The 57,384-nt window shown below is 40.3% G+C and overlaps 1 non-coding gene across 1 annotated transcript; it reads right to left on the reverse strand.

Moving 5' to 3' along the window:
* Positions 1 to 13,250: 13,250 nt before the first annotated feature.
* Positions 13,251 to 13,357, reverse strand: LOC128129433 (small nucleolar RNA R71). Its single transcript, XR_008227331.1, has one exon. It is a non-coding gene; the product is annotated as a small nucleolar RNA R71 (small nucleolar RNA).
* Between the last annotated feature and the right edge of the window lie 44,027 nt (positions 13,358 to 57,384).

Raw genomic sequence — 57,384 nt, forward strand, 5'->3', positions numbered from 1 at the left:
CACACAAAATTCTCAATCCTAGTTACTTTAGGCAAAAGTGAATTGATGCAATCCCATTAAATTACACTTTGTACCCTTGCTAAGAAGTTAGTGGAGCATGTGTGGTTAACCGACACACTAATTGGTTCTAAGCAAAGGTGGAAAAGGGTGACTCATTGTTTGTCATAGTTCGATGGAGCATGTGTGGTTAATCGGCACATCGAATAGGTGACTGTAACAATGAGGGCACCATGTACATTTGCATGGTTATTCACACCCGCTTTGTGATCCTCGGCATCCCAGTCACAAACGAGAAGGGCCTATTGAGATTTAAACATGCCATTGGAAAGTTCAATGAATCTCAAAAGAATCTTGGAATTCTCAATACATTTAAAACTAATGCCTTTTATGTTTTTCGTGGTGAAGAATTAGTGAATCGTCATTCACTTACCTCCAAATTATTTGCATGTTTGATTACAGCATCCCTTTTCTAATATGTAAATAATGTTGTTGGATCCTAGCCCTAATTTCTCTTTTTAGGTGTTTAATTAGGGATTCATTTCTAATCAAACTTTGTTCCTTTCTATTTCAGATGTCGAACTCAAACAATGTAACACCCTAATCCTCAGGTATTATTAATGATATTTTGGTTTGGTTTTGAGAACCTACTCGACGAGTTGGCCTCCCTACTCGTCGAGTAGTAGCGGGTTTGTACGCGGAGTTTAATGATCTACTCGCCGATTCCATTTTGGTACTCGATGAGTAGATGCTGGCAGATGAAACCCTAGATTTCGGGGCCTTGCACCCTATTTAAAGGGTCATTAGCCTCCCCTAGCCCCCCCCCCCCCCCCCTTTACAGCTCTTTACCTCCCAAAAACCCTGATTTGAGTGTGAGTGTGTTTCTTGGTGATTTTAAGCTTGAAGTAGGGCCTTAAAGCCTTAAAGCCTAAAATAGCAAACTTAAAGCCTTAAAGCCTAAAATGGAGTCGAGATCTGAAGTAGGACTCCATTCCAAGCTTAGATTTGCTATTTTAGGGCCTTAAAGCCTTGCATGCACGTAAAGTTTGCAATTTTACATGGAAAGCATGCCTCAGAAGCTTAGATTTGTAATTTCGAAGCATTGCATGGCTCAAAAGAGTCTGTATGGTCTAAGATCTGATAGGACTCGGCGAGTCGCAGGGGGTGACTCGGCGAGTCATATGAAGGCAGGCATGGACTCGGTGAGTTGGATGAACGACTCGGCGAGCCCGATGAATATTGTCTTAGACTCAATGAGTTAAAGGAACAAATCGACGAGCCGGATGAAGATTACCTAGAACTCGATGAGTTGAAGGAACAACTTGGCGAGTCGAGTAAGATTTCCCCAACTATTGGATGTCCGTAGTCGTGTCGAGTGGCAAGCAAGGAAACTCGACGAATGATCTTAAATTATCAATCAAGATCGTGTGAACTCGACGAGTCACCTCGATAACTCGGAGAGTAGACGTTATCCCGGGAAACTCGGCGAGGCACTAGTTGTACTCGGCGAGTTAGGGTCAACATGGACTGTTGACTTGATCTTGGATGTAGTTGACTAGGATTGACTTTGGGGAAATGACTGGATATTGTATGACACTTTTTAGGCAGTTGAGTGGAGCAACTCGTGGGGTATATTTGATCGCAAAGTGTCAGTTCAGCATTCGTGATAGGTGAGTCTTCTCACCATACCTATGGGTCTAAGGCACCAAGGTCGACCCATTATGTGATTATGATATATGTGATAGACATTATGTGTCGTGATGTGATTTCATGTTTTGTATGAAGACCTCGGGGGAAGCCCGTGACATTGGATGTAAGACCATGCGGGGTAGCCCATGGCATTGGATGTAAGACCATGTGGGGGAGCCCATGGCAGTCCTCGGTAAAGACCATGTGGGGTAGCCCATGGCATTCTCTCAGGTTTCATGTATGCATGGCTTACGTGATATGTGTGTAGCTTTTATAGCTAACAAGATATGTGATATGTGGTTGTGTGTGTATGGTATCCTCTAGGAAACTCACTAAGCATTTCGCTTACAGGTTGTTGATTGTTTTAGGTACTTCGGAGCCTAAGGGAAAGGGCAAGGCGTGATGACGTGGCACGTACTCTACCTCTCTTTTTGTGTGTTTAGGACTCTCTGATGTTTTCAAAAATACAATGAAATTGTAATAATTATGAATTGGAAAACACTTGGCTTGAAAATCTATGGATTATGGGATTTGTTTGATTAATTAAAAATGAAAATTTTCTTGGTAAAATTTGGGTCGTTACAAACAACAACAATGCTTCCGGCTCGAACTCCTCTGGCTCGTTCTCACTCATGAATTTGTGTGGGAGAGTGATATTCGACGGGTCCAATTTCAATGATTGGATCCGTAACATCCGAATGGTCACTCGTTACGAGGACAAAGAATATGTCCTCAATAAGGAGCTGAAGGAGGTGAACATCAACACTGCTACTCCCGAAGAAATCGCTGCCTTTGAGGCCCATGAGCGTGATGCTACGAATGTCCATTGCATCATGCTAGCGACCATGACTATTGAACTACAAAAGTCCTATGAGGACTACTATCCCTATGAGATGCATCAAGACTTGGTGGACCGTTACCATCAAAGTGCGAGGCAAGAGAGGTATGAGATCATCACTTCGATGATCACTGCCAAAATGGGCAGTGGAGAGTCCCTTACCGCTCATTTGCAAAAGATGTAAAGATATGTCGATCGTCTGCTGAAGTTGAATGTTAACTTCGATGAAGAGCTGGAAATTGACATTATCCTTCACTCCTTGCCTCCCTGCTACAACCAGTTCTGCATGACCTATCACATGAATAAAGAAGAGGTCACCTTGAACAAGCTCCAAGGATTGCTAAGAACTGCTGAGAGCAATCTCAAAGACAAGTATATTGCATCAACTCCTACTCCAACCACTACTCCTGTTTTGGCCATAGGGCAAGGGAGGGGCAATAAGAGGAAGGCTCCCTCCAAGAGCCACCATAAGGGTAAATCCCAAGATGGTACCTCTTCTAGTGGAACCAAAGTTGGTTCTGCTAAGCCCAACTCTAACCCGAAGGAGGCAGGGTGCCACCACTGCCACAAAATAGGGCATTGGAAAAGAAGCTGCCCGGAATATCTACAAGCCATCAAGTATGGGAAGATCAAGCTGTCGTTCGCAGGTATTTACACAATTAAATCTAATTATTCATCACATGCTATTTCTTGGGTTCTTGATACAGGATGTGGTTTTCACATATGTTCTGATTTGTAGGGACTAAGAAGAGATAGGGATGTGGAGCATGGAAGAATAAATCTAATCATGGGGAACAGAAGATTGTCACCTCTCACCAAGATTGGACTGTATTCTTTAGCGCTTAGTAATGGATTAGGTTTAGATTTAAATAATTGTTGCTATTCGCCAGATATGGCAAGAAACATCATTTCATTTCATGGTTTGTTTAGACAAGGATTTAGATGTTCGTTTGATAATGAGAAAGGTTCAATTTATGCTTATCTAAATAGTGTTTTATATTTTGAAGCATTGCCTTGTAATGGAATTTATGAAATTGTTATGGTTGTAGATAACCTAGGAAATGATGTTTTGTGTGTGGATTCTTCCAATGGTATGGATAAAGCATGCTTGTGGCATTGTTGTCTTGGACATGTCAACAAGAAGCGCATAGCCCAACTCCAAAAGGATGGAGTATTGGAGTCATTTGACCTTAGGGATGACGATGTGTGCGAGTCTTGTTTACTTGGAAAGATGACCAAGTCACCCTTCTCTGGCACTTGTGCTAGGGGTGAGGTTCTATTGGATCTCATACACATCGATGTGTGTGGGCCCTTTAGATCGACCACAAGGGATGCGAACCGCTTCTATGTGACTTTCACTGATGATTATAGTAGATATGGGTATATATATTTAATCAAGCACAAGTCAAAAACCTTTGAAAAGTTCAAAGAGTTTAAACAAGAAGTGGAGAATCAATTGGATAGGAAAATCAAGATGCTTCGATCCAATCGAGGAGGAGAGTACCTATGTCTTGAATTCCACGACTACCTCAAGGAATGCGGAATAGTTTCGCAATTGACGCCACCTAGGACACCACAATTGAACAGTTTGGCTGAGAGGCGTAATCGAACCTTGTTGGACATGGTTCGTTCCATGATGACTCATGCTTCACTACCTATCTCACTCTGGGGTTTGCCTTAGAGACTGCCGCCCATATCGTTAACTTAGTCCCTACAAAGAAGGTTGCCAAAAGACCTCACGAGATGTGGACATGGAAAGCTCCCTCGTTGGAACATATCAAGGTTTGGGGTTGCGAGGCTTTCGTAAGAAGAGAGACTCATGACAAGCTTGAACCTCGTAGTGAGCGGTGTATTTTCATCGGCTACCTGCAGAAATCCTTTGGATATCTCTTCTATAGACCGAGTGATAATGTTGTGTTCGTTGCGAGGAGAGGGGTTTTCCGAGAGCGAGAACTCATAAGCTAAGGGGACAGTGGGAGGCAAATCAATCTTGAATAGATTCAAGAATCGAGCGATGAAGGAACCTATAATGCTGGCGCTCAACCCGAGGAGGAAACTCTGGTTGAACCAATTGATGAATTGTATGGTTTTCATATTACTACCGAAGGGGACACGTATATTAGTGATAGTATTACCGAAAGAGTTAGAGTTCAACCCCAACTGTATGGTTTTCATATTACTACCGAAGGGGACACGTATATTAGTGATAGTACACTCGTAAATCTTGATGAACCTAACAGCTATAAGGAAGCCATGGCAGGCTCAGAGTCTACGAAATGGACAGAGGCGATGGACAGCGAGATTCAATCCATGTATGACAACCAAGTTTGGAATTTGGTTGACCATGTGCCCAGACGTAAGACGGTTGGGTGCAAGTGGATCTTCAAGAAGAAGACGGACATGGATGAGAATGTGCACACGTACAAGGCGCGATTAGTTTCGAAGCGCTTTACGCAAACTCCCGGAGTTGACTATGATGAGACCTTCTCACCAGTTGTTAAAATAAAAGTCTATTAGGGTGATGCTAGCAATTGCTGCATTTCATGATTATGAAATATGGAAAATGGATGTCAAAACCACTTTCCTTAATGGGAAGTTGGCTGAGGATGTTTACATGGCTCGGCCAGAGGGTTTTGTCGATACGAAGCATCCCAATAGAGTGTGCAAGCTTGAGAAGTCCATTTATGGACTTAAGCAAGCATCTCGCAGATGGAATCTTTGCTTCGATGAGAAAGTCAAAGAGTTTGGGTTTGTACGAAGCGAAGATGAATCATGTGTATATGTCAAAGCCAATGGGAGTATAGTTAGCTTTCTGGTATTGTATGTCGATGACATACTGCTCATAGGAAACGACATCCCGACATTGCAGGAAGTTAAGTCCTGGCTCGGGAAGTGCTTCGCTATGAAGGACCTCGGAGAGGCTTCCTATATTTTGGGAATAAGGATAGCGAGAGACCGAAGTAAGAGACTAATAGGACTTAGTCAGAACACTTACCTGGACAAAGTACTAAAACGTTTTAGTATGGAAAACTCAAAGAAGGGAGAGTTACCAATCCAAAGTAATGCCAAGTTGAGTAAGACTCAATGCCCGAGTACCGAAGTCGAGATAGCGGAAATGAGCCGAGTACCATACGCTTCCGCAGTTGGCTCGATTATGTATGTTATGACTTGTACTCACCCTGATGTGGCCTTCGCTTTGAGCATGGTCAGTAGATATCAAGGGAACCCTGGCAGAGCACATTGGACCGCAGTTAAGAACATTCTTAAGTACCTTCGGAGGACCAAGGAATGGTTTCTAGTCCTCGATGGGAATGATGACTCAAAGGTGCGAGGGTATAGTGACGCCAGCTTTCAGACTGATAGGGACAACTACCGTTCGCAGCTGGGCTGGGTCTTTACCCTTAATGGAGGAGCAGTGACTTGGAAAAGTTCCAAGCAAGAAACTGTAGCTGATTCAACGTGCGAATCAGAGTACATTGCAGCGAGCGAAGCATCAAAGGAGACGATATGGTTGAAGAACTTCATTGGAGACCTTGGAGTTGTACCTTCCATAAAGGAGCCTATGGAAATTTTTTGTGATAATGAAGGAGTGGTTGCCTTGACCAAGGAACTGAGGGATCATGGTAGATCTCGTCATATTGACATAAAATATCACTTTATTCGACATTGGGTAGAAGAAGGAAACCTCGTAGTTAAGAGGGTATCATCAGAGGATAACCCAGCAGATCCGCTTACGAAGGGACTGAGTAGGGTTAAGCACTTGCAGCACACGAGGAGCATTGGGCTGAAGGACGATATTAGTTTAGATTAGATAGTTTAGAAACATGTAATAGATAAATGTAATTGGCATTTGATGATTAAATAAATGAGTATTATTTATAAGTAAATCTATTGTCTTATGTTAATTGTTTAACTATTGTTTCACTTTGCATGTTTTGACTTCTTGAATAATTGAGTTATTAAGAATAATCGAATTATTCGAACGGTCCACATTCGTTCATATGTTGGAAGTAGGTATGAATGAAGACTGTCATGAATAGGTGTGTAGATTGTCTAAAAGGTATTAGACATAGCAAAGGTTTGCTACAACGTTCATGAGTGCTTATGAACAAGTTTTGAGCATTGGAATAAACCCGCGCTTGCTAGAATCACTTCATGGAATTTATCTCGAGTGATCGCAAGACGATAATATCATATGGTCTTAAAACCAAGATATATGGTTTGTTGTTTGCTGATTGGTTGTACATTGATAATGCGTAAACGCATCAGTAACTTGATGTTATAAAACGCATTGTTGTGTATGATTTGTTTAGTGAATAGTAAATGCATATAAGTCGAAGTTTATCTGTTCCTTTTATCCTAAGAGGGTAAAAGCGATATCAGGGCCCCTCTATGATTTGATTTGACTTATGTGTCGGGCCCGGTCAGGACTGAATTGATGTGTTCAATTAAGTTCTATGTCAAATGAATCTGAGATCGAGAAAAACAAACTGCTGGATAATAAGTATGACTATGTTCCATGTGATTGTCCGCACGATATCTAGAACAGAGGACTATATGATCCCTTATCTAAAGGACATGTTGCTGATAAGATCAGAGTTTAACAGCGTCTTTGAGAGCTACGATTGCTAATCGAGTTATACTTATGTTTGTGGTTACTTGACTTATCCAATTGGGAAACTGTTGGATTAGTGTATAAGCCCGTAACCATATTTGGTAAGTACTTGACCCGGTTGTGCATGGTCCTTTTAGGTTGCCTTCACAAAAGCAACTTGATTGGAGAAATAATAGAGAAAGAGGTTATTATGATTTATTAATATATTATAAGAGTAATATATTAATGGAGAAATCATATTTTTTTTAATTAATATTGGTTAATAATTAATCAAGAATTAATTCTGTGATCAAATGTGATTAATTAAATTAGAGGGGCTGAATTGTAATTATGTGATAGTTGCAAATTAGGGCATTGGTTGCCCCAAGGGAGGAGTGAACGAATTCAAGGAGATAAGGCCTTAGAATTCGTCCATGATAAGGATTCACGGCTTATCTTGTGGGTTGCTTGGTGGGCAAGTAACCAGATAAGGATAAGGACTGAAACCCTAATCTCTACCCTATATAAAGACCCCTTAGGCCTTAGAAAACCGTCACTTGATCCATTTGCTTGTGGTGTTTGTGAGCCATTAGAGGTACTACACTTGTGGTACTTGCTTTCCAAGACAAAGAGATTGAAGATTTGTGTTGTTATTACAATATAACAAGAGGTATGTAATCCCTTCTACTACCTAGGATTTTCGAAATACCTAGGTACTTGCTAGGGTTCTTCTTGTATTCATAAAGTTGTGTATCTAATAGAAAAACATAGATCCAAATCTAGGGTTGCATGCACACATATGATTGTTTGTATATAACCCATCACATACACTATTTAGTCTAATAATTCACCCCATTCTAATTCTTGGGTCCTTGATATAGGATGTGGTATTCACATATGTACTGATTTGTAGGTGATGGGTTTAATACAAACAATCCTATGTGTGCATGCAACCCTAGATACGGATCTATGTTTTCACTATTAGTCATACAACATTATGAACACAAAAAGAAACCTAGCATGCATCTACTATTTTTGAAATTGACATAGGAGAATAGAATACATACCTTTTGTTGTTATATAGTAATAACAACTAATTCCTTGAGTTTCCTTAGCTCTTGAAAGCAAGTACCATAAGTGTAGTACCTCTAATGGCTCACAAGCACACTTTGAGTGAGAGGATGAATATGAGAGAGAGGAGGAAAGGTACTAAGCTCCAAAATTCGACCCTAGTAGGGTTTTCCCAAGGGTTGGTCGAATTCTTATGCCTTAGGGTGCTATTTATACTTGAGGCTAGCTAGGGTTTCAAGGTGGAAACCCTAATCCCTTAGCTTAGGGCCTAAGCAAGTCCATGGACTCCTTTCCTTAAGCCCTAGGACAAAAACTCCTAAATCCTTCTAGGATTATCGTTCAAGCCTTAATAAAGGTGATCCAATATCCCAAAGTCTCAACTATCAAATCATTACAAAACAACCCTATACTTTTAATTAATTCCTTTAATCCCGAAATTAGTTCCTAATTAATTTCTGATTAAATACTAATTAATAATATGATTCAAAATTAATATATTATTCATATAATATATTAACAAATCATATTTATACCCTAATTTATTATTCTTAACAATAAACCAGCCTCTCTCCTCAATAGTCATCCTGTCTAGTCACCAGTGTAAAGGCAACCCAAAAGGACCATGCTCACAATCGGGTACTTGTACATACCAAAATAGTTATGAACTTAGACACTAATCCAACAGCAGGGACTAAGAAGAAGTAAGAATGTGGAGCAAGGGAAGATAAACTTGAGCATGGGGAATAGGAAAGCTTCACCTGTCACCAAGATTGGATTTTATTCTTTGTTGCTAAGAAGTGGATTTGTATTAGATTTGAATAAATGTTGTTACTCGTCTAAAATGGCGAGAAATATTATTTCCTTTCATGGTTTGTACAAACAAGGTTTTACCTTTTCATTTGATAATGATAGTGGTGGTATTAATGCTTTCTTTAAAAATGTTTTTTTATTTTAAAGCATTACCTTGTGATGGTGTATATGAAATGGTGTCGGTTGTTGATAACCTAGGAAATAATGCATTATGTATCGATTCTTCCACTAGCTTGGATAAAGCATCTTTATGGCATTGTCATATTGGACATGTAAGAAAGAAACGCATAGGCCAACCCCAAAAGGATGGAGTCTTGGATTCATTTGACCTAAAGTCAGATGATAGTTGTGAATCTTGTTTGCTTAGGAAAATGACAAAGTCACCCTTCACTGGTACTTGCGCTAGGGGTGAGGGTTTTTTGGACCTCATACACACTGATGTGTGTGGACCCTTCAGAACCGCCACAAGAGATGCTAACCGCTTCTATGTGACTTCTACTGATGATTTTAGTAGATATGGATATGTCTACTTAATCAAGCATAAGTTAGAGACCTTTGAAAGATTCAAAGAGTTCAAGCAGGAAGTGGAGAATCAGTTGGGCAGGAACATTAAGATGCTACGATCCGATCGAGGTGGTGAGTATCTTAGTACAGAGTTCCTTGACTATCTTAAGGAATGTTGGATTATCTCACAATTGACACCTCCCAGGACACCACATCTTAATGGTGTGGCTGAGAGGCACAATCGAACCTTGTTGGATATGGTTCGTTCCATGATGAGTCAAGCTTCACTACCAATCTCATTTTGGGGGTATGCCTTAGAGACTGTCGCCCATATCCTTAATCTAGTTCCTACAAAGAAGGTTGCCAAAACACCTCATGAGATGTGGACTGGAAAAGTTCCCAATCTTGACCACATCAAGATTTAGGGTTGTGAGACTTTTTTGAGGCGCAAGTCTCACGATAAGCTCGAACCTCGAAGTGAGAGGTGTATTTTAATCGGCTACCCACAGAGATCCTTTGGTTACCTCTTCTACAGACCTAGTGATAATGTGGTCTTTGTAGCAAGGAGAGGAGTCTTTCGCGAGAAAGAATTCATGAGCCAAGGAAACAGTGGGAGGCAAATTGACCTTGAAGAAATTCAAGAGTCAAGTGGTGAAGGAACCTCAAATCCTAGCAATCAACCTGAGGAGGAAACTCATGTTGATCCGACAGATGAGTCTGTACCTCTGAGGCGTTCCACGAGAGTTAGGAATGCACCCGAGAATTACTATGGTTTCTAAATTACTGCGGAAGGTGATACACTTATTAGTGATAGCACACTAGTGAGTTTGGATGAACCTAACAGCTACACAGAAGCCATGGCAGGACCTGAGGCTGCTAAATGGAAAGAGGCTATGAACAGCGAGATACAATCCATGTATGACAATCAGGTTTGGAACTTGGTTCACAATGTACCAGGTCGCAAGACAGTTGGGTGCAAGTGAATCTTCAAGAAGAAGACTGACATGGATGGTAATGTACACACTTATAAGGCACGACTGGTTGCAAAGGGTTTTTCTCAAACTCTGGGAGTTGATTATGATGAGACCTTTTCACCAGTAGTGAAGATTAAGTATATTAGGGTTATGTTAGCAATTGTTGCATTTCATGATTATGAAATATGGCAAATGGATGTCAAAACCTCTTTCCTTAATGGAAAGTCGGATGAGGATGTTTACATGAGTCAGCCATAGGTTTTTGTCAGTACAGAGTACCCTAATAGAGTGTGTAAGCTTGAGAAATCCATTTATGGATTAAAGCAAGCACCTCGCAGATGGAATCTTTGCTTTGATGAGGAATTCAAAGAGTTTGGCTTTTTGAGGAATGAAGATGAATCTTGTGTATATGTCAAGGCTAGTGGGAGTGATATGTGCATAATTAGTTAATTATTTAGTATACATTTTTATTCATTTTTAACTAATTATGTGAATAATATGGACAAAAGGTACTTAATATTGTTTAAATTTTGTTTTCAGTCCAAAAGATATGTTTGGGAGTGAAAGAGGGCAAGGGAAAGCAATTAAAGACCAAAGAATGAAGATTGAGGAACAAAAGTCCATCTACTCGGCGAGTACACACGCCTACTCGGCGAGTCCAGCTGAATATTCCAGAAGATAGCCACGACTCCTGATCTAAGACGGATAACAATGAGTCTACTCGGCGAGTTGGGTCTGCTACTCGCCAAGTACCCCCTGTTTTGAGATATCTATAAAAATCGAACCTTTATCCGAGGGGAACACACTTTTGGCGATTTTGGAAGATCCTTCTGCGATTGAGAGCACTGGAAGACGCTGAGGAATTCTAATCTCCAACCTTTCGAAGAATTGAAGCAACTAGGTTAATCATTCCACTTAGCTTTAGGATTTGATGATGTCTAATCTAGTTGAACTTGTTTTTGTGTGTGATTTTACTGCAACTATGAACTAATTTCGTTTTTGTTTCTGTTTGGGGAATACCAAGGAACTCCTATGGTTTAATTCTTAGTTTTGATTAATTGTTTATTGGTGATATATTAAATTAAGTTTGTTAAAGACCCTTATGCATTAATCATGATTATTTTCTGTTAATTGGAAGACAATTAAGCTGCATGAACATCTCTTAGTTGTTAACCTCATATGTCTATGTGAACACCAATTCATATGCTTAGGAATAATGAATATGAAACTAAGATTAATAAGACAATAATTAGATTAATGTGTGAGCTTGTTTGAGAAACCATCAACAAGAGGTTAATTGATTTACTAAACTGATTCACCACTACAAATCTTATTTAATCCAAATCATTAATCTAGGGAATTAATTAGTTTAAACATTTGATCACCGCTTAAATTAGTTAATTGTCTAAGGGCTAGGAGTAATGAACATTAACCTAACCGCTTTAATTGGTAGCCAATAACAATTAATCTATCATAAATACAAAGAACCATAGGAGTAAATTAGTTGAACCTAAATAGAAACATCTTTATCAAAATTGGTGAATAAGTTGTTTGTTTTATTCATTTAGTTAATTAAGTGTTGCCTAAGTTTCTAGACTTGCAAAACTAGAAGAAAAACCTTTTACTTTCATTAGTTGTTTTAGTTAAAATTAGTTGTTAGTTTAATTTTCCGTTCACTGAGTTCGACACCTTACTTACTAAACTATACCACTAAAAGACAGGTTCACTGCCTTTGTGTGCTAAATATATTAATAAAAGTAGGGAATAAAACAAGTGCATTTTACACACATCAAGTTTTTGGCGCCGTTGCCGGGGAACGGTACTAAATAATTAATCTAATACCTAATTTTTTCGATCCTTTGTGTGAGTTTACTTGCATAAAGTTACTTTATTACAGTTTAGTAGTCAGTAATTAGGTCTTAGCAGCTATTTTAGTTTTTAATATTTAGTTATAATTTTTTCAAAAACACATTGTTACTCGCCGAGTGCAGTCGCATCTACTCGGCGAGTACAAGCGTAATCAGCAGTAAATTTTTGATTATTTTTAGTACGATTTTTTTTGTTCTTTTTACGCTTTTATTCTGTTTATTTCAGGACTTTCATGACCAGAGGATCAAACACCCCGCTGGTACCCCCATTTGAAGATCCCGAAACCGCATTGAAAAGAAACAAGGGAAAGGACGTGGAGAGTTCAAGTACACCAAAGAAGTCACCCTTGTCCAACTTGAAGACTGTTTTTGGGAAAAAGAAGAGCATCAAATCAGGAGCATCCAGCGCTTCCTTAGTAATCGACGAACCGGCTAAGGAGGATATCGAGTACGAGACCGAGGAAGAAGAGGACCCGACATACGAGCACGAAACCGAGTCCGAGGAAGAGTTAGCTGTCACAATGGCTAACATTGATAAAATCCCCATGGGAGAATGGAAGAAGAGGATGCGAGACGACACTGGCCCGGGACTTGTGCAACCTGCAATTCCCGCGACTGCTACCTTCGAGCTAAAGGGTCATATCCTAGCTTTACTTAAGGAAATACCTTTTTATGGAAAATACCATGAAGATGCCTACAAAAATTTGGATGAAGTCAATGATGTAGCTGATTACTTCAATGTTCCAAATGTGCCCCGCGAGACTCAACTACTTCGTATGCTTTCGGTGACATTCAAAGGTGCTGCAAAAGACTGGCTCAAGTCACTTCCCCCCGGATCAGTCACCACTTGGGCCAAGATGAAAGAAGAATTCATTGATCACTTTTTCCCACCTTCCAAGATAGCCAAGTTGAAGAAGGACATTGCTAACTTTGAACAACAAGCTGGAGAGTCGCTATATGAAGCATGGGAGAGGTACAAGAGCTTACTAAGAAACTGCCCACACCATGACCTAAACAGCCAGCAAGAAGTATCCATCTTCTATGATGGAGTCAATGTCACAACCAGGCAGCTACTAGACTCGCAAGGCCCGCTCACAAAGAAGCCACCCCCGGTGATCAAAGAATTGATTGAAGAATTCTCTAAACACTCTAGAGAATACCACAACCCTAGGCATGATGTCACTAGGGGAGCCGCTTATGCAGCTACTGAAGACTTATCCGCAGTCATGGCTATGCTAAAAACAATGGATAGGAGGATGGATAAGACGGATCAAACAATACATGCTATTCGGGTGGGTTGTGAAAAGTGCAATGGGCCTCACCTCACTAGAGACTTTGATTTAGATGAAAATGGCAACAAGAAGGCACAAGTGTGTTACTCAAGTGGAGACCGATTTGATGAAGACTGGCGCAAACAAAAGAAAGATTGGCTCCCTTATGAAGAGTACAAGAAAGCCAAGGAGGAAAGGTTTAGGCAAAAAGGGAGAGGGTTCTACCAAAAGGAGGAGCCGATGCAAGAAAGGAAGCCAAGCTTGGAAGAAATGCTCACAAAATTTGTAGCTGCTTCAGAAAAAAGACATGGTGACCATGATGCTGCAATTCAAGAAACAAGGACCATGCTAAGGAACCAGCAAGCATCTATTCACAATATAGAGACACAGATTGGGCAACTTGCTCAACAAATCAACCAAAGGTCACCGGGCGAACTTCCTAGCAAAACTGAAAATAACCCACGAGGCGCGCAAATAAACATTGTCACAACAAGAAGTGGGAAGATAATTACTCCCCTGTCACCTATTCAGACTGAGTCATCCAAGAAATCACAGAAGGAGGAGGCAGAAAACCAAGAAACACGCTCTGACAGTCCTACTCGCCAAGTACCACGTATGGACTCGGCGAGTACATCACAAAAACCCACCGCATAGGTTCCCGAAAAACTTTAACAGCCTCCCATGCCTTACCCAGCCCGAGCTAAGAAGGAGAAGCAGGAAGAAGAGTATTAGAAGTTTCTAGATCACATCAAGACTCTTCAAATCAATATACCCTTCATTGAAGCCGTCATGCAAATGCCCAAGTATGCAAAATTCCTCAAGGAACTTCTCACCAATGGAAAGAAGATGGAAGAAGTGAAGAAGGTAGTACTCAATGAAAATTGCTCAGCTGCTATGCTAAATAAGCTACCAAAGAAGAAAGGTGACCCGGGGAGTTTGACCTTACCTTGCCAATTTGGCAACTTGACCATCATTCATGCCTTAGCCGATTCGGGAGCAAGTGTGAATCTAATGCCATATTCATTCTTTAAGAAGTTGGATCTCCCGGAACCAAGGCCAATTCGCATGGCAATACACTTGGCCAACAAAACAGTCACCTTCCCGAGAGGCATATGCGAAGACATACTAGTCAAGGTGGACAAATTCGTCTTTCTCGCTGATTTTATCATTCTAGACATGGAGGCGGATCCACAAGTGCCAATTATCCTTGGAAGACCCTTCCTCAACACGACAAGTGCTATAGTAGACATGAGGGACTCAAAGCTCACCTTGTGGGTAGGAGAAGACCCAGTCACATTCGGAGTGGACCAAGCCATGAAGTATTCAAGGCACAGTGACGACACAGCATTCTCAATCGATATGTTAGATGAATTGCTGGAGGAAGGCATAAATGAAGATTCCATCAAGTTCACAGCTGAGGATGAAGAATTTGATCCAGAAAAAGACTTGATGGAAATTGAAAGATTGCTGGAAGAAGCCGACTACGAAGAATTGGTAAAGAGCACAAACAATTCTACTCACCGAGTAGGACCGATATACTCGCCGAGTACCTCTGAAGAAAAGGCAGAAGTCGTGTATACAGCCACAAACTCGCCGAGTACCCTACCTGCACTCGGCGAGTCCAACAGTCAGAGCCAAAACGGAGCTTAAAACTTTACCAGATCATTTGGAGTATGCTTTTCTCGAAGAAGGCAACCAAAATCCAGTAATTATAGCCTTTGACCTGACCAATTCTGAAAAGAAGAACTCGTGCAAGTATTGAAGAAGTGGAAACGGGCCATAGCATGGAGCATCGCCGACATCAAGGGAATAAGTCCATCCTATTGCTCCCACAAGATCAACCTGGAAGAAGGAGCAAAGTCGGTTGTACAGCACCAAAGAAGACTGAACCCGAATATGCAAGAAGTAGTCAAGAAGGAAGTGGTCAAGCTCTTAGATGCGGGAATTATATATTCCATTTCCGACAGTCCATCGGTGAGTCCGGTCCAAGTGGTGCCCAAGAAAGGAGGGATGACGGTCATAACTAATGAAAAGAACGAGCTAATTCTGACACGAACGGTAACCGGTTGGAGAGTGTGCATCGATTATCGAAAGCTAAACGATGCCACTCGTAAAGACCATTTTCCCTTACCTTTTATTGATCAAATGCTAGAAAGATTATCGGGCCATAGCTATTATTGTTTTCTAGATGGATTTTCGGGGTATTTTCAAATACCCATAGACCCAATGGACCAAGAAAAGACCACATTCACTTGCCCAAGTGGGACTTTTGCTTATAGACGCATGCCTTTTGGGTTATGCAATGCACCCGCAACTTTTCAAAGGTGCATGACAGCTATATTCCACGATATGGTAGAAAAATTCATGGAAGTTTTTATGGACGATTTTTCCGCTTTTGGATCATCTTTCCATGATTGTCTCACTAATCTTGACTTAATGCTTGCTAGGTGTGAAAAAACCGACTTGGTACTCAATTGGGAGAAATGTCATTTTATGGTCAAGGAGGGTATAGTGTTGGGCCACAAGATTTCCAAAATGGGAATTGAAGTGGATAGGGCAAAGATAGACACTATTACCAAATTACCCCCACCAACCAATGTGAAGGGCATTAGGAGTTTTCTAGGACACGCGGGTTTTTACCGGCGTTTCATAAAAGATTTTTCCAAAATAACTAGACCTCTAACACAACTACTACTAAAAGATGCACCATTTAATTTCACTAAAGAGTGTTTAGAGGCATTTGAATTTTTAAAGGAAAAACTAACTAATGCCCCGATCATCATTGCACCAAATTGGAACTTACCTTTTGAGATTATGTGTGATGCTAGTGACTATGCATTAGGAGTTGTCCTTGGTCAAAGGGTTGATAAGCACTTTCAACCCATATATTATGCTAGCAAGACTCTAAACCCAGCCCAAGAAAATTACACCACCACTGAAAAAGAATTACTAGCTGTGGTGTATGCCTATGACAAATTCCGCCCTTATTTGGTTTTATCTAAAACTACTATTTTTACTGACCATTCGGCTATCAAGTATTTGTTTACCAAACAGGATGCCAAGCCAAGACTAATACGATGGGTGCTACTTCTTCAAGAATTTGGCATAGAGATACGAGACAAGAAGGGAATGGAGAATGTGGCAGCCGACCACTTGTCAAGGCTTGAGAACCCGCAGTTGCAAGAAGATAAAGTTGGAGACGACTTCCCGGACGAGTACATCATGGTGACAGTGGGAGAAGAGCCATGGTTCGCGGACATAGCTAATTATTTAGCTACAAAATACATCCCGAAAGACTTTAGCAGCCAACAAAAGAAGAAATTTTTTGCTGAAATAAAATATTACTTTTGGGATGAGCCATACCTCTTCCGAAGCTGTGCGGATGGAATTATAAGAAGATGCGTATTCGGGAAGGAAATCCGGAAAATACTAGAGCATTGTCATAGCGGGCCCACGGGTGGACATCATGGAGCACACTACACGGCAAAGAAGATCTTTGACATTGGGTTTTATTGGCCAACAATTTTTAAAGATGCAACCCAATTTGTCAAAGAATGTGATGCTTGTCAAAGGGTGGGAAACATTTCATCTCGAAATGAAATGTCACAACATAGTATCCAAGCATGCGAGGTGTTCGATGTGTGGGGAATTGACTTCATGGGACCATTTCCCATGTCTAAAGGAAACAAATACATACTAGTGGCGGTGGATTACGTATCTAAGTGGGCGGAAGCACAAGCATTACCAACAAATGACGGAAGGGTGGTAATACGGTTTTTAAAGAAACTATTTTCACGATTTGGAGTCCCGAAAGCCCTTATTAGTGACCGAGGCACACATTTTGCCAATGATCAATTGGAAAAGGTGTTAAAGAAGTATGGGGTCGCCCATAAGTTTTCCACATCATACCATCCACAAACTAGTGGACAAACCGAAGTGACAAATCGAGCCTTAAAGCGAATTTTAGAGAAATCGGTGGGGAGCAATCGCTAGGAATGGTCGGATAAGCTAGATGATGCACTTTGGGCCTTTCGTACAGCTTTCAAAACACCTATTGGTACCACACCATATAGGTTAGTTTATGGGAAGCAATGCCATTTACCGGTGGAGTTAGAACACAAGGCGTTTTGGGCATTAAAGAGTTGTAACTTCTACATGGATGAACTAAAGAGCAACCGGTTAATGCAAATGAATGCTCTTGAAGAACTAAGGAATGATGCATACTCCAGCTCATGGATATATAAAGAGAAGACTAAGATGTGGCATGACAAGAGGATCAAAGATAAACAAATTCATGAAGGTCAAAAAGTGTTGCTCTTCAACTCAAGACTAAAGCTTTTCTCGGGAAAACTCAAGTCAAGGTGGGATGGGCCTTTTGTAGTGAAGACGGTGTTTCCACATGGTGCTATAGAGCTATTATCAAGAGATGGCACGCCTTTCAAGGTCAATGGTCATAAGGTTAAAAAATATGAAGAAGGAGTCCCCCGTAATGAAGGAATGGAAGAATTGCTGTTGCTGGAAAAGAATGCAGCCACGTAGAAGGGGAGGAGTCCAGCTAATGACTCCCTAAAAAGAAGCGCTTCTCGGGAGGCAACCCGAGTTACAACTTTGCATTTTCTTTCCTTTTCATTTACTTTATTTTTCTTTTCTTCATTTATTTTGAGACCATAACTGCTTGAGGACAAGCAATGCTTAGAGTGTGGGGTGGAGGGTTTAAAAAAAAGGAGAAAATACATAAATTCTTTAAAATTGTCACAAAAGTTTTCAATCTGTAAGGTTTACTCGCCGAGTAGGGTCGTATACTCGGCGAGTACCTACCCGAGTAACCCGAAAAAACGCGTAACTGCATATGTACTCGGCGAGTAGGTCCTTTCTACTTGGCGAGTAGCCGATTTACACGGGTGAATAATAAGTCTGTAAAAAGAGGTTTTTTTCACCCATTCCACCTTATACTCGCCGTGCATAGCAACCCTCGAGCAGCCAAGCGATTTTCACGAGTTCGTCCAAGTTTTTCCGAATTTCTACTCGATTCTCATCATTTAACCAAAAAGGTAACATCCTTACACTATAAACTCCTTAAAGGTTTGATCTTTATCATGGATTTGCCCCGATTTTACTTGATTTCGGATTTGGGGGTTTCCTCAAATTCTAGGGTTTCGAATTAGCCATGAATTACATGATATTAGGACGAATTTCTGTATGATTTGTGGTTATATAGGCCATTACAACAAACCCCTGTAGAAAAATTGGATTATTAACTGCTATACACAGGTCCGAGATATTTACAGTCCTGCAGTTCATCCTACTCGCCGAGTAGGTCGTGTACTCGGCGAGTAGATGACTTTTCAGACCCACCTTCTTGTTTTTAATTACTGGGTATTGTTTGCTGGTGTGTTTGTTGGTGTTTGTATGTAGGAACCATGTTCAGAAGGGGGCAGTCTTCGCGCGGGGGAAGTCAAAATGATATTCCATGGCTTTCCTTTCAACACATAACTTCCAAGTCATCCCAAACTCGGGCTAGAAACAGGTTAGAAGCCCTAAAACAAAAGGAAATTCATCTCCCAAATGCGGTTGACTGGGGTTGGCTGGGAAATGTCGGGTTAGAGGAGGAGCTTACACCATATTTGGTGAAAGAGTGTAGTTTGGGGTACACCGCCATTACGTGTGACGGGTGGTTACAATTGTTCAAAATTCAGGAGTCCGTGTATGCTGAGTTGTGCTGGGAGTTTTTTGCTACTATCTCATTCCGAGGTGGTAGTGAATACTACAATCCCAATGTAATCTCTTTTTCTTTGGGTGGAGAGCTGCGCCAGTGCAGCATTGCTGAGTTCTCGTGGAGGTTGGGGATTTATGATCAAAGCGTGATGTTGACAGAAGATTTTGAAGCATTCCTGGAAAACAGCCACAAAGAACTTCCCGAGGCAGTGGTGGCCTCGACATGGTGGAATACAATAGCCAACCGAGTTTATATTCCGTCCACCGCTCAAGAAGGCCACATCCGCTCACCGATCCACCGCCTTATTCACCGATTTGTCGCCAGTACCATCAACCAAAGGAAGGATTAGGACAAGGTCCCAACCCTTGACATCTTTTATTTATGGAGTATCATTACTCCCGAAGCCTTTTGCAACCTCCCGTACTACATTGCCAAATTCCTTGCCGAAGGGGCGGACAAGGAGAAAGTTAATTCAAAAATCAATGGAGGAATGTTTATTACTCGACTGGCCAAGTCGTATGGGATACTTGATCTACCGCAAGCTAGGGCGCTCACGGTTATCCACCCTCCACCATTCAACACGGCATTATATCGGAGGGCGAGGATAGTCGAGAAGTTTGGTGATTCATTCACTATTCCCCATGAAGATGAGCCGGCGATTCCGGAGGAGCCGGGGAGGCGGGTTAGACAACGTAGCGAACGGGTACGAGAAGACCCACCGGTTATTCCGGTGGAGGAGGATAATGATGGGTGGAATCAATTAGAGTACCGCTGCTATCTAGATGACATTGGGCAGGGGGTAAACTACAATAACCAATCTTTGGAATATCTTTTTCAACAAATGAATATCAACCCAAGGCCCGGTCCCGGATACCCATATATCATGAATTGGGAGGAGTGGATGAGGAGGAGAGCCGGAGAAGGAGGAAGTGGCACGGGAGGCGCTGATATGGAGGATGAATGATGAAGAATTGTTTTCTTTTATGTTTGTTTTTATGATGATGTTTTAATTATGTTTTGGACAAATGTTAAAACACTTGGATGATGTTTGTTTTGGGTGGTTTGATTATTAGTATCACTTTTAGTTGTTCAATTTTTTTCAGGAAAAAAGATTAGGAGGCATGCTAAGTTGAGGGTCACAAAGGGAATTAAGAGATTTTCAAGAAAAAATGGAGTGTTGTTCTTAGGATCGAGTCCGTGCAAGTTGATAGTAATGGAGTGTGCTATTACTGAAGGAATTAGAAGAGAGGGTCAGTTTGCATTTCCAAACCAGAGTCGAATGGAGCATCAGTTAGTAATTTTGAAACTGACAGTTCTACTCGCCGAGTGCACAAAAACTACTCGGCGAGTACCTGAGTTACTGCACGACATTGTTCTGATACGAGATCTACTCGCCGAGTCCATGATACTACTCGCCGAGTAGGCTGCCAATTTTCGAATTCCAGAACTGCTTTGGGCACTTTCACTGCTACATTTACCTACTTTTTGGGAGGAATTGTCTCTGGAGATATTCTAAAGAAGCTTGTTCCTTTAAATTTTCGAGCTGTCAACCACACGAGATTTGACACCCAAGGCATGGATGCGCTGTTCCCATGCCAAAGTCAGCTGAAGTTGGAACCTTACATGAAGAGTATCAACCTATCGACTGCTACCCCAAGGGAGTTTGTTCCGATTCCCTCTTTATTCTCTTTTTATGTTTTTATCATATATAATATGCAATGAGGGCATTGCATAAAATAAGTGTGGGGTAGGGGGTTGGTCACATAAATAGAAAATTTAGAATCTTAATTTAGGCTAATTTTAAAAAATTTGTTGCATACCAAAAATGTTGCTTAGGACTTAATTTAGAAAATTTTGGTAAAAGTAAAATTAGGATTCCATGTTAGAATTATGTTGACAATTGCATGATAACCCAAATGTTTAGTTGAGCCTATATACGTTCTAGTGCATTTGTGGCTTCCTTATTCCAGTGAAATCATGGGACAAAAACACGACCCCGCTTAGCCCGAGGGATGCAATATGTTTAGCAGCCTAAACCTGAAATGTATCCAGGAAGATTGTTATCGTTAGCCAATAAAGGTTGAGATTGAGCGCCTCTGCTTAAGCATGTAGGTTTTGAGTGAAAAAAAGTGAGGTACATGTAAAAAAAAGAGAGAGAATTACAAGAAAAGTTTGAAGAATTTTTGGAGCATCAAAGTCAAATATGAAATTAAAAGATCAAAATTCCAAAGATTCAAAAAGTTGAAGATACCAAAAATCAAACAACAAGGTGGTGAATTCAAAGAGATCAAAGATCAAATTACCAAAGAAGAAATGAATTCAAAAGAGCTCCATAGTGGTATCAAAAAGTTGTAATTCTAGATTATGTATGCTTGGGTTGCTCAATTAAAAACACCTTGAGGGTAAGAGGTTTTCTGCGAATGGATTCGGAGGGTTGCATAAAATGAGCATAGTTCGGGATGAGTGGGCAAGTGTTTATGAGGATTGTGAGTATTTGGAGTATGGGAGGTCCTTAGGAAAAAATTTTAGACACAAATGCATGCGTTGCGGTCTTGGCATAATGGCTGGGTTAGATTGGAGTTGCCATATGTGATTTTAATATGTTTATAATTTAGTTTTGCTTGGGGGAAAGCAAAAGTCAAGTGTGGGGTATTTTGATATGTGCATAATTAGTTAATTATTTAGTATACATTTTTATTCATTTTTAACTAATTATGTGAATAATATGGACAAAAGGTACTTAATATTGTTTAAATTTTGTTTTCAGTCCAAAAGATATGCTTGGGAGTGAAAGGGAGCAAGGGAAAGCAATTAAAGACCAAAGAATGAAGATTGAGGAACAAAAGTCCATCTACTCGGCGAGTACACGCGCCTAGTCGGCGAGTCCAGCTAAATATTCCAGAAGATAGCCACGACTCCTGATCTAAGACGGATAACAACGAGTCTACTCGGCGAGTTGGGTCTGCTACTCGCCGAGTACCCCCTGTTTTGAGATATCTATAAAAATCGAACCTTTATCCGAGGGGAACACACTTTTGGCGATTTTGGAAGATCCTTCTGCGATTGAGAGCACTGGAAGACGCTGAGGAATTCTAATCTCCAACCTTTCGAAGAATTGAAGCAACTAGGTTAATCATTCCACTTAGCTTTAGGATTTGATGATGTCTAATCTAGTTGAACTTGTTTTTGTGTGTGATTTTACTACAACTATGAACTAATTTCGTTTTTGTTTCTGTTTGGGGAATACCAAGGAACTCCTATGGTTTAATTCTTAGTTTTGATTAATTGTTTATTGGTGATCTATTAAATTAAGTTTGTTAAAGACCCTTATGCATTAATCATGATTATTTTCTGTTAATTGGAAGACAATTAAGCTGCATAAACAGAGGCTGAGATAGCAGAAATGAGTCGTGTACCGTATGCTTCCGCTGTAGGCTCGATCATGTATGCTATGACTTGTACTCCTCCTGATGTGGCCTTTGCATTGAGCATGGTTAGCAGATACCAGGGGAACCCTGGCAAGGCTCACTGGACTGCGGTAAAGAACATTCTCAAGTACCTGCGGAGGACTAAGGATTGGGTCCTTACCCTCGGTGGGAGTGATGAATTGAGAGTATTGGGGTATAGTGATGCTAGCTTTCAGACTGATAGGGATAATTTCTACTCTCAGTCAGGCTGGGTCTTTACCTTAAACGGAGGAGCAATTTCTTGGAAAAGTTCCAAGCAGGAGACAGTGGCTGATTCAACTTGCGAATCAGAGTATATAGCGGCAAGCGAGGCAGCAAATGAGGCTATATGGATAAAGAACTTCATTGGAGACCTTGGAGTTGTAACAACTATAAAGGAGCCTATAGAGATTTTCTGTGATAGTGAAAGTGCAATTGCCTTAGCCAAGGAACCAAGGGATCACGGGAGATCCAGACACATCGACAGAAAATATCATTTCATCAGACATCAAATAGAAGGACTCTTCGTGGCAAAGAGGGTATCATCGGATGAGAACCCGGTAGATCCCTTCACGAAGGGACTGGTCAGGGTTAAGCATCTCTAGCATGCAAGGCGCATAGGGCTGAAGGGTGATATTAGTTTTAGTAGTTAAATAGCTTTCAAATGTGTAAAGTGTAACTGACATTTGATGATGAATATTTATGAGTAAAGTGTTGCTAGACTTTGTCAATCGTTTACTATCATTTGATTTTGCATGTTTTGACTTCCAGAATAATTATGTTATGTTATTTCATATTATTCAAATTCTCCACAGTCGGTCATATGTTGGAAGTAGATATGAATCAAGATTGTCATGGGTTGGCTTGTAGAGGTCTAAGATGTTGGACATAAGTGGTGCTACAACACTCATGAGTGCTCATAAGTTCTGAGTATTGGATTCAACCCACGTTCACTGGTATCACTTCATGGAATTTATCTCGAGTGATCGTGAGACGGTAATATCATATAAGTCTTCAAACCTAGAGATATGACTTGTTGCCTATGAGTTGGTAATACATTTATTGTACGAAAACGCATTGGTAACTCGATGTTGTAAAACGTACCTTTGTGTATGATTCAACAAGTAGTAGAACAAGCATATAAGTCGAAGTTTATTTGTTCCTTCTTGGATTAGAAGCAATATCTAGGCCCCTCGATGATTTTGTGTTGACCCATGTACCGAGCCTGGTCAGAACTAAGTTGATGTGTTCAATTAAGTTCAATGTCAAACAAAGCGGAAATCGGGAAACAAACTGCTAGACAATAAGTAAGACATTGTTCCATGTATTTGTCCGGCTGATATCTAGAACAGAGGATTATATGATCACTTGTCTTAAATGGCGTATCATCATCATCTCAATTCCGCGAGACCTTGAAAGAGCTATGATTGTTGATCGGTTCCTGAAGTCATTCTTGCAGTTATAGTTATTAGACTTATCCAACTGGGAGACTGTTGGCTTAGGTATCTAAGTTCATAACTATTTTTGGAATGTACTTGACCCGATTAGCATGATCTATTTGGGTTGCATGGCATCATGCATTTGGATAGACTAAAATGAGAGAAATAACACTTACGGTTATTAATATATTATATGTTCTAATATATTAATAATATTATTTAATTAGTATTGATCAAGAATTAATTTGGAATTAATTAAGTGATCAAAAGGAGACTTATTAAATATATGGGTTGATTGTGTAAATCATCCATACTTATATAGTGGGCTAATGCTTCATGGATTATCAAGTTGGGCTAAAACCCATAGGATGCTCCATTGATGCTCCAAGGTGTTTATAGAACCCATGGGTCATGGAAATGAAAAGTCATGACAATTAGGGTTTACATAGTGTAACCCTAATTCTAACACACTATATAAGCTTCATGTTCTTCACCAAAATCGGCCACTAAGATATACAAGTGAGGGCTATCCGATTTCTAAGTGTTCTTTATTTCTCTCTAAGTTATTCCAAGTGCATTTGGTGTTGTGTGAGACATTTGAGGCATCACACTTGAGGTGCTAGGCTCACAAGGTTCTCAAGGAATTCAAGCAACTAAAGGTATGTATTTCTTACTATCTTTTATGTTTAAAAGTTCCCCATGTATGCTAGATAGTTTATGAACCTTGGAAAAACAAATTTGCATGTATCATAGATAAAACATAGATCCATGGTTTCTAGGGTTGCATGTACACCATAGGAGTGTTGGAATTCTTAAAACCCTTTAGAGTGTTAGGTCGAGTGCATGTTCGACTCAGGATGGGTATAGTTGGATTGTTGGTAGGACCAAGGTTGACAGATAGTGCTAGAGTGTTGTAAGTCTGCGGGTGTAGCCGTAACATTTACAAGGTTGGAAGATAGTGCTAGAGTGTTGTAAGGCTGCAGGAGTAGCCGTAACAATCACTAGGTTGGTAGATAGAATGGGAGTGTTGTTAGATCACGAAAGGAGTAGTAGTACCCACCAGTTCAAGAGCAGCACTGAGGGCGTGGCAAATCCACAGATTAGTTTACGGATTTACCCAGATGAATTAGACCCGGTTGATCTAGTGATAAGACCGTGGGAGCACCACTGCAGTAATGTGATCAAGGAAGTGATGGACCGCTCAAGGTCGTTTGTGATATAAGGCTACTCTTGGTCATGTAGCAATCACTTTTAGCCTTGGATTTGGTGACGTCAGGATTCGACGTATGGACCCGATCGGTTGGATCGGAAGGTCGTTAGAACCATGGTGGCAAGATAACTGATGGCAACTATTGATGGATGAGGATTTTGTTCGGAATTCGTGTGGGGCGACTGTGGGGGAGTCTTTTGGCTTAGCAACCAGGCCGGAATCCAGTATTTCATATGATTGGAAAACGAATGAGGCCAAGGGTGTATCGATGGATTTTGGAAAGCAGCCAGGAGGCAGCATGCTGTTTCAAACAATTCTAATGTTTCGGACAATATTTGGTTGGGTTAGACCGAAGGTGTAGGTCGAGCACCCATATATGCTCGACAGTATCTGGTCGTGTTAGACCGAAGGGGTAGGTCGAGCACCCAGGTATGCTCGGCAGTATCCGGTTGAAATAGACAGAACGGGAGGCCAGCACCGAGATGTGCTTGGCAGTACTAGTGTTTTAGTATTTCATGTATGGATGGGTAATTGATTGCTTGTGTAATGCTAAGTCACTAACAACGAGATTAAATAATCTTAGAGTAGTTGATTTGACCCTGTTGTGCAGCTCTCGTCTAAGTCTAACCGTTGCAGGAATGAGTTTACTACTCGAAGGACTATCTGAGCCTTCTATCAAGTATAATTGTTTTGTAGCCATTTATGGATAGTTCCTTTGTTTCCTTTTTAGCAACAGTGTGATTGGTGGTAGTTCGGTGTGAGGGGTCTGACATGGAGTTAGACCACTAAGACCTTAGGTTTTGGATTCCAGGTGAAGCGGGATTGGTTTTATTTGAGAGATCGAGGAGTCGTTCTTCACCGAGCTTGAAGAATATTACTCTAAGTATGGTTTTAGTATTTCGGGATAGGCCGTTGTATGATCAGAGTTGGAAAGGTTATGACCGTTTCACCATTTTGAGCCTCTCCTCTCCTGTTTCATCCATTTATGAAGATTTTGGTTCTTGAATAAGAAGAAAATGTTTTTGGTGCATAGATCCAACATCAAGTTCCCTCACCACCTTAAAGATCATACCTTGGACCATGGTAAGTCCTCAAGTTCTAACCGTTATGTGTTATTCTTCTAGATCTAGACTTTTATGCCTTTTTCTTCATGTTAGATGTGGTTTGAGTGGTTGGATTCCATAAAGTTGGAAACTTTATGGGTCTATGAGGTCCCTTTGAGGTTTGGTGTGCTAGATTTATGGTTTGGTTGAGTTTTGCTCCCATGAATGAGATTTGGATCTCATTTTATCCATTTTGACCTAATCAAGTTAAAGACATGCATTGTGTAACACCTGGAAATCTAGAAGGCCAATTAAGGAAATATAATCTTCACTTCTAAAGGGCAACTCGTCGAGTTTGGGAAAGAAACTCGACGTGTTGGAAAGTTAGAAAGACCAACTCGACGAATTGGGGAGGATCAACTCGACGAGTTGGACTGGGTTTGGGAAACCCTAAAATCGGGACTTTGCACCCTATTTAAACAACTTAAGCTCTAGGGTTTGGCCTCATTTCCAGCCTCTAAGTCTCTAACCCTAAACCTCGAAACCCTAAAACATATTTGAGTGATTGTGAGCCATTTTGGGTGTTTTTGTGGGAGCTTGAAGCTCTTGGAAGGAAGTGAAGGTTGAAGGAACAAGGAGGAGTTGCTAGATCCAGAGACCTCACTCCAATACTGACACTTTCTTGTAATCAAGTCTCAAACTTGCCAAGTAGTTGATTAGATCTCCTTTTAGTGTCCTTTTTGTTTGTTTTGGTCCAAAGGAGATGATTAGTGAGGAGTTGGATGTCCCAAGTGGACAACACTTTAGACCTAGGACCTTGACAGGCTCTCATGGCATAAAGGTGCCAACATTGTGGCCCTAGAAGTCCCATGTAACCTCTAAGATCTTGTTTTGGCCTTTTATTCCCCAAATGGCCATGCATGTGGACAAAGATTAGGACTTTATGTGATATCCTGGTTTTTATGGTGCAGATCTATGACCTCATGGTTTATCTTGAAGTTTTGATGGATTTTGGAGTTATATCTAAGCTATGTTGGGTTAGGGTTTGAGCTTATTCTCTTTAGGAAGGGATTATTGGGTAAAGTTGGAAACTTTACCCCTCTAAAAGGTACTTCCAGTCTAGATCTAGAGTATTGGGTTCAGATCTGAAGAATAAAGGCTCAATGCATTAAGAAAAAGTAAACAGACTCGGGAATTCGACGAGTTCACAAAGGAACTCGGCGAGTTGATGTGAGTATGACCCGGTTCTGTTAAAAAGGAAAGAACTCGACGAGTTAAGGGAGAACTCGACGAGTTGATACGTAGTATCACAGTTCTATGGTTTCTGGGAACTCGTCGAGTTGAAGGAATAAATAAACGAGTTGAGTCAACTCGGAGCGTTGACTTTGACTTTAACTTGAATGTTGACTTTAACCTTCACTTGACTTTGACCAAGGTTGACCCTGGGAAGGTTATGAAGTACAAAATGAGTTCTAAAGGGTAGTTCCATATAAGGGTTTGGGCCCAACTTGGAAGATTGGTCCATTGATGGGCTTTCATGGATTTTATAGTTTGGACCTTGATGGGTCGGAGGTGAAACGATCATTTCACCCCCAAGTAAGGATTATGGATCATGGTTTGGAACCCAATTACTAATTGGGTGATGTTTTGGTATTGATAGCCCAAGGAGTTGCCAGGACAGCAACTAAGGATTTCCTGCAATGTACTTCAGCAGTGTGAGGTGAGTTACCTTCCTGTAGAAGTGAGTCGAAGGCACCAATATTGGCCCACTAGTAAATGTTTATAGTAGAGATGATTGTCTTTGTGATAATTTTATGGTATGCCACTATCGGTAGAGATTATGTGCTTGTAGGCTATGTTATTGTGTGGTAGTGGTAGGAGGGGTAGGATAGACCCCGTACCGGTCGATAAGACTGCAGGGGTAGGTCGGGCACCCAGATATGCCGGACAATATGTTTATAAATGATTATGTATGATATTATGTGGAAGTGGTATGGGAGAAATAGACCCCGTAACCGGTTGAAAGAGATCGAAGGGGTAGGCCAACATCCAGATATCCTAGGCAGTTACCGGTTGAAAGAGACTGGAGGGGTTGGAATATCTAGTACCGGTTGAAAGAGACCGAAGGGATTGAAATACACCCAGTACCGGTTGAAAGAGACCGAAGGGGTTGTAAGCACCCATATATACTCGATTGTTATCTATGTATGGTATGTGGTATGGTGGGGGAACTCACTAAGCTTCGTGCTTATGGTTTTCAGTTTTGGTTTCAGGTACTTCTTCTTAAAAAGGAAAGGAGCTAGCATGATCGCAACACATCACACTATGATTTCCGCATTATGAGATCTTTGGGAGTTGTACTCTGATGATACTTTTCTATGACATGTTTAGTTATTTGAAATACTGGTATCAATTATGAAATGAGTTGACACTATGGATGTTTCAGACTACTGGTTTTATACTTACTTATTTTAAAAACAAAATTTTTGGTTTTGAATTTTTGGGTGTTACACATTGGACATACATCTCCATAAACAAAATATTTTTATGATGCTTTTGATGTATGAAAGCCCTCTGGAAAATTGGAATGCATGACTTAATGGATTAAGGACTTAAGACATTAGGATTTAGCATCAGACGTGGCTCATGACGTGACACAGGGAGTGTTACGACGTGAGAGTTGTTTTTACGAGATTGTTTTGACTAACTAAGCTCATGACGTAACCAAGGATGGTTCACGTCGTGAGGTCTGCTGAGTAGGTCATTCGGGACCGAGTTGACTGAGTTGAAGTGATTTGAGTTTGAATCTGACTAAGTGCGTTCTCACGATGTGACCAAGTACCAGTTACGACGCGAGTGTCAACTGATAGAAATTTTGATTATTGACTTTGACTTTGACCAGGTTTGACCAAGTTTGACTTAAGGGTATTTTGGGTATTCTAAGATATAGTTAAACCATGGTCTCTATCTGTTGAATAAGTGCCCTGTAGAGCCGTTATTCTAAGCAGTGTATTGTTCAACTATTCGCCAGACTTTGAGGTGAGTTTTCCTCCTTGTACTTACGTGTCGAAGGCACCAAGGCCGGCCCATTGGTTTTATATCCTGCTATTCACTGATATGCAGAGTATGTGTCTGTGACAACCCAGAATTTCAATCTTGTACATTTAACCAATTCAATCAATATTCAACTTGTTTTGTCGATTTCTAGTGCTATTCAAGGGGTCATTTAAGTGTTCTAAGCTTGTATATATAACCAAGGTTGAGTTTAGGAATGAGTCAGAGTGTTGAATAATGAAAAAATTGGGCCATACACACCTCTTGGAGGAGTGTACGGCCGTACACACGGGTGTGCGGCCGCACACCCACTCCCTTGGCAGCACACTCACTTTTGGGCAGCACCTTTACCCCTATATAAAGGGTAGCCCCCTTCCTTTCATTCCTTTAGCACCTTGGCAGCACACAACATCATTTCCTCTCAAGTATCTCCAACTTTGAACCTTCCAAAGCTTCAAAAACGTGAGTAATTCATCCCTTAACTTATTGTGCATGAAGAACCTCTTGATCTAGGCCTTGAATCATGAAAGTACCATCGTATTCTTCATCTCGTTGAAGGAGTGCGGCCACACACTCAAGTGTGCGGCAACACACTCCTGTGTGTGGCAGCACACTCGTCTGTGTGGCAGCACACTCCTGTGTGCGGCAACACACTCCTGTGTACGGTAACACACTCATGTGTAAGGCATCACCCTCCTATGTGTGGCCACATACTCATGTGTGCGGCAGCACACACATTTGTGTGACCATACACACACACAATAGGACCACAAACCCATTTCTAAGACCCTAAACTTGTACTACAACCAAGTATGGGCCTAGGACACTTCATGGATGCAAGTATGGACCTTGAAAACACCTCAAAGGCACCTTCCATAATGAGTGTACGGCCGCACACCCTTTGGGTCGCACACCCATGGCCGTACACACCTTTAAAGTGGCCATACACCTCACTCATGCAATCCTTTGAGGTCCTAACACTTAGTCCAAGTAGTCCCAAATTCTTAGAATGGTTCTTCGTCACATCTAGTGGTGAAATACCATCATTTGACTCCATTATCTTTCATTACTTGTTGATTAGGATCAAATCGTGTTCAAGGCTTCACTTGAACATCCTGCATTCTGTATCGATCCTTCATTCAAATCACCCGAGGTGAGTTCATACCCCTACATTTTTCCGTATTTGTAATGTTTTTAGGGGGGATACAAGCTAAACATAAATGTTTTCAAAACTCATTAAATTCTCATACTTTAACCCTTTTGTACAGTGTTGAGCATAAGGGTCGTTTTTTACTGAAATTTCATAGTTTTCCGGATTCGCTATTCACTACGTTACTCATGCAAACTATAATCGATATAGTTTGGGATTTTTATAAACATAACAAGTATAGATACTTTCACTACTAAACGTATGCACAAAGAACATGAATAGTTTATAGTTTGCACCACTACTCTATCAAGTTTTTCATAACTGTAATTATCTCTACGAATGGTATACATTCGGATTTTCACTACGATTGAACGCTGCTACACTACATGTAAATTATATTGTACGATACTGTGAGGCGCTACTTCACTACTGTACCCTTAAGTGTACAGGGATAAATCCTATCATAGTATAACCAGAGTCTCCTAGAGAGAGAGCGTGAGATTTGTGAATAGATCTATTCGGGACTGACAATCCCACACCCGAACTGCTAGCTACAGTTGGGTAGGCATGCCTACGGTGACAAATGTCATTTAACTCGACGCCTGAAGAACGTTGGAAAGGTCTCTAGTCACATCAAGTATGGTTATACGACTCACATTATGTATAAATTACCTTTAGTTTAGAATCTAACACTCTTCAAGGGTTTTATTTATACTAAACGAAACTAAAACACACTACGTATACTGGCCAAAGCCAGGGTTTTCAAACAAAACCAATTATGTAATGGCTTCACATATAAAATACTTATACTTCATGATTAGCTTTAGCTAGTCACATGTGGTAGAATTTTCGCATATCACTACAGTTTTCAGCAACGAACATTCATGGTTTTATACGGAATCGATAACGCTAGATTTTCACTAAAGAAAATATCGGATTTTCTTAAAACTATACAAACATTTCTGCTAGATCATCAACAAGTTTCATTACAAAGTACTGCTTATGAACTCTCCAGCTTAATGCTGATATTTTTTAAACTACTTGTATTCTCAGGAAATCAGTAGACAGGTACCTGCTGGGGTTTTGAGGAGTTGGAGCAATAAGAGTTTAATGTTTATGTTCTATATATATTATGTATGATGAAATCCAAACAAGTTTCAGACAATTTCCAAATTGATGTAAACATTCTTATTCAAGTATTCAATGTAATGGTTGCGTTGCTATGATTGCTATTATACATTGGTTGTGATGCTATACATGACGTCCTCCACCCCAGAACGTTTTTGCCATTCTGGTTTTAGGGTGTGACAGATTGGTATCAGAGCCCTTGTTTATAGCGAGCTAGTATACCGAACCTTACATGGTATACAACTATAAACACTAAAGGGGTCTAAGTGCTCTACACTAAAAATATACTTTCAAAATATAAGTATTTTTATAAAAGTATACGAGCATGCATACCTAACTGAATTCGTGTCATTAGTAGAACAACACAAAAAGTATTTGGATTTTGGGACACTGCGGTCAAACCTGGGCAGTTATGTAATCATGTTCCGGGTGAATATAGCATGATCAACTATATTCAGTCAAAACATGACCAACCTGTGCTTGGGAGTGACGGTGGTGTTACAACAGGCCTAAAACTTACCAAAAACATTCACTAGAAAATACTATAGGAGTACTTTGCTAGAGCCAAATTCAGGGAGGAGATTCATTCTTAGTGTTACTACCTATCTATTTTGTAGCGATAACTTAGTTACATTAGTAAACTTTTTGTGCTTATCACGGGGTAGAACACTATTATTATCAGGATGAGATATATATTATTTTTTATATATCTTGAGGACTTACCATCCTCTTCTTCCTGATTGTTTCTAGAGAAAGATGTCTCCTAGACCAAGACCCATCAGAAGAAACGACAACACTCCGCCACCACCACCACCCCCTCAGTTCGACCCCCGTCATGTTTCAGGCAGCAGTTACAGCTGTCGTGACGACAACAATGGCACAAGTGAGCTCTGGTGGGGCTGGAGGTGGAACCGACCCACAATGACTGCGAAACCCAAGTCCTTCGACGGAAACGAAGGAGTCATCGCTCTGACTTGATGGTTCGAGAAGATCGAATCCATCTTTGAAATTTGCGCATGTTCCGAAGCCAACAAGGTGAAGTTCGCCGCCTTTACCTTCACTGACAGAGCTTTGACCTAGTGGAATGGTCAAGTCAAAACCCTAAGCCTGCCAGTAGCTAATGCCATGGGTTGGGAAAGACTGAAGGAACTCATGCTGGCTGAATATTGCCCGAGGGGCGAGGTGCAAAAGTTGGAGCACGAACTTTGGAACTTGACGATGAATGGTTCTGACATTGCTGCTTACACTGCTAGATTCTGTGATCTGGCACTTCTCTGTCCGGGAATGGTCACCCCGGAAAGCAAGAAAATCGAGAGGTACATCTGGGGGCTGACACAACCCACCAAGGGAAATGTCTTGGCTGCTAGACCGACTACATTTGAGAGCGCCAAGGATCTGGCACAAATTCTGATCGATAATGGGGTTGATCTAGACGAAGTGGCAACTGTTTTTGAGCCACAGAAGGAAAATGGTGGGAAGAAGAAGAAATCATGGAAAAAACGCAAGGGTCAGTCTTCGTAGGAGCCCTCCAAGAAACAACAAACAGTGGCAATTCATGCTATTACTGCTCCTGCTGCTGCCCCAGCTACTGTTCCAACCACCCAAACTCCTACCGGTGTTTATGCTGGGAAATTACCTTTGTGCAACAAGTGTCACTTCCATCATCACGGATCCTGCCGTGAGTTGAGTTGCAACAGCTGTGGGAAGAAGGGTCACACAGCTCGATACTGCAAGGTGCCAGCCCAACCCACCAACCAGACTGCGGGAGCAGGTGCTGGTCAAGCTTGTTATGGATGTGGAGAGGTTGGGCATTTCAGGAGAAATTGCCCCAATGCAACGACTGGTGACAATACAGGGAGATTTTTGGCAATGGGCCAGAATGAAGCGGTCGTTGATCCTACTGTTGTTACGGGTACGTTCCTCCTTGACAACTCTCATGCATGCATGCTTTTCGATTTTGGTGCGGAAAGGAGTTTTGTTAGTCATGTATTCAAACATCTAATCAAATGTAAATCCCAACCTTTAACCGAAACGTTCACCGTCGAGATGGCTAACGGAGAGAAAGAGAGTGCGAACGACATATTCCTAGGATGTACTCTTACCTTAGGCGATCATTCCTTCCCTATCGATCTTATGCCTGTATCTATCAAGAGTTTCGATGTCATTATCGGTATGGATTGGTTGAGCCCCTATCATGCTGATATCCTTTGTTTCGAAAAAGCTATTCGCCTCAACCTTCCCTCTGGCGAAGGCCTCATGATTTATGGTGACAAACTTAATTCGAACCTTCGTATCATCTCGTGCATCAAAAATCAGAAGTACCTACGGAAGGAATGTTATGCGTTTCTAGCTCATGTTGTTGATGGGACGTAAAAAGTTAAAAACCTCGAGGGCATCCCCGAAGTCTGCAACTTTCCTGATGTCTTTCCTGAAGATCTCCCAGGAATTCCTCCCGAACGTCAAGTCAAGTTTCGTATCGACTTAATCCCCGGAGTTACTCCAGTAGCTAAGTCTCCCTACCGTTTAGCACCAATAGAGATGCAAGAATTATCTAGCCAGCTTAATGATCTGATCAACAAAGGATTCATAAGGACGAGTTCCTCACCATGAGGAGCTCCAATCTTATTCGTGAAAAAGAAAGATGGATCCTTTCGGATGTGCATTGACTACTGAGAGCTGAATAAGCTGACCATCAAGAACCGATATCCCTTGCCTAGAATCGACGATCTCTTTGACCAACTTCAGGGAGCCAGTTAACTCTCAAAGATAGATCTAAGATCAGGGTACCATCAGTTGCGAGTCCACGAGAATGATGGGCCTAAGACAACATTCTGAACTCGCTATGGACACTACGAATTTGTAGTAATGCCCTTTGGTCTGACCAATGCACCGGCAGTATTCATGGACCTGATGAATCGAGTGTGCCGCCCTTTCTTAGAAAAGTTTGTGATCGTGTTCATCAATGACATACTTGTCTATTCTCAGAGTGAGAGTGATCATAAACACCACTTGAGGCAGGTGTTGGAAACATTAAGGGAGGAAAAGCTATACGCGAAGTTTTCGAAGTGTGAGTTTTGGATCAGGAAGGAAAATTTCCTTGGGCACGTGGTTAGCAAGGAAGGTATTCACGTAGACCCTTCCAAGATCAAAGCGATAGAGAATTGTTCTGCACCTAAAACACCCACAGAAATCCGGCAATTCTTGGGCCTCGCGGGCTATTATCACAGGTTCATCCAGAACTTCTCCAGAATCGCTAAGCCCTTAACTACCCTGACATAGAAAGGTGTAACCTTTAGTTGGGGAGTCAAGCAAGACAATTCATTTCAAACATTGAAACAGGCCCTGTGTAGCGCACCTATCTTGTCCATGCCCGAAGGGACGAAACTTTGTGGTCTATTGCGATGCATCCAATCAGGGCCTAGGTTGTGTGCTCATGCAGCTAGGAAAGGTCATTGCCTATGCCTCGAGGCAGTTGAAGACACACGAGGTCAATTACACAACTCACGATCTATAGTTGGGAGCAGTTGTCTTTGCATTGAAAATCTGGAGACACTATCTCTATCAAACCAAGTGCACTATCTTCACCGACCATAAGAGCTTGCAGCACATCCTTGATCAGAAAGAGTTAAAAATGAGACAGCGACGATGGGTAGAACTACTCAGTGACTATGAGTGCGAAATTCGCTACCATCCCGGCAAGGACAATGTGGTAGAAAATGCCCTCAGCTGAAAGGAATACTCCGGGCGAAAGGTGAAGGCATTTAAAATGACCGTTCATTCCCATCTATCTGCACAAATCAGGGAGGCTCAGCAGGAAGCCTTGAAACCAGAGAAAGTGATGGATGAAGCATTGAGGGGAATAGACAAGAACTTAGAGGTTAAGGGAGACGGAGTGTACTATTTCATGAACCGGATCTGGACCCTAAAGTCTGGTGGGTACAGAGAGGTTGTCATGAATGAGGCTCACAAGATTAAATACTCCATTCACCCCGGTTCAGATAAGATGTATCTGGATCTCAAACAGCTCTATTGGTGGTCAAACATGAAAGCGGAGATTGCAACCTTTGTGGGCAAGTACTTGACTTGCGCCAAGGTGAAGGTGGAATATCATAAGCCCTCATGTTTACTTCAGCAACCAGAAATAGCTGAGTGGAAGTCGGAAATGATAGCAATGGATTTTATAACCAAGTTACCTAGATCCCCGAGTGGGAACGACGCCATCTGGGTGATTGTCGACCGGTTGACTAAATTTGCCCACTTCCTGCCAATCAAAGAAAACTTCAAGATGGAGAGACTTACACGGATCTACATGCAACAAATAGTTCGCCTTCATGGGGTACCTGTATCCATTATCTCTGACCGAGATAGCAGGTTCACCTCAAGGTTCTTGCAATCGCTTCAGAAGGCACTTGGAACTAAGTTTGATGTGAGCACTGCTTATCATCCTCAGACAGATGGACAAAGTAAGAGTACAATTCAGACATTGGAAGATATGTTGAGAGCCTGCGTCATCGACTTCGGCGTGTCGTGGGACACTCATCTTCCTTTGGTAGAATTTTCCTACAACAACAACTACCATACTAGCATCAAGGTTGCGCCATTTGAAGCCTCTCTATGGCCGCAAGTGTAGATCCCTTCTGTGCTGGGCTGAAGTAGGTGACACGTAGTTAGTCAAGGGTTAAGTCCCTGACAACACTCTCACGGGTCCTGAAATCATCTGAGAGACAACAGAAAAGATCGTACAAATCAGAGAGCGACTGAAAGCATCTCGGGATAGACAAAAGAGCTATGCCGATAAGAGAAGAAAACCCTTGGAATTCCAGGTCGGTGATCGCGTCCTTCTGAAGGTCTCGCCCTGGAAAGGCATGATACGTTTCGGAAAACATGGAAAGCTAAACCCAAGGTACGTTGGACCATTCGAGATCCTTGCTAGGATCGGTCCCGTAGCATACAAACTCAAGTTACCTCGAGAGCTCAACAACATCCATCCTGTCTTCCACGTGTCGAACCTAAAGAAGTGTCTGTCCGATGAGACACTTGTGATTCCTCTCGACAATATCGAATTAGACGAGGGGCTACACTTCGTGGAAGAACCTGTTGAAATCATGGATCGGGAAGTCAAGCGTACAAAACAGAGTCGCATCCTGATAGTGAAGATCTGCTGGAATGCCAAGCAGGGTCCCGAATTCACTTGGGAGCGTGAGGATTCAATGAAGCAGAAGTACCCCCATCTCTTTCCAAGTTCATGATTGTACTTTATCCTTGAATTTCGGGACGAAATTCCCTCTAACGAGGGGATGATGTGACAACCCAGAATTTCAATCTTGTACATTTAATCAATATTCAACTTGTTTTGTTGATTTCTAGTGCTATTCAAGGGGTCATTTAAGTGTTCTAAGCTTGTATATACAACCAAGGTTGAGTTTAGGAATGAGTTGGAGTGTTGAATAGTGAAAAAATTAGGCAATACATGAGTGTGAGACCGCACACCCACTCCCTTGGCAGCACACTCACTTTTGGGCAGCACCTTTACCCCTATATAAAAGGTAGCCCCCCTTCCTTTCATTCCTTTAGCACCTTGGCAGCACACAACATCATTTCATCTAAAGTTTCTCCAACTTTGAACCTTCCAAAGCTTCAAAAACGTGATTAATCCGTCTCTTAACTTGTTGTGCATGAAGAACCTCTTGATCTAGGCCTTGAATCACGAAAGTCTCGTCATGTTCTTCATCTCGTTGAAGGAGTGCTGCCACACACTCCTGTGTACGGCAGCACACTTGTGTGTGCAGTAGCACACTCATGTGTATGGAAGCACCCTCCTGTGTGTGGCCACACACTCATGTGTGCGGCAGCACACACATTTGTGCGACCATACACACACACCATAGGACCACAAACCCATTTCTAAGACCCTAAACTTGTACTACAACCAAGTATGGGCCTAGGACACTTCATGGATGCAAGTATGGACCTTGAAAACACCTCAAAGGCACATTCCATCATGAGTGTGCGGCCGCACACCCTTTGGGCCACACACCCATGGCCGTACACACCTTTAAAGTGGCCATACACCTCACTCATGCAATCCTTTGAGGTCCTAACACTTAGTGCAAGTAGTCCCAAGTTCTTAGAATGGTTCTTCGTCACATCTAGTGGTGAAATACCATCATTTCACTCCTTTATGTTTCATTACTTGTTGATTAGGATCAAATCGTGTTCAAGGCTTCACTTGAACATCCGCATTCCATATCGATCCTTCATTCAAATCACCCGAGGTGAGTTCATACCCCTACATTTTTCCGTATTTGAAATGTTTTCAGGGGGGATACATGCTAAACATAAATGTTTTCAAAACTCATGAAATTCTTATACTTTAACCCTTTTGTACTGTGTTGAGCATAAGGGTCGTTTTTCACTGAAATTTCATAGTTTTCCGGATTCGCTATTCATTACGTTACTCATGCAAACTATAATCGGTATAGTTTGGGATTTTTCTAAACATAACAAGTATAGATACTTTCACTACTAAACGTATGCACAAAGAACATGAATAGTTTATAGTTTGCACCACTACTCTATCACGTTTTTCATAACTGTAATTATCTCTACGAACGGTATACATTCGGATTTTCACTACGGTAGAACGCTACTACACTACATGTAAATTAGATTGTACGATACTGTGAGGCGCTACTTCACTACTGTACCCTTAAGTGTACAGGGATAAATCCTATCATAGTATAACCAGAGTCTCCTAGAGGGAGAGCGTGAGATTTGTGAATAGATCTATTCGGGACTGACAATCCCACACCCGAACTGCTAGCTACAGTTGGGCAGGCATGCCTAGGGTGACAAATGTCATTTAACTCGACGCCTGAAGAACGTTGGAAAGGTCTCTAGTCACATCAAGTATGGTTATACGACTCACATTATGTATAAATTGATGGGTTTGAGCCATAAGAACTTTCCTATGTGCACATGCAAACCCTAATTGCTTGGATCTAGGTTTCTCTAATTAAACATGCATTGTATCCATGACTTTCAATACTAGATCTAATGTAAACAATTGAATCTAATCATATGAATATGGGTCTAGAACAATACCTTGGATTACTTGCTTGATACTTCTTCTTCTTGGAGCTTAGAGTCACAATTGTCACTCCTCTAATGGCTTACAAACACCATATAGCAAGAGAATGATCTTGAGAGAGAGAGAGAGAGAGAGGAGGGTGAGAAATTGGCGCTAAGGTTCTTTGCCTTGCATGAGTGCCGATTTCTCTCACCCTAGGGATCTATTTATAATATGAGCTACTAGGGTTTCACCTTTAACCCTAATTGAATGACTTAGGCCCTAAGCAATCCAAGATCCTCCTAGATACTAGGCTTGGACGATTTTATGGTCCTCTAACCCTAAAATCCGTCCACCCTTATATCCATAAGGATACATAGCCCAAAACACAACTATCACACATTTGATAGTTTATGCCCCTTTATTCAATTAACCTCTTTAAGTAACCAAATTAATTCTCAATTAATATATGACTAATATTAATCAAATAACATTATTATTCCTTTAATATATTATTCTCATAATATATTAACAATAATATCTCTTCTCTCTTAACAAATCATCCTGTCAAGTTGCTATGGTGAAGGCAACCCAAAAGGACCATGCACAACCGGGTCAAGTACTTACCAAATATAGTTATAGCCTTAGACACTAATCCAACAATCTCCCACTTGGATAAGTCTAGTAACTATATATGCAAACACAATCCGATTAGCAATCGTAGCTCTCAAAGACCCTGTCAAACTCTGATCTTATCAGCATCCTGTCCTTTAGATAAGGGATCGTATAGTCCTCTGTTCAGATATTATGCGGACAATCTTATGGAACTTATTGTCTAGCAGTTGGTTTCTCAATTTCAGATTCATTTGACATAGAACTTAATTGAACACATCAATTCAGTCCTGACCCGGCCCGACACATAAGTCAAATCAAATCATCGAGGGGCCCTGATATCGCTTTTACCCTCTTAGGATAAAAGTAACAGATAAACTTCGACTTATATGCATTTACTATTTACTAATCAACCATACACAACAATGCGTTTTATGACATCAATTTACTGATGTGGTTTCGCATTATCAATGCACAACCAATTAATAAACAATAAACCATAAATCTTGGTTTTAAGACCATATGATATTATCGTCTTGCGATCACTTGTGTCTCATTCCAAAAAGTGATTCCAACTAGCGCGGGTTTATTCTAATGCTCAAAACTTGTTCATAAGCTCTCATGAACATTGCAGCAAACCTTTGCTATGTCTAATACATTTTAGACAATCTACACACCAGTTCATGACAATCTTCATTAATACCTACTTCCAACATATGAACGATTGTGGACCATTCGAATAATTCGATTATTCTTAATAACTCAATTATTCAGGAAGTCAAAACATGCAAAGTGAAACAATAGTTAAACAATTAACATAAGACAGTAGCTTTACTTATAAATAATACTCCTTTATTAATCATCAAATGTCAATTACATTTCTCTATTACATGTTTCCAAAACTATCTAATCTAAACTAATATCGTCTTTCAGCCCAATGCTCCTAGCGTGCTGCAAATGCTTAACCCTGCTCAGTCCCTTCGTAAGCGGATCTGTTGGGTTATCCTCCGACGATACCCTCTTTACTACGAGGTGTCCTTCTTCTACTCGATGTCTAATAAAGTGATATTTTATGTCGATATGCCGAGATCTACCATGATCCCTCGGTTCCTTGGTCAAGGCAACCGCTCCTTCATTATCACAGAAAATTTCCATAGGCTCCTTTATGGTAGGCACAACTCCAAGATCACCAATGAAGTTCTTCAACCACATCGCCTCCTTTGACTCTTCGCTCGCCGCAATGTACTCTGATTTTCACGTTGAATCAACTATGGTTTCTTGTTTGGAACTTTTCCAAGTTACTGCTCCTCCATTAAGGGTAAAGACCCAGCCCGACTACGAACGGTAGTTGTCCCTGTCGGTCTGAAGATTGCGTCACTATACCCTCTCACCTTTAAGTCATCACTCCTTCCGAGTACTAATAACCATTCCTTGGTCCTCCGAAGGTACTTAAGTATATTCTTGACCGCAATCCAATGAGCTTTGCCCGGGTTCCCTTGATATCTACTGACCATGCTCAAAGCAAAGGCCACATCAGGGCGAGTACAAGTCATAACGTACATGATTGACCCAACTACGGAAGCGTAGGGTACTCGGCTCATCTCAGCTATCTCAGCTTCTGTACTCGGACTTTGAGTCTTACTTAACTTGACATTAGTCTGTATCGGTAGTTCTCCCTTCTTCGAGTTTTGCATACAAAAACGTTTTAGTACTTTATCCAAGTAAGTATTCTGACTAAGTCCTATTAGTCTCTTACTTTGTTCTCTCACTATCCTTATTCCTAAAATATAGGAAGCCTCTCCGAGGTCCTTCATAGCGAATCACTTCCCGAGCCAGGACATAACCTCCTGAAAAGTCGAGATGTCGTTTCCTATGAGCAGTATGTCAACAACATACAAAACGAGGAAGCTAACTATACTCCCACTGGCCTTGACAAATACACATGATTCATCTTCACTTCGTACAAATCCAAACTCTTTGAATTTCTCATCGAAGCAAAGATTCCATCTCCGAGATGCTTGCTTAAGTCCATAAATGGACTTCTCAAGCTTGCACACTCTATTGGGATGCTTCGGATCGACGAAACCCTCTGGCTGAGCCATGTAAACATCCTCAGCCAACTTCCCATTAAGGAAAGCAGTCTTGACATCCATCTGCCATATCTCACAATCATGAAATGCAGCAATGACTAGCATCACCCTAATAGATTTTATCTTAGCAACTGGTGAGAAGGTCTCATCATAGTCAACTCCGGGAGTTTGAGTAAAGCCCTTCGCCACCAATCGTGCCTTATACGTGTGCACATTCCCATCCACGTCGGTCTTCTTTTTGAAGATCCATTTGCACCCAACCGTTTTACGTCCGGGCACATTGTCAACCAAATTCCAAACTTGGTTGTCATACATGGACTGAATCTCGCTGTCCATCGCCTCTTTCCATTTTACAGACTCTGGGCCTGCCATGGCTTCCTTATAGCTATTAGGTTCATCTAGATTTATTAGTGTATCATCACTAATATACGTGTCCCCTTTGGTAGTAATATGAAAACCATAAAACTGGGGTTGAACTCTAACTCTTTCGGAACATCTAAGAGGTAAGGACTCGTCAATCGGTTCAACCGGAGTTTCCTCCTCGGGTTGAGCGCCAGAGTTAGAGGTTCCTTCATCACTCGACTCTTGAATCTCTTCAAGATCGATTTGCCTCCCACTGTCCCCTTGGCTTATGAGTTCTCGCTCTCGGAAAACCCCTCTCCTCACAACGAAGACAACATTGTCACTTGGTCTATAGAAGAGATATCCAAAGGATCTCTGCGGGTAGCCGATGAAAATACATCGCTCACTACGAGGTTCGAGTTTGTCGTGAGTTTCTCGTCTTACGAAAACTTCACAGCCCCAAACCTTGATGTGTGCCAACGAGGGAGCTTTCCCTGTCCATATCTCGTGAGGTGTTTTGGAAACCTTCTTTGTAGGGACTCGGTTAAGAATATGGGCGGCAGTCTCTAAGGCATACCCTCAGAATGATATAGGTAGTGAAGCACGACTCATCATAGAATGGACCATGTCTAACAGGGTTCGATTACGCCTTTCTGCCACACCATTCAATTGTGGTGTCCTAGGTGGCGTCAGTTGTGAAACTATTCTGCATTCCTTGAGATAGTCGTGGAATTCAAGACTTAGGTACTCACCTCCTCGATCGGATCGAAGCATCTTGATTTTCCTGCCCAATTGAGTCTCCACTTCATGTTTGAACTCTTTGAACTTTTCAAACGTTTCTGACCTGTGCTTGATTAAGTAAATATACCCATATCTACTATAATCATCGGTGAAAGTCACGTGGAAGCGGTTCCCATCCTTTGTGGTGGATCTAAAAGGCCCACATACATCGGTATGTATGAGATCCAATAAACCCTCACCCGTCTCACAAGTGCCAGTGAAGGGTGACTTGGTCATCTTTCCAAGTAGACAAGATTCGCATGTGTCATCTTCCCTAAGGTCGAATGACTCCAACACTCCATCCTTTTGGAGTTTGGTTATGCGCTTCTTGTTGACGTGTCCAAGACAACAATGCCACAAGGATGCTTTATCCATACTATTGGAAGAATCCATACACAACACATCATTTCCTAGGTTATCTACAACCATAACAGACTCATAAATTCCATTACAAGGCATTGCTTCAAAATATAAAACACCATTTAGATAAGCATAAATCGAACCATTCTCATTATTAAAAGAATATCTAAATCCTTGTCTAAATAAACCATGAAAAGAAATGATGTTTCTTTCCATATCTGGCGAGTAGCAACAATTATTTAAATCTAAATTCAATCCATTACTAAGCACTAAAGAATACACTCCAATCTTAGTAACAGGCGACGATCTTCTGTTCCCCATGATTAGATTTATTCTTCCAAGCTCCACATCCCTATTTCTTCCTAGTCCCTGCAAATGAGAACAAATGTGGTAACCACACCCTGTATCAAGAACCCAAGAAATAGCATGAGATGAATCATTAGATTTAATTGTGTATATACCTGCAAAAGATGGCTTGATCTTTCTATCCTTGATGGCTTGCAGATATTCCGGGCAACTTCTCTTCCAATGCCCTATTTTGTGGCAATGATGGCACTCTTCCTCCTTTGGTTTTGGGTTGGGCTTAGCAGGATCAACCTTGGTCCCACTACAAGAGGAACCATCTTGGGACTTTCCCTTGCGGTGGTTCTTCAAAGAAGCCTTCCTCTTCTTGCCCCTTCCCTGCCCAATAGCCAAAACAAGAGCATCGGATGGATTGGGAGTTAGTGCAACAGACTTTTCCTTTAGGTTGCTCTCAGCAGTCCTTAGGAGCCCTTGGAGTCTGCTTATTGTGACTTCTTCCTTGTTCATGTGGTAGGTCATCCTAAATTTGTTGTAGCATGAGGGCAAGGAGTGAAGAACAATGTCCATAGCCAAATCTTCCCCAAAGTTGACATTCAACTTGCGAAGACGATCGACATACCTTTGCATCTTTTGCAAGTGCATGGTTAGAGATTCTCCACTTCCTATTTTAGCAGTGATCATATTCGTTATGATCTCATAGCGCTCTTGCCTCGCACTTTGGTGATATCTCTCCATCAAGTCTAGATGCATCTCATAAGGATACATGTCCTCATAGGACTTTTGGAATTCGGAGTTCATTGTGGCTATCATGATGCAATAGACTTTCGTTGCATCACGTTCATGTGTCTCAAAGACAGCCATTTCTTCGGGAGTAGCAGTTTCTGGATTGATCTTCTCGAGCTTCTCATCGAGAACATACTCCTTGTCCTCGTAACGCGCGATCGTGCGAATGTATCTTATCCATTTGCTAAAGTTCGATCCATTGAAAGTCACTTTTTGACAAAGGCTCATTAGCGTGAATGAGCTAGCAGCAACGTTGTTTGTGTTAGACATCTACAAATAGAAAGGAACAAAGTTGATTAGAATTGAGTCCCTAATTAACACCCAAAATGAAAATTTAGGGCTAGGTCCCAACAACATTATTTACACATTAGAAAAGGGATACCGTGATCCAACATGCAAATAATTTAGAGGTAAGTGAATGACGATTTACTAATTCTTCACCATGAAAAACATAAGCTTTAAGTTTTAAATGTATTGAGAATTCCTAGATTCTTTGAGATTCATTGAACCTTTCAATGGCATGTTTAAATCTCGATATGCCCCTCTAGTTTGTGACTGGGATACCGAGGATCACAAAGCAGGTGTGAATAACCATGCAAATCTACATGGGGCCTTCATTGTTACAATCACCTATTCGATGTGCTGGTAAACCACACACGCTCCACCGAACTATGACAAACAATAAATCACCCTTTGCCACCTTTGCTTAGAACCAATTAGTGTGCCGGTTAACCACACACGCTCCACTAACTTCTTAGCAAGGGTGCAAAGTGTAATTTCATGGGATTGCATCAATTCACTTTTCCTAAAGTAACTAGATTGGGAATTTTTATGAAACACGTTTAGTTACCTTATATAGATTCATTATACTTATTAATGAGAGGAGGTTTGCCCTATCCTACCCATTCGGCTAACGACCATCCGCCAGTCAAGCAAGCGGTGGGTGTGAGTGTACACCCATTAAGCGCCATTTTATAGGCAGCAACCTTATACCCACCTTATAGACCGACTTCGTGAATGAGGCCTACTAACGGTAAGACTAGCATTTTTTAATCATATATATATATATATATATATATACATATATATATATATATATATATATATATATATATATATATATATATATATATATATATATATTAAGCTTGTAATAATATATTAGTATAGCGTTGAATTTTAAACTTGTAAAATTCTAGGGTTTGAAATTTAAATTATTCAAATTAAACTTTTAATCAAAAAACTTAAATTTCAAAACTTGAGCACAAGTTTTAAACTTTTCAAAACATAATGATCAAATAGCAAATAATATAAATCAACTAATTAGATTATCTCAATTTGATCTTATTCAATATTACTTGCAAGACAATCCACCAATTCAATTCACATAATCAATTATTATCATATAAGGAAATTATTATTCAACTAATTGGTAATTATCTTTTGTTTGGTCAAGAATATACTCATATATTTGATTAAAATCGGATTTTAATGACCCAAAACAGTTAAGGCAAGTATCCTCAAGTAAAACAGCAAGAAATCCTGAAACTACCTCCTTCTGACGCTCGAACTCGCCGAGTTGGAGCTACTCGCCGAGTCCACTGTGGAACTCGCCGAGTTCATCAGGCAGAATCACAAAAATCGAATTTTTCAAGCAACAAGCAATTAACCAATGCATCAATTCAATAGAAATCAACCTGGCTCTGATACCACTGATGGGTTTGATTCATAAGAAATTTCCTATATGCACATGCAAACCCTAATTGCTTGGATCTAGGTTTCCCTAATTGAACATGCATTGTATCCAAGACTTTCAATACTAGATCTAATGTAAACAATTGAATCTAATCATATGAATATGGATCTAGAACAATACCTTGGATTACTTGCTTGATACTTCTTCTTCTTGGAGCTTAGAGTCACAATTATCACTCCTCTAATGGCTTACAAACACCAAATAGCAAGAGAATGATCTTGAGAGAGAGAGAGAGCAGAGGGTGAGAAATCGGCTCTAGGGTTCCTTGCCTTGCATGAGTGCCGATTTCCCTCACCCTAGGGATCTATTTATACTATGAGATACTAGGGTTTCACCTTTAACCCTAATTGAATGACTTAGGCCCTAAGCAATCCAAGATCCTCCTAGATACTAGGCTTGGACGATTTTATGGTCCTCTAACCCTAAAATCCGTCCACCCTTATATCCATAAGGATACATAGCCCAAAACACAACTATCACACATTTGACAGTTTATGCCCCTTTATTCAATTAACCTCTTTAGGTCACCAAATTAATTCTCAATTAATATATGACTTATATTAATCAAATAACATCATTATTCCTTTAATATATTATTCTCATAATATATTAACAATAATACCTCTTCTCTCTTAATAAGTCATCCTGTTAAGTTGCTATGGTGAAGGCAACCCAAAAGGACCATGCATAATCGGGTCAAGTACTTACCAAATATAGTTATAGCCTTAGACACTAATACAACATAAATCACCTTTAGTTTACAATCTGACACTCTTCAACGGTTTTATTTATACTAAATAGAACTAAAACACACTACGTATACTGGCCAAAGCCAGGGTTTTCAAACAGAACAAATTATGAAATGGCTTCATATACAAAATACTTATACTTCATGATTAGCTTTAGCTAGTCAGATGAGGTAGTATTTTCGCATATCACTATAGTTTTTAGTAACGAACATTCATGGTTTTATACGGAATCGATAACGCTAGATTTTCACTAAAGAAAATATCGGATTTCCTTAAAACTATACAAACATTTCTGCTAGCTCATCAACAAGTTTCATTACAAACTACTGCTTATGAACTCACCAGCTTTATGCTGATATTTTTTAAACTGCTTGTATTCTCAGGAAATCAGTAGACATGTACCTGCTGGGTTTTTGAGGAGTTGGAGCAATAAGAGTTTAATGTTTATATTCTATATATATTCTGGATGATGAAATCCAAACAAGTTTTAGACAATTTCCAAATTGAAGTAAACATTTTTATTTAAGTATTCAATGTAATGGTTGTGTTGCTATGATTGCTATTATACATTGGTTGTGATGCTATACATGACGTCCTCCACCCTAGAACGTTTCCGCCATTCTGGTTTTGGGGTGTGACAGTGTCACACCTCCAAACCAGAACGACGGAAACGTTCGGGGTCGGAGGACGTCGTGTACAACATCACAACAATTGTAAAATAGTAATCAAAGCAAAAACAACCATTGTATTAATAACATAGTATTTACATTGCGTTCAAAAAATTACTTGTATAACATTAAAAATATAGAAAAAGATAAGACATAATGCTACTATGCTCCGTCTTCGTAACGCCCGAGAGAGTACCTGGTACTAACTTTCCTAAGAATACAAGTGGTTTGAAAAGAGAGTATTAACATTTAAGTTTGTGAGTTCATAAGTATTATGGTGGAAAAGATGTGTTCTTTGTTATTAACAATGTTAATGTGTTCTTCCAGAAAATCCAATATTTTCTTTGTAAACATATCATAATCTTAGTACTTTGAGACTAAAAAGTATAAGTTTCTTATGTTTATAACCTATGATTCGATATTCTGATTCATGTACTTAGTCTGACCCATCCTGTTACCTCCTATGATTATTTAGCGGATACAATTATATATAAAAATCGAACAGACAGTCGATTGGGTGAATATGCCCTAAGCCCACAACCAAACAAGGAACAGGAAGAAAGGCGGAAATCACACATTCCACTGTTTATCGGATCTTCATTATATTAAATCGTAATGTATACATTAAGTAATCATAGACTTTAATAAAAAGAATACCCATTATATGTTTTCCTGAACTTCTATTTGTACCATATTAGTAACAATATAATGTTTTACTTTTCGTGTAATTCGTGTGCAAATCTAGAATTTATTACTTACAAATAAAGTAATATAGTTTTATTATTTAAATAAAACATTCGAAAGTACATTTGCCCTGAAATCCGAATGTATGGTTAATAATCAAATAAAACTATTTTATAACATAACATTCGTAAATAAGTGTTAAATTCTTTGTAAACATATTCTTAGTTATATTCGTTTTACTCTAAAACATTGATTTTGATAAGCAATTGTGTTTGTTTTCAGAAAATCGATCTATAAACGGTTCACTTGTAAAATAATGATATTGATCCTGGAAAAATCTTATCTTTTCCATAATACCGAATTGTGGTTTTAAACATTCCAAAACCAAAAAGGTATAGGTTTAATTTCCACGATTAATTTCATGATATGTAGCTTTATTTATAAGTAAAACTAACTAAAAGTATATTTGGCTTGTAAAGTAGATATGATGTAAATACCTTGTTTTACTGCTTTAAAGAAGTATATTACTACGTAAAATAATCGTTGTTTTATCCATGTGAATTCTTATAACCATACTATATGATTGATATGTTTGATGCGACGTTCTTCAGGCGTCGGAATGATATGACATTTGTCACCTTAGGCCTGCCAGCCTAACTGTAGCAAACAGTTAAGGTGCGAGATTGTCAGTCTCGTATAGATGTATACACAAATTTACGCTCTCCTTCCAGGAGATTCTGGTTAATAAAGCAGGACTTAAGGTCGTACTTAGGTAATTACACCACGAAGTGTCTCACATATTTATTGTTTCAACGAGATTACGAGTAATACAGTGGAAAAACCTTTTAACAAATAAAGATGAAAATTTTCCATATATATGTTTAAGATGATTGATATTGTGAATTGACCCATAAATTATACCTATTATAATTTATATGTGTATTTTCATATCGTTTCCCTTACTTAGTAAAATATTCCATAAATTCCATAAACTATACCCATTATAGTTTATATGCATGTAGTTTACGTAATATGAGCCTTTTTCATTTTAACAACTTTTAGAGTATATAAGTTTGGAAATAAAAACGTTTACATAGTATTTTTACATACAATATTTATAAAGTATATAAAAGAGTGAAATAAACAATTTGTATTTTAAACATAATATTACTTGTATTTCCCCCCCCCCCCCCACCCTAAAACATAAAATTTTTTGGAAAAGTGTAGGGTTATGAACTCACCTTGTGTGCGTGTTTTTGGTTGGGTACAACTAGGTCATGATGATTTCCCGGGCTAGAATACATGTTTAACAAATGTATCCTAATAATATTATACACATAATATTATATATTGATTAATTGAATAGACATGTTAATTGTTTGTAAAAAGGATTAACTAATGCATAATACTTACGAATTTTCTGGAGATTTGATATGTTCTTGAATTTATGCAAGGTTAGAACTTTAATTGGGTAAATGTTTTGGGAGCATATGAGATGGAAATGCTTATTGAAAATGTTAAATGATCCACATTTGTATCTTATGTAAGAAGGAAAAGAAGGCAGTGGGATATGTGCCAAAAGATAAAGGATAGGGTCTTTAGCCCTGAAGAACATTCGAGAAGAGAGGGTTTTCGGTGTGAGGGATGTTTACAGCCGAGAACAGTTCTTGGCCGAGAACAGGTTTTCTGGTGCGAGGCCGAGAACTAGGTTTGCGGTCCAGCAGTTTCGTATGTTTTCGGTGGAGGACCCGTTTTCGGTCCGAAGGGAGGATGAAGCTAGATGCGAAATCTCTCGGTTTTTATGCTTTTTTATTTTTAAAATTTTGCAACACTTTAATGAAAGGAATTTCTACATATTAAGTTATAAATTTTAGCATAAATAAATTGAAATTAAATAAATTTAACTTTTAATTGACCTTGGTTGACCTTGTTTGACTTTTGTTGACTTTTATTTACTTGAAATTTATGGGCTGTCACAGTATGTAATAGATATGCATGACTATTCTTGTAACGCCTGTGTTTCTGGGCCTGTCATTAATGTTGATATAATAGTCTAGGTTAACCTTTGTAACCCGTTTTGAAATAATAGAAGTGTATTATTTGAGTATTATGTGTTTTGTGCTTAATTGCTTAATTATGTGGTTGGATTAATTAAGAATAAAAATAAGCGTCAAAATTTAAGTAAATAAGCGTCAAAATTTAAGTGTAAAATAAACTTAATATCTTTGGATAATGTTGTAGTAGTTGAAACGAGGTTTCTGAATATATATAGAACGCCCAAATCTGACTTTGTATGAGGAAGTTACGATTTTCTGAAGTTTCGACTTAACGGTATGCGACCTGAAATACTCGATTTGAGATCGAGCGGTTTTTAGCCGAAGCAATCTAAACGAGAATCAAAGGTCTCGTTGTTGGTATCGAAGCGATGAAAAGTTAGGCGAGAACGGACGTCAAACGAAGAAGTTAGGAATTTATAATGAAGTTTTTCTGTCCCGGCCTACTAAAAATAAATAATAAAAATAAATTTAAAATTAGCCGACGAAGTCTAAACGAAAGTTGTAGAGCGTAGTCTCATCTACGCGTGGATATAAAGAACGTCGAAAACGGAGTTCGTATGAAGAAGATATGAATTTTCATAGTTTATTAAATAATTAATAATTAAATTTAATTATTAAACCCGGTATTATCCGAAGGGGAGTCACCGGGCATATCCGAAGTACGCCCAGCGTACAGCGAAGCATGACAACCTTCGCACTCGAGTTCTTCGGAAGACGAACGCCATGACGATTTCGGACGAGTACGCCCCGCGTACAGGCGTACGCCCCACGTACTCCGAGGCTCCAGCCTCCTATAAATAGGATGCGAGGGCAGCCGACTCCTTTGCTATTTTTCTCTCTTCTCTCTCCCGTTTTGCATCGATTTGCATGCCAGAAATACCCCGAAGCCCCGGTATTATTCTCGAGCCCCAAAGCAAGTCCCGGGATCCCGAAGATCCCGAGAAGTGCGGTTCCCGAGCCGAAGCTCTGCCCGCGAGAAGTTCGATTTTTGTAGAGATCTTCCAGATCTGCTGAGGATTACTGCTTCTGCAAGTCGTAGTGCTATCCGATAATCTTCTGATCAAGTGAGTGTATACTACCTTTCATAAACACGATAATAATACAAGTATGATTTGAGTGTATTAAGTATATTGTTGTTTATGTGTATAATTTTGTTGTTATAAGTGTGAATGTATATTCATTCTCTTCTATCTCATAGATCTGATTTACTTTCTATGAAATACGTGTTATGTGGGTGTGCCTCATCTGTTATGTGGAATATGTATTGAATGGAAATGATATACAGGTTTTAAACTATGTATGAAAATATATATTTTTATCTACTAATATGTTGGGTAGAACATGGGTAGATAGTTGGTGTGTAACAAACAGATGAGAGGCCTCGATGATGTTGTTGTTGTTGATCTAGTTATTCAACGGAGTATGGATAAGGACCACGGACTCTTTCTAGACAGTCCTGTGGAACGCTAGCAGGTTCATAACCTGTAGGTGTTGTGAACAATATGTTCACCGGTGTACTCTATCCCCCTCATGGTTGCCTTTAGGATATCTATTGTTGAGGAAACCCCTTAGCAGTAATGTCTGTCCCGATGAAAATCCTAGATTAGGTCCCTTGAGATAGATGTTATTTTAGGGACGTAAAGTGAGGATAACGGGAATGGGTAATCGGGATAGTGATTGGTTGGTGAAATTAAATATAATTTATTTATTGTGGGTTGAAAACCCTATATGCTCACCAGGCTCCCAAGCCTGACCCACTCAGTTTTATTTGTATTACAGGAAGTGGCGCAAGGGCGTAAGATGGTTGAATCATCAAGTTGTTTTGTTTACACGTCTGTATATGTATATATTGGTTGAATGACTTGTAATGTTATCGTTTATCCTTTATGGTCTGTATCGGAACATGACATCCCGAGTTTTGATTATATAATGAAAATGCATCTCTTGATGAAATGCTTTGATAAATATTATTTTATCATGTTTTGTTTTAGGAACAAATTCCGCAACACTATTAAATCAAAAGGATTTACTCTGAAATTATTTTAAAAAGCATAAATGAAAATCGGTCTTTTCTGGCCATGATTTTGGGGATGTCACAGTTGGTATCAGAGCATTAGTTTAAGCGAACTAGGAATTTGTAGGATTTCTAGACTTACACTTAGAATGCTAAGTGGAATTTTGAGATGTGTGTCTGTTGGATTTTAGATACGAGCACTAGTTTATCTTAGGAAAGTTGCCTAAAATGCTTTTATGTGCTAAATGTTATATGTTGCCATATATGATATTAATTGTTCAGATCTACGGTCTGTTGCCGACCGGATCTGGAAACCTTATGTGTGTAGGATTCTAAGCGTATGTCTACGGTATTAGAACTAGCATGTAATCGTTTCGGAGTAATAAGGATGATTTGAAATTTATCGTGAATAAAGATCTAAATTTCGCCTTATTCGGTGTGTAGATCAAAAATGGTGAGAACAAGGAGTGGCGTTGGAAACGCGGATGAAAACAGGAATCAACCGCCAGTGAGCAAATACCTGTTGTAGCAGCAGCACCAGAACCAATAACAATGGTTGGGGTGCAAGCCATGATTCGGGCTATGTTATCCGAACAAAGGGATGAAATGCGACAGATGTTGCATGATAATAGGGACGAACCTATCATACCTATTGAGGAACCCGAATTGATTCCCGAGCAATCAGAGGAAGGGAACAATAGTCGCATTATGAGTCACGTTGGGACTCAAGGAGAACGAAGGAACGATCCGGAAAGGAGAAACAACAAGGATGGGCGAATGTACAAGAACTTCTTGGGCGCCAAGCCGCCAAGTCTTTCTGGGAGCCCAAAGCCTGTTGAGATAATGGATTGGATCTCCGAAATGGAGATGGTATTTGAAAGTTGCGACTGTAGCAACAAACAGAAGACTGTCTTTGCAGTTAGACAACTAAAGACTGGAGTCTTGAGTTGGTGGAAGTTGTTGGCAGATACTATGCCACGAGGAGAAGCCCTGAAAATGTCATGGGAGGAGTTCTTGGAACAACTAAGGGTGCAGTATTGTTCAGAGATAGACCTGATTGATCTGAACAATGAGTTCCAAAACTTAAAGAAGGGGAGGATGAGCATAGATGACTATGCTACTGCATTTACTGAGAAAATGAAGTTATTTCCGTACCTAGTGCCAACAGAACTCTCCAAGATTGAGAGGTTTGCTAATGGACTGCCTGCCGACTTTGGTCCGACAGTCAAGATGGCAACTACTCTGAAAACGGATGTTCGTGCAGCTAAGAATGTGGAGGCCCAGCAGAAGGAAAAGGGTCTGGAAAGGATAGAAGTTGGTGAAAAGAGGAAATTTGACGGACCTTCAGGGTCCAATAAGAAAAACAAGTTCTCAAAGTCTGGTTCGAGGGGAAGTGGAGGCGAAGCGAAATGGTGCGACAAATGTAAGAAGAAGCATCATGGGAAATGTGAGGTAGTGGCCACGTGCTAAAAATGTGGAAAGTCAGGGCACTATGCCAATGAATGTACCCTCACTAAGAAAGTTTTCTATGGTTGTGGTGAGGAGGGACACATGTCGAGGGACTGCCCGAAGAAGAAGGAGGCAGCTAGACCCAACATTCCGCCAAAGCCAAAGGCGAGAGCATTCCAGACGACACTGGAAGCTGCTAAAGATGAAGCTGATGTCGCTTCAGGTACCTTTCTCGTAAACACATTGCCTGCCCAAATTTTATTTGATTCTGGAGCCAACTACTCCTTTATATCGCATGAATTTGGTAGAAAACTAGCTTTGCCTGTTGTTAGACTAGATAATGCCTTATTAGTCGAAGTTGCTAGTGGCAAGTTTGTACCTGTTAGCCATCGTATGAAAAACATCTTAATTGATCTAAATGGGAATAAGTTCCACGAGGAATTATTGCCTATCGAACTTAATGGTTTCGACATCGTGCTTGGAATGGATTGGCTTAGCGCCAATGATGCCGAGATATTGTGCAAAAAGAAGATAGTCAAAGTAAACCCGCCAGGGAAAGAGACATTTATGGTGTATGGGGACAAACGCAGAGTAAGTTCTGAGATTATTTCCCTAATGAAAGCCAGAAAGTGTTTGACCAAGGGGTGTACATCATATTTAGCATTCGTGATTGATGCTAAGAAGGAAAAGAAGGTGATGCAGAGTATTCCAGTGGTGTGTGATTATCCGGAAGTATTTCTCGAAGATCTTCCTGGATTACCGCCTGATCGACAAGTGGAATTCCGTATTGACTTGTTGCCAGGAACAACGCCAATTGCAAAAGCACCTTATCGATTAGCACCGACGGAGATGAAGGAGCTGATGATGCAACTTCAGGAGTTATTGGACAAAGGTTTCATTAGACCTAGTTCATCGCCCTGGGGAGCTCCGGTGTTATTTGTGAAGAAGAAAGATGGAAGTATGAGAATGTGCATCGATTACAGAGAGTTGAACAATGAAACAATAAAGAATAGATATCCGTTGCCAAGGATTGATGACCTGTTTGATCAATTGCAAGGTTCGAGCTATTTCTCGAAGATCGACCTAAGGCCAGGATATCATCAGCTGAAAGTAAGAGAGCAGGATATAGAGAAGACTGCATTCAGAACCCGATATGGACACTACGAGTTTTTGGTTATGTCGTTTGGACTAACCAATGCTCTAGCAGCATTCATGGATTTAATGAACAGAGTTTGTAATCCGTTCCTAGATAAATCTGTGATAGTGTTCATAGATGACATTCTGATTTATTCGAAAAGCCAAGAGGAGCATGGCAGACACTTGCGAGAAGTGTTAGAAGTTTTGAAATGGGAGAAGCTGTATGCTAAGTTCTCCAAATGTGATTTTTGGATTCGTGAAGTCCAATTCTTGGGTCACGTGGTCAATCAAGAAGGGATAATGGTTGATCCAGCAAAGATTGAAGCTGTAATGAAGTGGGAACAACCGAAAAGTCCCACGGAGATCCGAAGCTTTTTAGGATTAGCCGGATATTACCGAAGGTTTATCCAAGGCTTTTCTTCGATCGCTACCCCATTAACAGCTTTGACCCACAAAGGAGCTACTTATGCTTGGAGTGATAAGCATAAAGAAGCATTCGAGAAGCTAAAGAAGAAGCTATGTGAGACACCGATACTTTCTCTACCCGATGGAGTTGAAGACTTTGCTGTTTGTAGCGATGCGTCTAGGGTTGGATTGGGTTGTGTTTTGACCCAAAGAGAAAAGGTGATAGCATATGCGTCTCGACAGCTGAAGGAGCATGAAAAGAACTACCCGACTCATGATTTGGAGTTGGCAGTAGTAGTTTTCACTCTGAAGATATGGAGGCATTACCTCTATGGCACGAAGTGCAAACTTTTTACTGATCATAAGAGTCTCCAATATCTCTTTAATCAGAAAGAATTGAATATGAGGAAATGACGCTGGCTATAATTACTCAAGGACTACGACTGCGAGATACTTTACCACCCCGGTAAGGCTAATGTTGTTGCTGATGCTCTCAGTCGGAAAGTCAATCTTGAAAGGAAAAGGCCAAGAGCGTTGAGAATTGAAGTTGTCTCGACCATTGTGGAAAGTATAAAGAAAGCTCAAGAGGAAGCTTCTGAAAAGAATGACCGAAAGGAGGAACGCTTGGGCAAAACGTTGGTGTTCGGTGTAAACAGTCATGGACTGAAGGTGTTCCAAGATCGAATTTGGATACCTAAGACAGGAGGAGTCAGAGATCTTCTAATGGAAGACGCTCACAAAACCATGTACTCAATTCATCCCGGTAGCACTAAAATGTATAGGGACCTAAAACCCTACTACTGGTGGCCGACGATGAAGCTTGATGTTGCAAAGTATGTGGCTGAGTGTGTGACTTGTGCGAGAGTAAAGAAACAACATCAGAAATCGTACGGGAGTTTAGAACCTTTGCCTGTGCCTATGGGTAAGTGGGAAGACATTGCTATGGATTTTGTCACTAAACTGCCCAGAACAAAGAATGGTCACGACATGATTTGGGTGGTCGTTGATCGATTCCCTAAGAGTGCGCATTTCATAACAGCCAAGGAGAAATGGTCTATGGAGAAGCTTGCAAATTCTTACGTGAAGGAAATTGTGAGGCTTCACGGTGTTCCGTTAACGATTGTGTCGGATCGTGATAGCCGTTTCACCTCGCGATTTTGGAAAAGTCTACAAGAGGAATTGGGTACCAAGTTGTGTTTAAGTACAGATTACCATCCGCAGACTGACGGTCAGAGCGAACGGACGATACAAACACTTGAAGATATGCTGAGAGCATGTACTTTGGAATTCCTAGGTAATTGGGATGAACATTTACCTTTGGTAGAATTTTCCTATAATAATAGTTTTCACTCGAGCATTAAGATGGCACCTTACCAAACTTTGTATGGACAGAAGTGTCGTACGCGTCTTGTTGGCTTGAGGCTGGGGAAAAGCAGTTTATGGGACCGGAGATAGTCCATCAAACTGCTGAAAAGTTGAAAATAATTAGGGAAAGAGTGTTAGCAGCTCAGGATCGTCAAAAGAGCTATGCTGACAAAAAGCGAAGACTGATGACTTTTGAAATTGGAGATTCGGTTTTGCTTAAAGTCTCACCGTGGAAGGGACTTATAAGATTTGGTAAAAGGGGAAAGTTGAGTCCAAGGTTTATTGGACCGTTTAAAGTTCTTCAAAGGATTGGGAACCAAGCTTACAAGCTCGAGCTACCAGAAGAACTGAATGGAATTCATAACACTTTTCATGTGTGTTATTTGAGGAAGTTCACGGGGGAAGTTCCCGACATAATTCCAATTTCTGAATTGAGAATTGATGAGAACAAAAGGTTGATTGAAGAACCAGAGGCAATTGTTGACCGAAATACTAAGAAGTTGTGACGCAAGATGGTCGAGTTAGTGCTTGTCCGATGGAAACACACAAATGGGCCGAATCTCACCTGAGAGACGGAGAGTGACATGATGGGTCGCTATCCGCAGTTGTTTGTTGATGTGTGATTCCGGGGATGGAATCATTCTAAGGTGGAGAGAATTGTAACACATGTGTTTCTGGGCCTGTCATTAATGTTGATATAATAGTCTAGGTTAACCTTTGTAACCCGTTTTGAAATAATAGAAGTGTATTATTTGAGTATTATGTGTTTTGTGCTTAATTGCTTAATTATGTGGTTGGATTAATTAAGAATAAAAATAAGCGTCAAAATTTAAGTGTAAAATAAACTTAATATCTTTGGATAATGTTGTAGTAGTTGAAACGAGGTTTCCGAATATATATAGAACGCCCAAATCTGACTTCGTATGAGGAAGTTACGATTTTCTGAAGTTTCGACTTAG

This window comes from Lactuca sativa, chromosome 9 (assembly GCF_002870075.4).
Source record: "Lactuca sativa cultivar Salinas chromosome 9, Lsat_Salinas_v11, whole genome shotgun sequence".
NCBI classification, from domain to species: Eukaryota; Viridiplantae; Streptophyta; class Magnoliopsida; order Asterales; family Asteraceae; genus Lactuca; species Lactuca sativa.